The 60,948-nt window shown below is 46.0% G+C and overlaps 2 protein-coding genes across 2 annotated transcripts; one reads left to right on the top strand and one right to left on the bottom strand.

Moving 5' to 3' along the window:
• The first annotated feature begins 8,741 nt into the window (after positions 1-8,741).
• On the top strand, positions 8,742-48,859 carry leg1.1 (liver-enriched gene 1, tandem duplicate 1). The gene is made up of 6 exons (XM_070884209.1): positions 8,742-9,069; positions 19,202-19,288; positions 20,433-20,617; positions 40,113-40,249; positions 45,424-45,662; positions 48,687-48,859. The coding sequence occupies exons 1-6, from the start codon at positions 8,742-8,744 to the stop codon at positions 48,857-48,859; spliced, it is 1,149 nt and encodes a 382-aa protein (XP_070740310.1).
• On the bottom strand, positions 12,344-18,050 carry LOC139266979 (forkhead box protein F1-like). The gene is made up of 3 exons (XM_070884618.1): positions 17,997-18,050; positions 16,423-17,317; positions 12,344-12,774 (listed from the first exon to the last, which is right to left on the bottom strand). Exons 1-3 carry the CDS (start codon positions 18,048-18,050, stop codon positions 12,344-12,346), a joined length of 1,380 nt encoding a protein of 459 aa, XP_070740719.1.
• Positions 48,860-60,948: the final 12,089 nt, after the last annotated feature.

The raw sequence follows: 60,948 nt of genomic DNA, 5'->3' as shown, positions 1-60,948 counted from the left end.
TGTGAATCTTCTCTTCTTAGGCAGTCCCTCAGAGTCGAGGATGACTTGCTTCCACACTAATACGAGTTCTAAGGTGACTGATGAGACCAATGCGGGACCTACAGTCTCTGTCACAGGTGGGGCAGACGGTGGTTGAAGGGACGGGTGGGTGGGGTGCTTGAGTTGTTGTGCGCTCTTTCCACTGTTTGCGCTTGGCTTCCGCGTGCTCCCGGCGATGAGACTCGAGGTTTTCATCGCCGTCTTGGATGCTTCTCCTCCACTTTGAGCGGACTTGGGCCAGGGATTCCCAGGTGTCGGTGGGGATGTTGCACTTTTTGAAGGAGGCTTTGAGGGTGTCCTTGTAGCGCTTCCACCCGGGGTTCGCTTGCCATGTCAGAGCTCTGTGTAGAGCGCTTGTTTTGGGAGTCTAGTATCGGGAATGCGGACGATGTTGCTCGTCCATCAGAGCTGACCAAGCGTGGTCAATGCTTCGATGCTGTGGATGCTGGCCTGAGCGAGAACACTGACGTTGGTGTGCTTATCCTGCCAATGGATTTGCAGGATCTTGCGGAGGCAGCGTTGGTGGTTTGAGGTGCCTGCTGTACATAGTCCATGTCTCTGAAGCATATAAGCGGGTGGCTATCACTACTGCTTAGTAGACCATGAACTTGGTGCCAGATTTGAGATCGTAATCTTCAAATACTCTCTTCCTCAGGCTACCGAAGGCTACACTGGTGCACTGATGGTGGTGTTGGACTTCATCATCGACGCCTGACCTTGTTCCCAAGGTATAGAAAATGGTTCATGTTGTCCAAGGCCTCATCATGGATCTTGATAATCAGGAGGTAGTACTGTGCGGCGGGGTCAGGTAGGTAGAGGACCTTTGTCTTTTGGATGTTTAATGTCAGGCCCATACTCTCGGACGCTTTGGTGAAGGTGTTGACGATGGTTTGAAGTTCGACCTCCAAGTGTGTGCAAATGTAAGCGTCATCTGCATACTGTAATTCAGTAACAGAGGTTGGGACAACCTTGGATCTGGACTGGAGGTGACCAAGGTTGAACAGTTTCCCGTTTGTTCTGTAGATTAGCTCCACTCCAGTGGGGAGCTTATTGAGGGTGAGATGGAGCATTGCAGCAAATAAGATCGAGAAGAGTGTTGGTGCGATGACATAGCCTTGCTTGACCCCGGTCCGCACGTATATTGGTTCTGTGGTGGATCTGTTAGTCAGGATCACAGCTTGCATGTCATTGTGAAGCAGGCGGAGGATGGTGACAAACCTTTGAGAGCAACCGAATTTGAGGAGGACAATCCATAATCCCTCATGGTTGACAGTATCGATGGCGTTTGTCAGGTCAAAGAAGGCAATGAACAGACATCGGTGCTGCTCCCTGCATTTTTCTTGAAATTGACGCGCGATGAAGATCATATCCATTGTGCCCCTAAGTGGTCGGAATCCACATTGCGACTCTGGGAGGAGTTCTTCAGCCACTGAGAGAAGGCAATTGAGGAGGATTCTTGAGACGGCTTTCCCTGCGGCAGACAGCAGGGAAACTCCTATGTAATTACCGCAATCGGACTTGTCACCTTTCTTGAAGATGGTCACAATTACAACATTTCTGAGACCTCTTGGCATGCTCTCCTCCTTCCAAATAAGATAAATTAATTAATGGATTCGCATTAATAGTGCTTCTCCGCCATGCTTTACTACTTCGGCAGGGATTGTTGTTCTTCAGTTGTCAGTTGGCCTTTTCAACCTCGTGCTGGGTTGGGGTTGTGCTGAGATGGTGGCGGGTGGCATGCTGTGAGATGGAGTCGAGGACACTCACGTCGAAGACAGAGTCTCGGTTAAGGAGATCTTCGAAGTGCTCCTTCCAGCATTGACTGCCTCTTTGTCCATGATGAGCACCTCTCCATTCTAGACCCTCAGTGGGGAAGGACTTTGGGTGCTTGGGCCGTAGGTGGTCTTGATTGCGTTAAAGAATCTACGCATGTCGTGGTTGTCGGTTAGTTGCTGGACCTCCTGCGCTTTTTCCAACCACCACCTGTTCTTTAGGTCACGAGTTTTATGTTGGACCTCAGCCTTCAGACTGAGCTGCTTTCTTGCTCTCAAGTTGTGTTGCTGTTTCCAGTTCAAGAATGCCTTGCACTTGCGGCTTATCAGCTCCTGGATCTCCTGGTTGTTCCGGTCGAACCAGTCATGATATTTCCTGGTCGAGTGAGCAAGCGTCTCTTCACAGGTGTTAATTTTGGGGCCTTGAGGGTAGACCAGGCACTGTGAATACTCTGCATCTCCGGTTCACTGGAAGTCGTCAGGTTGGTTGAGAGGTGCTGGCTGAATAAGGCTTTCTTAGCAGGGTCTTTGAGTGCTCCAGCGTTGATTTTCCTGCGGCATCGTTTCTGGGGCTACATTGATGGAAATGACAGAGCGGATTAGGAGTTGGTCAGTCCAGCAGTCGTCAGCTCCTGTCATGACGCGGGTGATGTCAAAATCCTTGAAATCCCTCGCTTGGACGAAAACATAGTCGAGCAGATGCCAGTGCTTGGAGCCAAGTGTTGCCATGAGGTTTTGTACTTGTCTCTGATGAAACAAGGTGTTGGCTATGACAAGACTATATTCTAAGCATTTCATCAGGGGGGGTACCATTGGAGTTGGTTTTCCCGACCCCTTCTTTGTCGATCACAATGCTCCAGATGCCTGTGTCCTTTCCAACTCTGGCGTTGAAGTCGCTAAGGAGGATCAGCTTGTCGCCGGTTGGGACTCGGGACAAGGATTGTTCAAAGCTGGAGTAGTATTCCACTTTGGGCTTGTCTGTAGCTTCCAATGTTGGGGCGTATGCACTGATGAACGTAGCGCACTGGTTCCAGGCTAAGGTGAGCCGAAGGTTCATGAGGCGTTCGTTTATCCTGCAAGGGGAACCTCTGAGGCACCCAACTAGCTCATTTTTTATGGCGAAGTCTATCCCATGGAGGCGGTGTTCTTCTTCTGGTTTACCTTTCCAGAAGGTGTAACCACCACCTTGTTCCTTGAGCTGGCCTTCCCCTGCCCACCGAGTCTCTCTTAGGGCTGCGATATCTATGTAGAATCGTCTGAGTTCCCAGGCAACGCTAGCAGTATGGCGTTCCTGTCTGTCGCTGTTGTGGTTGTCCATGAGGATCCTGACATTCCAGGTCCCAAACTTAATTTTAAAGGGTGGAAGATGCCTGTGCGTGAATTCTTTTAATATGGGGTGGCCGTTGCACACCAGCTACCACACGGGCTTGACAGAGCAAGGTCTTGGTCCAATGGCAAGGGGATCCAAGATGATTGGAGACCAGGCTCTGCTGTATGGACCCAGTACATACACACACACACACACACACACATACACATATTCCTACTGTCCTCCTCCCTCCTTCCTATAGGTCCTCTCTCGCTGGGTTTCATAGAACGCAGTGTAGGCCTCCCGACCTCGCTGTTGACCCGTGCTGCACCTTCCCTGGGCCCCAACCCCGCTGCTGGTCCCCGCTGTGCTACTCCTCGGCCTCGACCTCAACCTCGCTGCAGGACTCGACATCGATCCTGGGCCCCAACATTGCTGTTGGGCTCGCCCTCACTGACTGGGGCCCGACCTTGCTGCACCTCTCCCGGGCCCCGCTCCTGGGTCCTGACCTCGCTGCTGCGCTCGACCTCACTGCTGGGGCCTGACCTTACTGCACCTCTCCCGGGCCCTGCTCCTGGGTCCTGACCTCACTGCTGGGGCCTGACCTTACTGCACCTCTCCCGGGCCCTGCTCCTGGGTCCTGACCTCACTGCTGGGGCCCGACCTTGCTGCACCTCTCCCGGGCCCCGCTCCTGGGTCCTGACCTCGCTGCTGCACTCGACCTCACTGCTGGGGCCTGACCTTGCTGCACCTCTCCCGGGCCCTGCTCCTGGGTCCTGACCTCGCTGCTGGGGCCTGACCTTGTTGCACCTCTCCCGGGCCCTGCTCCTGGGTCCTGACCTCGCTGCTGGGCTCGACCTCACTCCAAAATACGCAACCAATCAGCTACCTGGTTTCCGGTGATGTCACACTCCGATTTTATTTTTCTCCCCCCTGTTTGTGCTGCTTGAAGCCTAGCTCAATTTGTCGTCCCGGATTCTCCCGCTCCCGGCGCTGGTTGGCGCTCCTTTTAAATTCCCGGATTCTCTTGGAATTGTGAATACACCATTTAACAATGCATTACATCAGCACCTTATATATTACATACCCAAGAAATAAATCTGACACAAAACTGGGTTCCAATGTGTATTTTATAAGTGCATGTCCTTAAAAAACCTATTCCTTTAGTGCATTTCTGAATGAGACCTTGATGTCATTGAAAGTTATTTGGCTATGTCCTTGTAGAATATAATTCATTAAAAAATAAAGGAAGTTAAAGTTCTATTATACAGCTTTTTAGGCTCATCAAGGTGATAATATTAACACTGAGGAACAGAACACTTGTCCACTTTGAACATGCAGAGCCGATCTAACATGCTGTGTATACCTCCCTCTGCTTTGAGTCAATGGCAACCTTGGAAAATAACTGGACTCAGTGGCAGCACTCTTACTTTTGAGTCAGTTATAATGGCTTTGTAGGACAGAGTTGTGCAGAACACAGAGGGCAATACGAATATTGAAGATCTTGGCTGAACTGTACCATAATATACCCCTGATCTATCCAACTATAAGAATTGCTGTCTGAGGGTGTTAAAGACGTGTCCTATTATGACTGGTTGAAGGGTGTGGCACGTTATATCTCTCCTCAGAATTTGTCCCTGGCATGACATGGACATGTCATGAGCCATAATTCCGTATGGCATCCTTAGCGAATCACAGGCTTGCCAAGTCCAAGTTACCGAGAAGTACAACCAGTCATAGATTAGAAATACAGTACACCTTTAAAGAGCTGCCAGGAAGGCGCAGAGAAGTTCCCCTAACTTACTTTGTTCAACAAGACCAAAATATTTCATAAACTAGGGGTACATCGAGCACAGCAAAGTGCCTTTAACAATAACTATACAATCGAAGGGAACAAGTTTTGCGCACCAATTTTATACAGCCATTTAGCCTATCGCACGCTAATCAGGCCTTGGAATCGTATAATGGAGCCTTCCTCTCATTTATATTACATTTAGCTTTTTAATGAGTCTTTAAGAACAGATTCCCACCACAAACTCCATTCCCTAGTCACCAACGCCCTCCATCTCCCTGGTAATTGTCTAAGGTTGAACCAAGCCGTTCACAACCTTGGTGCTGTATTTGATCCTGAAATGAGCTTCCTACTACTACTACTAGTAGCTGAGATGTGACAAGAGATGAGTGGCGAGAGATGGTGGCGGAGGTGCGGCGAATGTTTGGTGCGGAGGTGTGGTGAGAGATCATGGCGGAAGTGCAGCAAATGCTTGTGGCAGAGGAGCGGCGAGAAATCGTGGCGGAGAAGTAGCGAGAGCTCGTGGCGGAGGTGCGGGGCCCAGAAGAGCCGAGGGCCCGGGGCAGCACAGGCCAGCCCACACTACTGTGTGTGCACTAGGTCCGTGCAACAGAGCAGGTCTCCAGTCGTCCTGGTTTACCCTTGCCACTGCATAAAGGCCTAGCTCTGTCAAACCCATGTGGTGGCTGATGTGCAACGGTCACCACACGTTAAAAAAATCCACTCACAGGCATCTTTCACCCCTGGAGTTCAGGACTGGAATATCGGGTCCGTCATTGAAACATCTGTGAACTCATCCCTTTTGGTGCAGAAGCAGGTCATCCTCGTTCGAGGGACTGCCTATGATGACTACTACTAGTCATCATGACGAGGATGACGCTTTTCACACCAAAAAAGATAGTCTCACAGGTGTTACAATGAATTACATCTGTGCGTGGATTTTTTTTAACGTGTGGTGACCATTGCACACCAGCCACCACACGGGCTTGACAGAGCTAGGCCTTGATCCAGTGGCAAGGATTGACCAAGACGACTGGAGACCAAGCACTGTTGTGCCTCCCCTGGGCCACGACTCCTCTGTTGTTATATGCTGCGCCGCTCCTGGGCCACGACCCCGCTGATATTAAATACTGTGCCACCCCTTGCTGGGCTTGACCTCCGCACATACTGGGTCAGGATCTCAGCCCCTATCTGTGCTCGACCGCCGTACCTGCTGTGCCCAGATCACAGTCCGCCGCTGGACCTGGATGCCGCTCCAATGATCCCGGATCTCAGCCCTCCCCACTGGGCTCGACCGCCGCTCCTGCTGGGCTTGGCTCTCAGCCCCCAGCTGGGCTAAACTCTCAGCCCCTGACTGGGCTCAACCTCCGCTCCTGTTGGGCCCAGCTCTCAGCCCCTGGCTGGGCTAGGACGCCACTCCAGTGGGCTGCCTGGACTCCAGTGCCGTCAATCCAGTCACCCTTGTAGAAGTGGTGGCACTCCTGGGTCAGCTCGCAGCACTCGCTGCAGTGACTAGCTCTCCTACTTATCCCCCGCCTGCTGCTGCTGGTGGTGTTCTCTCACAAGTCGGGGGGTGCCACACTGGGTCCTGGGGCAGCTTCCAACCACATATTCACTCCATGACCAAGACCAGCTACTTCCACCTCCGTAACATCAGCCATTGGTCTGCCCATTTTTGAGTGCATGGGTATGCAGTGTGTGAATGATGAGGCCCAAGGCGCGCCCAATATTACGCCTCAGGTCTCATTTCCATCGAGCTAGCTTAGTGTAAACAACTGTTAGAAATAACTTCTTTACAGCTATCTCTGGTCACTTTAAATAATCAGGTTTGAGTGCAAACCAATATGGTGGGTATATTGTGTTTAATCAGAGTTTAGGATGGAATATAATACATTAGTTATACAGCAAAAACATACGACCGCGACAAGTAGCTGATACCGATCCAGTTGGACAGATGGTTGGCACACGTTAGCAGTTCTCTGAGCAGTCTCTCTTCCTTTCATCTAGAGCCTCTTTCTCTCTCCTCCATTGTCTGTGAGGATAAGCTCTTCGGAGGTTACTTTTATTCTATTTTTAGGGGTGGGCCTGAAATGGGATATTGACATAACCATTTAGCTTACAGATTTTTCCCTTAAAACTCAATATTCAATGGGGCTTCGAGCTCTTTGTCTCAATTTTTGAAACAATCCCTTCCTAAATATCATGATCTTGTCCACATGTCTTTCCAGTTTATATTTTCTCAGGATTTTTTCATTAGAATTCGAGTTTTATCTCCCTGGTACCTATCCTCTTGGGTGCCATTAATACAAGGCCTAGCCCATACTCTTTCAACCATGAGGCCCAAACCAGGACTGTCATACTTCAATCGGTCATTATCTGTTTTATGATCGAAAAAATTGCTTTGTGTTTACATTAACTTCCCCAACTTCCTTTTATTCTAAGTCTTTCTACACTCATTAACTTTTACTTATCTTTGTAACCAGTTCTGTTAAGCTAACTTTAATCCCTACCTTAGCATTATACATAAAATACATAAACAGGGTTCAAGTCTTAACTTAAAAACAACAGATAATTGCTTAGCAACAAGGAGATTGTATATAGTACAGAATCTTATACCCTCCGCAGGAAACCAAAACATTAGCACTTCTAAGCATCTATCTAATCTGAGGAGATTCATTGTCTTCAGCTCTAACACAATCATAAACACAGCATTCTTCGCATCACAGCTTTATTCACATAACCATATGTATTTTTAGATATTTCTAGTTTCCAACACAATCGGTCGACAAAGAGTTGACAAAGATCGAGACATTGTTAGTGTTGCAGTGGCCCTCAGGTAAGTGAAAGCCATGGGGCAAACAGAAGTTGGGCAGGATCAGAAAACGGCCAGATCGGAGGCTGGGACGATCGGAGGCTGGGTGGACCGGAGGCTGGAGAAATCAGGGAGGATCGGGAAGTGGCGGCCAGCAGGGATGTAGTGGAATGGTAGCATCAAGTGTTTTTTAATTGTTTTCCTGAGTGCTTGTGCCGGCTGCCTCAGGGCAAACCAATCTTCCCTCAAACTGATGTTAGGCCCCTTTATTTGCATGTGCAAAGGGACTAAAACCTGTTTCAGGCATGGACATTCAAAATGATTTTTTTCCTTTCCCAATATGACGGGTGACACATTAATGGCCATAAAAGCGCAGCACTTCCTGCCCACCATACTGGGGGCTTTGAAGCCCAGTTAGCAGCCAAAAAACAGGTGCTGTGCGGCCAAATGTATAGGCTCTGTTTTCTTATTTTTAACAAGATAAGATCCCAGAAACTGACCATTGTCGCGGCAACATCACCATTACCTGCATTCCTTTTGTTGCTTAAAGTATAGAGAGAAAGATCTATAATTTTACCAATGAATTTCATATTGGAGGGAAGGTATTACTTGGCAAAGGCCTATATGTACATATATATATCAAGGTTCCTAACTCGCATCCATGCCAAACAACTACTTCTCAGAAACTGATGATTCTTGTAGTATGTTCTAATCTCTATTCGAATGTTATCTGATAATAATTCGCTCTTCCTTGTATTAGTAAAGCACATGGGTTTCTTAGTTTTCACTCAGCATGTAATGTCTCTTTAGGATGTCATAGCTCATATTACGTGCATTTTCCAATTGTATTGATTTGTTGTTAATTAAGCTGTCACATGAGTGAGGTTGAAACCTATTAACATGGGAAAAGAAACACTTGTGAAATTGTTTAATTGTCTGATAACTCATGTCCACGTATACAGAGGAGACCTCGGAGCCTATATAAAGAAAATTGAACATTTCTGAAAGTCATCCAAAATGGCTAAGCTTATTTTAATTTGCAAAGCATCTGCCGTTGTGCTTCTTACTTCATTGCTGTTAAATTCTTCTATTGCAAATGGACAGCAGACAGGGAGAGGAATTAATGATTACCCACAACTATGGGATAATGTTCCTGATTCATTGGACGGTTTTGTTACCATCCATAACAAAACTGTTATTAATCCATGGAATTATTTAGAACGAATGGGAATGTATAAAATACTACTGAGTGTCACAGCTAAGTACATGAATAATTTCGGACCCGGCAATACTGGAAATGTGTTGTGGGGTCTGCCTCTGCAACACGGCTGGCAATTTAAAACAGGTATGAGATTAACTAAAAGTGTTCATGATCTACCCTTGTGCAAACTCCATGTCATTTTGAGTAACTTTACTAGACTGTGCATTAATAAATGTTATTTAAAAAATAGAATTATATATAAAAATATAAAACCTGGATAAGATTCTGGGACTGGATTTTCAGGGCTTTTGAGATTTCGAGTACTGATACTGCCTGCAAAAAGTCTGAGCCCTCATCTGCAAAAAATGATCGGGGGCACAAAATCAGGCGTTACACAAGGAAATTTGTGTGTTCCAGCTGAAAATCGAGCGTTAAAAAAGTTTAGTTGATTTAGGAACTTCATTGCTGCTCAGTGCCCTGCAACATAACGTTGTATATTGTATGGTTTTATTTTAGTGGGGAGAGATATTGTTACTTTGTTGCAGTAAAATTTATGATTCATCCTTTGCCATTGGTGTCTTGTGCATCATTCCAACGTTCACCGGAGATGTGCCTTTATGGGGACATATAGCGTGTCCAGTGTTAGCTCCATCCCTCAGTTTCCTCCATTTAGGAGAACCGGTCCATTATGAGAAGGCGAAGTGCGATTCTTGGTCTGGCTGCATCTCCACACTGTCTCCCCCATGGATGATTTGGCTATCCAATGGGGGCCTTTCCAGGCTCCTCTTCATCGTCCTCCTACTCCTCCTGAGGTTGGCCTGCAATCTCCACTGGCAATGCCTGACCCCTCATGATGGCCAAGTTGTGCAACATGCTGCACGCCACAATTAATTCGGATACCTGTTGAGGGGAGTATTGAAGGCTGCCTCCAGCGCGGTCCAGGCATTGGTCTGCCTGTACGAGATGGCATATCTCTATCAGCACTTCCTTTCAGAAGGGCAGCTTTGTCACTCACTGCTCCTCAGAGAGCTGGAGATATGAGCGTTGATGCCTGTAAACTTGTGGGGGTACGCTCTCCTCCCCAGATGTCTTCTGCCTCTCCAGAGCCGTGGGCCAACATGGCCAAGAGCCCTTCTTCTAGCTTGACACCGCCTGGCAATAGCATGAAGCATGATACGCTGGCAAACTGGTAATGCCCGCATTAAATTCTCTCACTGAAGATGTAAGGGCACTTTAATGGCAGATAAAAGTGCCGGCCAGGCGGTAAAAGCTGGATGCCCGGCATTACGCCTAGAAACACCATTTATCACCCCTCCCGGTCACAAACTGAGGTGCAACTGAGCCAAAAATCCAGCCCTTAAAGTTTAATGATCACCTTATGCATAGCTTATATGGTGCCATGCATATAGTTTGGGGATATTGGAGGACTAATTATAGGGTGCCTGTAGGACTAATTTTACGGTTGGCCCTCCGCACTGGGAGCACCATACTGCAGAATTAATTCTATTTAAAGTTACATGTGTGCTGTTTTTAACCCTTTGCGACTTCAAAAAAAAAAATCATACCTTCTGATTATGCGCAAATTTTTTTTTTTGTTGCCATTTTTTTCTTCTTCCCCGCTTCTGGTCAGCTGCCAGTGACTGCCCACACATGCATAGTACACTCAGAGCTGAATCAACCATTTTTAGATTGCATTCACGATGGAAGGAGATGGGAGCAGGCAGCAAGCAAGATGGGCGGAATTAAACAGGAGGGGTGCAAGTAAATCCCTCCCAGCGTTTTTCATCGCATTTGGACCAGCATCACTGAGGAGGTATCTTATATCGACAAAATCCAAAGGACCCACACACAGTGATGCAAGTGGTTCAATGACCATTGCAGAGTCCTTAGAGTAAGTAATATTTTTATTGATGCATTCCTTTATTACTTAAATTATAAATCTGACACGTTGGTATAGGTAGGGTTAGTGTTGCACCTTATTTGCCATGAATGATCTTTACACATTATTAAGATGTCTTTCTGAGATCTTAAAAGATGTTTGTGCACTTCGATGTCTTCCTCATGAACCACGTGCAACTTCCAGGGACAATAAACAGAGGACTGCATTAAATGCACACAGTATGGTATAAGTGCTTTGATGGCTATCTGTGTGTGCCACAAGAATGGATGGGCCTTCTGGCAACCATTCCCATTGTCAACTTTGCAGGGAAAGATGTCCCACAACTGCCGGGAGCAGCGGTGGACAGGCGGTGGTCCACCCAGAACCATGTCTCGGACAGACCTCGAGGAATGAGTGACTGGTCTGATCGGTGCCTCAGGGGAGGCAACTGTCCGTGGGGGTGCTGAGCCCCCATTCGAAAGTGAGGACAAGTCCTGCAAAATCCCCGGGCTGGGTTGGGCAATGTGATGTAGTGTCTCTGGACTAGGGTTGGGGCAATGTGATGTATTGTCTGTGGAGCAGGATTGGGGCAATGTGATGTAGTGTCTCTGGGCTAAGGTTGGGGCAATGTGATGTAGTGTCTCTGGGCTGGGGTTGGGGCAATGTGATGTAGTATCTGTGGACTAGGGTTGGGGCAATGTGATGTAATGTCTCTGTACTACATATAATGGAGTAGCAGCGATCCTTCAAATGAGCCTGTGCTATGTGACCTTACTCATGTCACCCTGCCCCCTCCCCTGCTGCTAACCACTTGTCTGTTGTTTTCTATTTCCAGATGAGGAGTCGCATGCGCCACATCCTCCAATGGAAGCCTCCACCTCAGGCTGAGGAGGGGGGTGAGGGCAAGGGTGAGGATGAAGGCGAGGACCTTCAAGGAGAGGAGCAGACTAAGCAGCCTATTCCAGGAGGTGTGGGAGGGAAGGCCGATGCACTCAACACCTTTTTTACCTCCGGAGAGCATCTCGCCCAAGGAAGAAACATTCTCAGGCTTTGAGCCATCCGAGTACAAGTGGTGTGCAGCAACGCACTCCCGGGGTTGAAACTCGTATGCCATCTCTTCGGAGGGTGAGTCGGTAAAGCAAATCTGGTGACAGACAGGCAGTCGCATCTGGATATGGTAGGACAGTCCAGGGAGAGCATCCAGCTCCTAAAGGTATTGGGTAGGATTCCCGCAAGCATCGCGACACGGGGCACGGAGGAGCCGGAGGTAAAAGACGTTCGGTGCAGGTGTTGTTGTTTCGTTGTTGTTGCTATTTTATAAAAGTTTTTAAAGTTTCCCAATTCTGTTAAGTTATAAAAGTTCACAATAATGTTTAATAAATTTTAATCCAGTTTCTGAATTACATTTACAATGTTTAATAAATTATTTTGTTCACCTTAACCATTCCTATGTAATGTCTCATTTGCAGAATAAGAGGGGGAATAGTCAACATGGTGGGATAGAGTGATTAGGCAACGGTCAAACGTACCGTTCACTCTTCAAGCAAGCTGACTTAAGGCGTTTGCAGTGGCAAAAGCTCCACGAGGTCTCCCCTCTGATGGTGCGGGTGGTGGTGATGGTAGTGACATGGGTTCCTCGTCCTCATCTTCCTCCTCCCCTCTCTCCTCGGGTGGTTCTGCAACCCCTATTGGCAAATCCTGTTCCCTCATGATGGCTAACTTGGGTAACATGCAGCACACCACAATGAACTCAGAGACCTGCTGAGGGGAGTGGTCCAGGCATCGGAAGCGTTGCTTGAGCACTCCAATTGTTGTTTTGACGATGTTACGTATGGTTATATGGCTGTCATTATAGCAATGCTCAGCTTCTATCTGAGGGTTCCGGTGTGGAGTCATGAGCCGTAACCTTTGTCCCCCAGCATCCAGCTCTGGCCTTGCAGCTGAAGCTCGAACAGGCACGAGACACTGCTCTCACACAAGACGAAAGCATCATGAATGCTCCCTGGATATTGGGCATTTACTGCCATGATGCACTGAGTATAGTCGCAGACAATCTGTACGTTCATGGAGTGGAATCCCTTTCGATTTCGGTAAACCTCTGGATTGAGTAAAGGTGCTCGCAGGATGATGTGCATACAGTCAATATCGGCCTCCTCCTGAGGTCCCCATCATCACAGAAGCCAATCTTCAGCCAATTCGATTCACTGCATGTGATATCAAAAAACGGCTGAGTACATTCGATACAGCAAGGGTTATGGGCCCTGACAACATCCCGGGTGTCGTGCTGAAAACTTGTGCTCCGGAACTAGCTACGCCTCTAGCCTAGCTGTTCCAATACAGTTACAACACTAGCCTCTACCCAACAATGTGGAAAATGGCCCAGGTATGTCCTGTCCACAAAAAGCAAAACAAATCCAACTACTGCCCCTTCAATCTACTTTCAATCATCAGCAAAGTGATGGATGGTGTCGTCGAAAGTGCTATGAAGCAGCACTTACTCACTAATAATCTGCTCACTGAAGCTCAGTTTGGGTTCCGCCAGAACCACTCAGCTCCAGACCTCATTATAGCCTTGGTCCAAACAGTGACAAAAGAACTGAATTCCAGAGGTGAGGCAGGAGTGACTGCTCTTGACATCAAGGCAGTATTTGACCAAATGTGGCATCAAGGAGCCCTAGGAAAATTGAACTCAATTGGAACCAGGGTAAAATTTTCCAATGGCTAGGGTCATACCTAACACAAAGGAAGATGGTCGTAGTTGTTGGAGTTCAACCATTCAGCCCCAGGACATTGCTGCATGAGTTCCTCAGGGCAGTGTCGTAGGCCCAACCATCATCAGTTGCTTCATCAATGACCTTCCCTCCATCATAAGGTCAGAAGTGGGGATGTTTGCTGATGACTGCACAGTGTTCAGTTCCCTTCGCAACTCATCAGATAATGAAACAGTCCATGCCCGCAGGTAGCAAGACCTGGACAACATTTCGGCTTCAGCTGATAAGTGAAGAAGTAACATTCACACCACACATATGCCAGCCAATGATGATCTTGAACAAGCGAGAGTCTAACCACCGCCCCTTGACATTCAACAGCATTATCATCACCGAATCCACCACCATCAACATCCTGGGGGTCACCATTGACCAGAAACTTATGTGGACAAGCCACATAAATACTAAGGCTACAAGAGCAGGTCAGAGACTGAGTATTCTGCAATGAGTGTCTCATCTCCTAACTCCCCAAAACCTTCCCATCATCTACAATGCACAAGTCAGGAGTGTGATGGAATAATCTCCACTTGCCTGGATGAGTGCAGCTCCAACAACAATCAAGAAGCTCAACACGATCCAGGACATGGCAGTCCACTTGATCCAATCCACCACCTTAAACATTCAGTTCCTGCACTACTGTGGCTGCAGTATGTACCATCTACAAGATACACTGCAGAAACTCATCAAAGCTTCTTCGGCAGAACCTCCAAAACCCACGATCTCTTCCACCTCAAAGGACAAGGGTTGCAGGCACATGGCAGCACCATCATTTATAAGTTTGTTAGAAATAACCAGTTTACAGCTATCTCTGGTCACTTTTTTTAAAATCAGGTTTGAGTGGAAACCAATATGATGGGTATATTATGTTTAATCAGTGTTTAAGATGGAATATAACACATTAGTTATACAGCAGAAACTTACAACCGTGAGAAGTAGCTGATACCGATCCGATCGGACAGACGTGAGCAGTTCTCTGAGCGACCTTTTATTTAAAGCCTATAGCTCTCACCACCACCGTTTGTGAGGACAACCATTAGGTGGTTACTTTTATTCTCTTTTTATGGGTGGGCCTGAAATGGGATATTGACAAGATCTTTTGGCCTAAAAACTCAGTACCCTTTGGGGCTTCGAGTTCTTTGCCTCAAATTCTTGAATCAAAGCCCCCCCTAAAAATGTCTCATGATTTTATTCACGTCTTTCCTGTTTATATTTTCTCAGGGTTCTTCCATTGGAATTTGTGTCTTATCTCCCTGGTCCCTATCCTCTCGGGTACAATTATTACAAGGCCTGGCCCTGTACCTTCTCAATCATGAAGCCCAAAGCCAGAGCTATCTCACTTCAATTGGTCGTTACCTGCCTTTACGACCTAGCAAATGACTCCATTCTGAGATAACAACAGATAATCGCTTAGCAACAGGAAGATTATATATTGTACAGAATGCTATACCATCTGCAGGAAACCAAATCATTTGCACATTCCAAGCATCTATCTAGCCATCCTAGTACCAGCCTGAAGAGACCTTTTGCCTCCAGTTCCAACACAATCATATAAACACAGTATTATTTGCATCACAGTTTCATTCACATAACCATATGTTTTTAGGTAGCCCTAATTTCTGACAAGTTCCCCTCCAAGTTCCACACCATCCTGACTTGAAAATATATCGCCGTTCCTTCGTTGTCGCTGGGTAAAAATCCTGGAACTCCCTCCCTAAGAGCACGGTGGGAGTACCTTCACCACATGGACTGCAACGGTTCAATAAGGCAGCTCACCACCACCTTCTCAAGGGCAGTTAGGGATGGGCAATAAATGTTGGTCTTGCCAGCATCCCTGGAAAAACATTTTTAAAATATTAATGCCAATGCCAATAAAGCAGTCTTGGCGTTTTATTCAGAGTGCACTAGACTGGTTTGTGCTGGAAATCAAAAGCCATACCTGTATCTTGGACAGCAATCTTCTGAAGTTGAGGTTAAAGCATATTGTTTTTGCAGAGTAGGAAGAGCTTTACTCTGTGTGCTATACCTTACCTAGGATTGAGAGAGTGTAAAAATGAGGGCTGATTCTGATTCTGTCAAAATGGAGCAGGAATCACAACAATCTATCGCACAAGCGGAATGGACAGCAGACAATATCAGATTCAGTGAAGTCAGGTCATTAGAACAATTTGAACATGTTCCCTGTGCATTTTCCATATGTGCAGGGAGTGCAATGAATTATGGGAGTAGCAGGCCTTAATAGCTGCTGCTTCATTTTAACATAACTAGTTGCTTTGGTTGCATTAAAAAGCAGCTACACAAGTTCAACAAGAGCAGATTTCCCCTTTGATAATGATAGTTTGGATGAAAGGGTTCAACAGGGGAGGGTAACCATTTCTGGGCTTGGGGAACCTTCCTCTACACTTCATCATGCATCAAACACTGTTGATGGTGTCTGTTCCAGTGAATGCTGTCTCCCTGCACTCCTCCTCCTTAGCCTCCTTTTCTTTATAACACAGGTAAAGGGGGAAACACCATTGTCTCGTAATGAACACCTAAAGGTGCCAAAAAGGAAACCAGGCAGCTCGAGGAACAATGCTGCACTTTGTATCAAACTTCAGATGGAAAAAACATTTAAAAAATAATCCCAGTGCATATTCAGCAGCTAAGTACCAGCAAATAGAGGTTGAATCTCTCTAATCCGGCACCCTCGGAATCTGGCCCGTGTCGGACCAGAGAATTTGCCGGACCACTGGAGGTCAAGCCAATCCCAGACCCCAGACTTAAAATTCCCACTGTAGGCAAAGTTTTAGAATTGCTTCCTACAAAAGCTATTTTTGCTAATCTGAAACAGTAGTACCATGGGCTCCGTACCTTGTATATCAGCCGCATTGTGGGTATTTTGATGTAAATAGGACTGATCTAAGGAATGTGCTTGCAGGTTGGAAGTGAGATTCGCCAATGGGTTGCATGGCAAGAGGGGCTCCTGCTTGATGTAAGTAGCCCTGTTGTTCAGTGCATAGGCCGAAGGAGCCCATGTTGAAGCTGAGGTAGTATACATGGAGTGTGGCTCCATCACCTCACTGCCGATCAGCAAGGGAGATGTAGGCAGTGAGCTGTCGATGTGTTTGGGGTAGTCTCTGACTGAAGATCCTGTACAGCTTCCCATATAGTGACCATTGTTGGCTGAGAGGTGAGAGACAGAATGCCCCGGTAAACCCATCCCATCAACGTTGCTGGGCAAATATCCATTCATCATGCTGATGCTACTATCTATAGAAAGGCCGTTGGGGGTGCAGGAGATGGGTCCTCTTGACCCGTGGAAGTTATAGGTCTCTGGGATGTGGTTGAACCCCAATCCGTTCATCATGCTGTACATGGGCTTAAGGGCTTGGCATTTCCTGCAAAAGCCCCTCCGTCTGTGCCTGAAGGAGCCCTCCTCAAACATGAACTTACTGGCAGGGTCAATGGTACAGTAATGGCCTTTGTCAGGTCTGATTAGGCCCTTGGGCAGTTTGATGAAGCACTCGTTCAAGGAGAGGTTGTGATGCACAGAGTTCTTCCAGCCTTGGTAGGAGCCTCGGACAAAGGGGAAGCGGCGCTGGAGGAATTGGTAGATCTTGCTGAGAGCCAGCCACTTGGTGGGAGAGCTCTGGATAGCCATCACAATCAGGGCTATGTAGGAATACGGCGGCTTCTCCGGACGCCATATGCCAGCATTTGTTTTCTTAGTTTTGGTAGTGGAGGTGGCTGATTCCATCACAGAGGTCTGACAACCGGTCGGGTCATTGTCAGCAGTACCCGGTTTAAATAAACACTAAGATCCCCTCATCTGATACCTGGTCGAGCCCTCACCTCCTCTCTGACCTGGCAGTGCTCCCGCCCGCTCTATAGTGCCTCATTCCGTCCCTATGGGAACCCGCGGCTCCTCCGTGATCCCGACCCCATTTTCAGGCATGATGGCAGTGAAGCAGTTCTTGTGGACATGGGGAAATCCTTCGCCAATTTCATGTATAAAAAGGATTTTCATCTGGCCTCAATTCCAACATCAAAAAGGTGAGCAGCAGCTCGGGCGGGTGTTGTTGGGAGGGGGCAGCATCGATGTCACTGGGCCCGAGGGCTGCCCTCTCACCGGCGTTTGTGCCCAAGATCTGTGGCAGCTTTCAGCCTATTTTGCTTTGATTGATGTCTGCCCCGTTTGGAGGAATCGACTTTCATGGGCACCCAAGTGCTTTATCACGTATAGGGATCTGTGTAAATACAGCAATCGGCCTTTCCCTGTCGTCTTTCTTACTATCCATGCTCTTAAAAATTACTCAACTTCATAAACAAGACACAGCGCGGGTCACAACCCCTTGCTGGGAATGATGCCGGACCAGGGAGGTTTCTGGACTTGAGAGGTTCAACCTGTAGTAAATTCAAACAAGGTTAGCTTTAATTGTATTTACAGCTGAGTCCAGTCGCCTAGCAATGTTGAACTCATCTTTAGTACTGGCATTCATTTGGCTTATCAGACCAGAGGAGGCAGGGAAGAGAAATAGAACTTTAGTCATTGATTGAGCAGCTTAATAACATTTGCACACAATAGGCAGAATTTCAGCGGGTGATACCTGTCACCGCCATCAAGTCAGGAGGTAAATTTTAATAGGAGCTTTTAGAAACACGGATTTGATGCCACAACTCCCCATCCCATTTTCCCCTTCTGGTTACCCCTAAAATGGGTACAAACAAAGCAAGGAAAATCTTGGCCTGAGTGTCAGCATGAAATTCAACAAAAGGGGGCATCAGAGCTGAGCCCAATTTGATCTCATCCAATGATCACACAGGCGTCATGCACACCTACTTTGTCAGCAGGAATTAGTTGATAGTAATAATAAGTGACAATTCCAGTAGATATTTTTTCCCCTTTAGCCCAATTATAGCATCTTTTCTGTTGCCTCACCGGAGATCAACTTTTTAAAATTACACTACAGCATTCTGAATCATTTAGAACTCCTTTGCAATTTCTTTAATTACTTAGAACAATAAACCAATTTAACAAATATGTTTGGTCAGCTCCTTGAAAATGTGAAATCATTCACTGTAGCACACAGCAATTTTAGTAAACTAAGCTAGCTAACCTTAACCTTAACAAAGCTACAGGACCACTGCGACTGAATTACACTGCAGACAAAACATAGCATGGTGTTCTGAAGTGTCAACATATGGGCTGCTGGGGTGGGAGATTGTGCTCACAATTCTTCATGCAGTGAATTCCCAATGGGATCAAGGGTAGCAACAAAGTAGGACCAAAGGCTTATTCACAGGGAGAAGAGAAGGCAACCTGGAACAGTGATTAAACCTAGGGAGTTCTCACACACCTTGTAACAAATGGTTACAAAACAGGATTGACAGATTTGAGAGGAGTTCACATGGCCACCCGTTCAGCCCCAGTCTAATTTGTTGCATAGGGAATTTAAAAACAAAACTCACAATTTGTGAATATTTCCTTATTATTATCATTATCAATGAGTTAAAAAATAATCATTCACATGATTACTGAATTGTTTTAAATGTCATTTGGTTAGAATAACCTTAATATTATTAACCCTGAGATAGAATGGTACAGCAATAATATATTGGTGAACATGACCAATTTGTCTTGTTATACTAGGTAGATTAGCAGATCCATCCAATGTATCGTCCTGTGGCCATCAGACTGGTGACTCACTGTGCATCTCCACAAGAAGTTGGTGGTCTTGTAAGTAATAACACTTATTGACTGCTTTAGCAAATGTATATAAAATAATCATTTATTTCTCTGGTTACTTCTGTTATTTTCATATGCTTTGACTATTTCATATTAAACCTTTTGTGAAAATTAAATTAGAATTCTGAGCAACTGTATTGCAAAAATTAGTTAAGAACTAATCAGAGTTATTTTGTAAACTATTCATAGCAGTCATATCTGTACAGTCCCAATTGTCTAGTATACCTAATGTTCACAGTAACCAGATCAGCTCCCCAACCCTCTTGATTCAGAGTTAATCAGATTTTTCCTGCACTCAAATGTTCTGTTTCCCAACCCTTCTCTACATCCCGACCCACCCAATTTAGCATTAATTGTTTAACCCTGCAGAATGCCGGGTTAATTGGATGTTCGATTAACAATTGCGGATTGTTAGAGTTCATGGTGATGCAAAGGAAGAGCTACTTTAAAGTACAAGGGGGTTATTTTGGTCATAGGGTGAAAACAGGTGCTGAATGGGTGCTGAGCTAATAAGATTTGCGTGTTTGAAAGTCTGGATATAGCATGCAAGTCTGGTCCTAATTGCTGATTACTATAATTTAAACTTGCCTGGAAGTGCTAAACCAGATACCTACAGGTTTAGCACTCAAGTGCTGAATAGACTCAATTTTCATGGAGCAGTATATGTGGGCTCCTCGTACCCACTTCCACTGAAGGTGTGAAGTGCTCTGACTGGCACACAGCAGCACATTGCAGGATGGCGAAAAGACTAAGGGAGAGGGCGTACAGGTTTTCGGATGCGACACTGGAGGTCCTGGTGGAGGAGGTCCAGAGGAGAAGGGATGTCCTGTACCCACAGGGGTGAAGGAGTCCACCTCGCACTCCTCACCCTCCTGGAACTGAGAAGAAAGGGATTGTCCCTCGGTGAATGGGTGAAAGTGAGCATTCAAGTCGCTTTTGGGGACGAGACAATCTGATTGGTTTGAACTAGAATGCACCATTTTATTGTAAAAATTCAAAATTGGCCCCAGGACTCCAGTGGGCCCCAGGGGTCGAGAGTATTTGGATGCTGCCTATTGCCCTGAATACTCATCGAGCTCATTGCACCAAAATGATCTTATGGCCTTTATATATTTTGGTATCCTTTTTGTATTAGGTATGAATTACTATCTGGCTACAATACCATTTCTGGGAGCAGTGGAAGCAGGCTTCTTTGATGAATGGCCTTTTGAAGTAGAAATCTTACCTCCTGAAGAGCACATGGGTGATTTTTGTTACAACACAGCAGACTGTCATGCACTCATCCCTGATACGATGACGAAATGGACAACATTTTTTCAGGTGGATTGTTCAAGTTATTGTCATTTTACACATATTCAAATACTTATTGTGGTACCTACACAAAGACCAGGAACAGATGGTCATTTGTTCAGCATGGACACTGAGTGGAAAGATCATGGCCTACAAATTGGATCATATCATGTCCATCTTACAGGAGTATAATGGATGCCCAAGCGTCCAATAAAGCGGGAGGTGCATTCACGCCTGTCCCACACTAGAAGGCATGCCTCATCATATTAGATTGGGTGCCCATAGGTATCTAGTATGCATGCCAGAAGTATTAAAAGGCCTCATTATTATAAAATAATGGTCCTGTGCTGGTTTTAAGACCCTTTTGTGAAATTAGTCTGCTCCTGCACCTGACTAGGATGTGATAAACTCGCCCGGTCAATCATGGTGCTAACAGTCACCAAGGACCCAGCAGGAGTGCCTGTTAAAGGGCTTATCCTCTACAGGTTAGTTGCTGGTTTGTCCTGTTAGGCTGCTTGTCAACTTCTGAGTATTTTCTCTTGGCTCTTTTCTCCATTCCTCTACTGACTTTGAGTTCTGGACACAACTTTTTTTCTGGTGCTCGACTGTTTGTCTGATGTGCAACTATTTTATTTCAATCATGAGTAGTCTGTTAGGGTCTCCCTTTGAGGCTGGAGGGAGAGGTGGGGAGCAGTGAAGTAGAGAGCAGCGAGTAGGAGCAGCTGGGAGGAGGGGGAGGGCACTGCGCAGGGAGCCCTGCCCACGAGGTGGGTCTTCATACCTCAACCTGATTGAGGAAGGACGTATGAGGCACTTGTACTTCAACAACGAGGCAGTAATGGGGCTGTGTCACCTGCTCCTGCTACAGCTACAACTGGAGCCTCAAATCAAGGAGAGCACTGCTTGTGATTGCCAACGTCACTATAGCCCTTAACATTTACACCACAGGGTCATTCCAGGCTGCAGCAGATGACAGTGATGTCTTGAAGTTCACTGTTCACTGCTACATTTAGGGAGGAAACCGAGGCTTTCTACTTCAAGAGGAAAATCTACATCAGCTTCTCCATAGACCAAGTTAAATAAGATGAGAAAGCACTTGACTTTGTATGCGTTGTAGGCTTCCCAAGGTCCAAGGGATCACAGCCTGTACTCACGTTGTGCTGCACGCTCCACATTACAAGCTTGGCATCTTTCTCAGGAGAAAGAGAAACCACTCCCTCAACGTTCGGCTTGTTTACGAGCACAAGAGTGGGTAGTGGGGGAGCAGGCATGCTGTCCTCCTGAGCAAGTACACAGGTTCCTCTCCCATGGAGCCAATGGCACTCTGCTGGGACTGTGCCATAGCACTTGCAGCGCTCTGCACAAGAACAAAGTGATGTGACACTCTTGGAACTCCTGTTAGCGCTGGGCCGCAGAACCAAGATGGCAGCAGTCTGAACTCCTAGGAAAGCAGTGTGAGCTCCATGGAAGCTGCCACCAGAGGCTCCATCATAATGGGTCCTGCTGACCCTCGACCGCATTGACTCCTTGCTCTCTGCGAAGCCTGACCTAAGTTGGAGTTGGACTCCTTCATGCTCACAGCCATTGTGTGTAAGTTTGCCCAGCGCACTTAGCATTTCCTGGTCTATGCCCATCAGCCTGCTACAGTTGTCTGGGTACTCAAAGTCAACATCTAAGTCCTCTACAACAGGACTAGGATGCGATGTAATGAAATTATTTTTGTTAAGCAAGGGTATTAAGGGTTATGAAACCAAGGTGGGTAAATGGAGCAAAGAGACAGATCAGCCATGATCTAATGGAATGGCAGAAGAGGCTCAAGGGGCTGAATGGCCTACTCCTGTTCCTCTGTTTCTATGATCTCACCCTCAGGCAAGATGGCTCCTGTGCCTTCCTATCCCCCTGTCCTAGCTCCTACACACTTATGCGCAGTGATTCAGCATGTGAAGACCACTTCTCCAGCCTGCCGACTAAAGTATGCTTGGTGCTGACCTTTGAGCTGCTGCATGCTAGGGTCAGATTGAGTGACTGTGTGTCTTCTGGAAGGCTGTCCTCCTCTTCCTCAGGTATCACAGGGATCTCAACATTTTCTGTATCTGAAATGAAAGAGGGGGACAAGGGTTAGATTTTTATGTCTAGGGAGAGAGATGAAAGACTGCTGAAAGCAGCTGTAGTTTGTCATGCATAATGTGCAGAGGGAGATAGAAATGAGAAGGTGAAAGAGGGTACGGTGTAAAGGAATCCCGTGGGATGTCTCCTCCAGCATTGCCATTCGCTATGGCAATGACTCGACCCTGCTCATGATATCAAGGTTGTTGTTCTTGAAAAGGATGTATCATGTATGTAAGTTTGGTATCACTAGCCACTAGATGGCGTCACTGTTGGAGGCCATTGGGCTGCATGCACGTGTGTGCAGTCCAAGTATAAAAGGCCAACCATTTTGTATATTAGTCACTTTGGGCCTGAATAAAGCAGAGCCAAGGACATACCTCCTTGGAGTTAAACAGTACTCAGTCTAACAGTTATTACATACGCAACATTTGGCGATGAGGCAACAAACGAACCTATGCATGCAAAAATGAGCACAATTGGATTGTTGGAGTGATTTGTGGGAGAAGATTGGGAAGATTTGTGAGCTGTTTGAGCCAATTCCTCGTGGCCAACAAAATGGAGGAGGTCGGCGACGCAGATCGGCGCTGGGCGGTGTTCCTCACGGTTTGCGGTCCAAAAATTATGGTCTGATAAAGAATCTACTCCTGCCTGTGAGTCCAATAGAGAAGACGTATGAAGAATTGTGTACACTGGTACAGGACCAACTTAAGCCAGATGAAGGCATCATCATCTTTTACACGCACGTTCGCTCAGAGGGCCAGAATGCGGCGGAATTCGTTGCCGACCTGAGGCGTCTAGCAGGACAGTGTAAGTTCGGGGCTGTGTTGGCAGACATGCTGCAGGACTTCTTTGTAATTGGCATCAACTACAAGGTGATCCTGCGTAAACTACTGGCGGTGGAGACATTGGACTTGAACAGGGCCATCACAATTGCTCAGTCACGCATGACGACAGATAGAAGTCTAAAGCAGATATCAGTGAAAAATCAAAACTCGGGAAGTATTGTAAATATGATTGATTCAGCGTTCAGCAGAGTGGCACTTGGCAGGGCCTACCCAACTGCATACGCGAAACCTGTGGCTGCCCAAAGTCCATCAGCAGGAATGCATCCGATTTCTCCGTGTTGGCATTGTAGGAGAAATCACTGGCACCAGCAGTGCCGATTTAAGCAATATAGTTGCAAAGGCTGTCTGAGAGTGGGGCATCTCCAGCGCAAGTGTCCGCAGATGAGCAAGCGTGCTGCGACACACCACATGAAGGATGATGGTCAGACTAGCGCTGATCCGGATATGCAATCTGAGATACCAGAGGAGGAAGTGTATGGACTGTATTTGATTCTAACTAAGAGCAAGCCGATAATGATCAACGTGAAATTAAATGGGATGTCAGTATCGATGGAACTGGACACGGGGGTGAGTCAATCGATAATGAGCCAGATGGAATTCGACAAGCTGTGGGATACTAAGGCTGTGAGGCCCAGGCTGTGTCCAGTCAATGCCAAGTTGTGCACAGACACCAAAGAACTCATAACGGTGATTAACAGTGCAACAATTAAAGTGTCGTATGATGGTGCGGTTCACGAGTTACCGCTATGGATTGTCCCAGGCAATGCACCAGCGCTGTTCATAAAAACATAGAAACATAGAAAATAGGTGCAGGAGTAGGCCATTCAGCCCTTCTAGCCTGCACCGCCATTCAATGAGTTCATGGCTGAACATGCAACTTCAGTACCCCATTGCTGCTTTCTCGCCATACCCCTTGATCCCCCTAGTAGTAAGGACTTCATCTAACTCCTTTTTGAATATATTTAGTGAATTGGCCTCAACAACTTCCTGTGGTAGAGAATTCCACAGGTTCACCACTCTCTGGGTGAAGAAGTTTCTCCTCATCTCGGTCCTAAATGGCTTACCCCTTATCCTTAGACTGTGTCCCCTGGTTCTGGACTTCCCCAACATTGGGAACATTCTTCCTGCATCTAACCTGTCTAACCCCGTCAGAATTTTAAACGTTTCTATGAGGTCCCCTCTCATTCTTCTGAACTCCAGTGAATACAAACCCAGTTGATCCAGTCTTTCTTGATAGGTCAGTCCCGCCATCCCAGGAATCAGTCTGGTGAACCTTCGCTGCACTCCCTCAATAGCAAGAATGTCCTTCCTTAGGTTAGGAGACCAAAACTATACACAATACTCCAGGTGTGGCCTCACCAATGCCCTGTACAACTGTAGCAACACCTCCCTGCCCCTGTATTCAAATCCCCTCGCTATGAAGGCCAACATGCCATTTGCTTTCTTAACCGCCTGCTGTACCTGCATGCCAACCTTCAATGACTGATGTACCATGACACCCAGATCTCGTTGCACCTCCCCTTTTCCTAATCTGTCACCATTCAGATAATAGTCTGCCTCTCTGTTTTTATCACCAAAGTGGATAACCTCACATTTATCCACATTATACTTCATCTGCCATGCATTTGCCCACTCACCTAACCTATCCAAGTCGCTCTGCAGCCTCATAGCATCCTCCTCGCAGCTCACACTGCCGCCCAACTTAGTGTCATCCGCAAATTTGGAGATACTACATTTAATCCCCTCGTCTAAATCATTAATGTACAGTGTAAACAGCTGGGGCCCCAGCAAAGATCCTTGCGGTACCCCACTAGTCACTGCCTGCCATTCTGAAAAGTCCACATTTACTCCTACTCTTTGCTTCCTGTCTGACAACCAGTTCTCAATCCATGTCAGCACACTACCCCCAATCCCATGTGCTTTAACTTTTCACATTATCTCTTGTGTGGGACCTTGTCAAAAGCCTTCTGAAAGTCCAAATATACCACATCAACTGGTTCTCCCTTGTCCACTCTACTGGAAACAGCCTCAAAATATTCCAGAAGATTTGTCAAGCATGATTTCCCTTTCACAAATCCATGCTGACTTGGACCTATCATGTCACCTCTTTCCAAATGCACTGCTATGACATCCTTAATAATTGATTCCATCATTTTACCCACTACCGATGTCAGGCTGACCGGTCTATAATTCCCTGTTTTCTCTCTCCCTCCTTTTTTAAAAAGTGGGGTTACATTGGCTACCCTCCACTCCATAGGAACTGATCCAGAGTCAATGGAATGTTGGAAAATGACTGTCAATGCATCCACTATTTCCAAGGCCACCTCCTTAAGTACTCTGGGATGCAGTCCATCAGGCCCTGGGGATTTATCGGCCTTCAATCCCATCAATTTCCCCAACACAATTTCCCGACTAATAAGGATTTCCCTCAGTTCCTCCTCCTTACTCGACCCTCTGACCCCTTTTATATCCGGAAGGTTGTTTGTGTCCTCCTTAGTGAATACCGAACCAAAGTACTTGTTCAATTGGTCCGCCATTTCTTTGTTCCCCGTTATGACTTCCCCTGATTCTGACTGCAGGGGACCTACGTTTGTCTTTACTAACCTTTTTCTCTTTACATATCTATAGAAAATTTTGCAATCCGTCTTAATGTTCCCTGCAAGCTTCTTCTCGCACTCCATTTTCCCTGCCCTAATCAAACCCTTTGTCCTCCTCTGCTGAGTTCTAAATTTCTCCCAGTCCCCAGGTTCGCTGCTATTTCTGGCCAATTTGTATGCCACTTCCTTGGCTTTAATACTATCCCTGATTTCCCTTGATAGCCACGGTTGAGCCACCTTCCCTTTTTTATTTTTACGCCAGACAGGAATATACAATTGTTGTAGTTCATCCATGCGGTCTCTAAATGTCTGCCATTGCCCATCCACAGTCAACCCCTTAAGTATCATTCGCCAATTTATCCTAGCCAATTCACGCCTCATACCTTCAAAGTTAGCCTTCTTTAAGTTCTGGACCATGGTCTCTGAATTAATTGTTTCATTCTCCATCCTAATGCAGAATTTCACCATATTATGGTCACTCTTCCCCAAGGGGCCTCACACAACGAGATTGCTAATTAATCCTTTCTCATTACACAATACCCAGTCTAAGATGGCCTCCCCCCTAGTTGGTTCCTCGACATATTGGTCTAGAAAACCATCCCTTATGCACTCCAGGAAATCCTCCTCCACCGTATTGCTTCCAGTTTGGTTAGCCCAATCTATGTGCATATTAAAGTCACCCATTATAACTGCTGCACCTTTATTGCATGCACCTCTAATTTCCTGTTTGATGCCCTCCCCAACATCACCACTACTGTTTGGAGGTCTGTACACAACTCCCACTAACGCTTTTTGCCCTTTGGTGTTCTGCAGCTCTACCCATATAGATTCCACATCATCCAAGCTAATGTCCTTCCTAACTATTGCATTAATCTCCTCCTTAACTAGCAATGCTACCCCACCTCCTCTTCCTTTTATTCTATCCTTCCTGAATGTTGAATACCCCTGGATGTTGAGTTCCCAGCACTGATCATCCTGGAGCCACGTCTCTGTAATCCCAATCACATCATATTTGTTAACATCTATTTGCACAGTTAATTCATCCACCTTATTACAGATACTCCTTGCATTAAGACACGAAGCCTTCAGGCTTGTTTTTTTAACATCCTTTGTCCTTTTAGAATTTTGCTGTACAGTGGCCCTTTTTGTTCTTTGCCTTGGGTTTCTCTGCCCTTCACTTTTCCTCATCTCCTTTCTGTCTTTTGCTTTTGTCTCCTTTTTGTTTCCCTCTGTCTCCCTGCATTGGTTCCCATCCCCCTGCCATATTAGTTTAACTCCTCCCCAACAGCACTAGCAAACACTTCCCCTGGGACATTGGTTCCAGTCCTGCCCAGGTGCAGACCATCCGGTTTGTACTGGCCCCACCTCCCCCAGAACCGGTTCCAATGCTCCAGGAATTTGAATCCATCCCTGCTGCACCACTGCTCAAGCCACGTATTCATCTGCGCTATCCTGCGATTCCTACTCTGACTAGCACGTGGCACTGGTAGCAATCCCGAGATTACTACTTTTGAGGTCCTACTTTTTAATTTAGCTCCTAGCTCCTTAAATTCGTTTCGTAGGACCTCATCCCTTTTTTTACCTATGTTGTTGGTACCTATGTGCACCACAACAACTGGCTGTTCTCCCTCCCTTTTCAGAATGTCCTGCACTCGCTCGGAGACATCCTTGACCCTTGCACCAGGGAGGCAACATACCATCCTGGAGTCTCGGTTGCGGCCGCAGAAACGCCTATCTATTCCCCTTACAATTGAATCCCCTATCACTATCGCTGTCCCACTCTTTTTCCTGCCCTCCTGTGCAACAGAGCCAGCCACGGTGCCATGAACTTGGCTGCTGCTGCCCTCCTCTGACGAGTCACCCCCCCCAACAGTACCCAAAGCAGTGTATCTATTTTGCAGGGGACCCCTGCACTACCTTCCTTGCACTGCTCTTCCTGCTGGTCTTCCATTCCCTATCTGGCTGTGGACCCTTTCCCTGCGGTACGGCCAACTCGCTACACGTGCTACTCACGTCATTCTCAGCATCGTGAATGCTCCAGAGTGAATCCACCCTCAGCTCCAACTCCGCAACACGGTCCGTCAGGAACTGGAGGTGGATACACTTCCCGCACACGTAGCCGTCAGGAACACTGGTGTCGTCCCTGAGTTCCCACATGGTACAGGAGGAGCATAACACGTGACCGAGCTGTCCTGCCATGACTTAACCCTTAGATAAGCAACAACAATGCTAAAGTTTACTCACTGTTATAGAAAAGAAAAAAGAAAAACTACTTACCAATCACCAGCCAATCACTTACCCCCTTGGCTGTGATGTCACCTTTCTGTTTCTTTCTACTTCTTTTTTACCTTCTCCCTGTAGCTGCACTGGCTCGCCTTTTATCGGCCTCACCAACGGACCTCCTCGACGCTGCTCCTGACTGCCACCGACGGTGGGCCCCAGACTCCCTGCTGTGCCTTTTATAGGCCTCACCAACGGACCTCCTCGACGCTGCTCCCGACTGCCACCGATGCTGGGCCCCAGACTCCCTGCTGTGCCTTTTATAGGCCTCACCAACGGACCTCCTCGACGCTGCTCCCGACTACTGCCGACGCTGGGCCCCGGACTCCCTGCTGTGCCTTTTATAGGCCTCACCAACGGATCTCCTCGACGCTGCTCCCGACTGCCTGTTCGGCAGGAACTGTCTTGAAAAAATCAGATGTGCCTGGAATGACATCAAGGCATTGTTGTTGGAGGAAGATACATGTGCCCAAGTACTGAGCAAGTTCCTCTCGCTGTTCGAACCAGGCATTGGCAACTTCATGGGAGCCAGGGTGCAGATCCACGTGGACTCGGATGCAGGACCCGTCCATCATAAAGCTCAGGCAGTGCCGTACATGATGAGGGAGAAGGTCGAAATCGAACTGGATAGACTCCAGTGTGAAGGGCTCATATCACCGGTTGAATTTAATGAATGGGCCAACCCCATTATATCTGTGCTGAAAAGTGATGGCACAGTCAGAATTTGTGGAGACTACAAGGCTATGATCAATAGGGTTTCAAAACAGGATCAGTACCTGTTACCGAAGGCTGATGACTTGTTTGCAATGCTAGCCGGGGAGACTTGACATCGGCCTATATGACACAGGAACTGGTCGAGACATCAAAGAGACTTGCATGCATTAACACGCATAAAGGACTATTTATTTATCACAGGTGCCCTTTTGGAATTCGCTCGGCTGCAGCAATATTTCAGAGGAACACGGAGAGTCTACTGAAGTCCATTCCTAGAACCATCGTGTTACAAGATGATATCCTGACTACAGGTTGTGACTTCAAGGAACATCTGAACAACCTGGGAGAGGTTCTACATCGGCTGGACAAAGTGGGACTCAGACTGAAATGCTCGAAGTGCGTCTTCATGACACCAGAGGTTGAATTCCTGGGGAGGAAAATTGCTGCTGATGGCATCAGGCCCATGGACATGAAAACCAAGGCCATCAAGAACCCAAGCCGTAGAATGTGACGGAGCTGCGTTCGTTCCTGGGTCTACTCAACTACTACGGTAACTTCCTACCTAAATTGAGCACCTTATTGGAACCACTACACACGCTGCTAAGAAAAGGCGACAACTGGGTGTGGGGTGCGTCTCAAGACAGAGCTTTAGAGAAAGCCATTAATCTGCTTTGCTCTAACAAGCTGCTGGTACATTATGACCCATGTAAACGTTTACTATTGGCCTGTGATGCTTCGTCATATGGAATTGGTTTCGTACTCCAACAAGCTAATGAGTCGGGTAAACTTCAACCAGTCGCGTATGCTTCAAAAAGTTTGTTTAAAGCGGAAAGAACCTACAGCATGGTAGAGAAAGAAGCACTAGCCTGTGTGTATGGGGTTAAAAAGATGCATCAGAACCTGTTTGGTCTTCGGTTTGAACTGGAGACAGATCACAAGCCGTTCATTTCACTGTTCTCTGAAAACAAAGGTATCAATACCAATACTTCATCCCGCATCCAGAGGTGGGCACTTATATTAACCGCTTATGATTTATGTCGTTCACCATAGACCTGGCACTGAGAATTGTGCTGATGCTTTGAGCCGTCTGCCGTTGCCCACACCGGAGGTGGAAATGCCATAACCGGCAGACCTATTGTTAGTTATGGATGCTTTTGAGAGTGAAGGAACCCCTGTCACGGCTCAACAAGTTAAGACTTGGATCAGCCACGACCCGATTTTATCGGTGGTGAAGAGTTGCCTCCTTAAAGGTGATTGGTCTGCCATACCCAAGCAAATGTGCGAAGAAACCAAACCTTACATTTGTCGAAAAGACAAACTGTCTATTCAGTCAGATTGTATACTGTGGGGCAATCGTGTTGTTATGCCCAAGAAAGGGAGAGAAATTTGTACATGAGCTACATAGCACATATCCCGGCATCGTAATGATGAAAATCATCGCCAGGTCTCATGTATGGCGGCCAGGAATTGACTCTGAGTTGGAATCATGTGTGCATCAGTGCAACACTTGCATGCAGTTCAGCAAAGCACCAGCGAAATCACCGCTGAGTCTGGAGTCGTGGCCGTCCAAACCATGGTCCAGCATCCACATAGACTTTGCAGGTCCCTTCCTGGGGAAGATGTTTTTAGTTGTGGTGGATGCATATTCGACGTGGATAGAGTGTATAATCATGTCATCCAGCACATCCACAGCTACCATTGAGAGTCTCAGTGTCATGTTCGCGACGTATGGTCTGCCTGATATCATTGTTAGCGACAATGGATCGTGTTTCACCAGTCAGGAGTTAAGAGTTCATGAAACTCAATGGTATCAAACATTCAAACCATTCAAACCTGCATTCAATGGGTAAGCAGAACGCGCTGTCCAAATCAAAAAGCAGAGTATGAAGCGAGTAACCCAAGGGTCACTGCAGCCCCGCCTGTCATGCATACTGCTGAGTTACAGGACAAGACCATACACGCTTACCGGGCGGGGTCTCACCTGCTGAACTAATGGTGAAGAGAGGTCTTAAGACCAAGCTATCTCTTGTACACCCTGACTTGAATAATCATGTTGAATAGAGAAGACAAAGTCAGCAAGGGTACCACGGTTGCGCAGCTGTGTCACGCGATATTTCTGTAAATGATCCTGTATATGTTCTGAATTATGGTCAGGATCAATGGTACTGTCATGGCCAAGGAGGGCAACAGAGTATTGTCAAGCTCAAAAATGGGCAAACATGCAGGAAACATATGGATCAGACAAAGCTGCGGCACACAGATGAACCGGAACAATCGGCGGAAGAGATAATTCCCGACCAACCAACCTACCCCCAGTCATCAGAGGACTCAGTGGTCATCAGTGAATCGCGACTTTCAATCACTGTCATGTTCAATGAAAATGGAATTTCAATCCCTGACTTGGCCACTGTCACTCCCACCAGGTCAGCCACCCAGCCACCAGTCACAACAAACTCTGAACACTCACCCAAGGCTGGAGTTGAACTGAGACGGTCAACCCGGGAGCGTAAAACACCGGAACATCTCAATTTGTAAACGACTGTGTTAATATCTCAGAGGGGGGTATTGTCATGTATGTAATTTTGGGATCACTATCCACTAGATGGCGTCACTTTTGGAGGCCATTGGGCTGCACGCACGTGTGTGCAGCCCAAATATAAAAGGCCAGCCATTTTGTATATTAGTCACTTTGGGCCTTAATAAAGCAGAGCCAGGGGCAAAGTGTGTTTAAAAAGACAAGCCTGAAGGCTCTGTGCCTCATTGCGAGGAGTATTCGTAATAAGGTGAACGAATTAACTAAACAGGCAGCAATTAATGAATATGATATAATTGGCATCACGAAGACATGGCTGCAGGGTGACCAAGGCTGGGAACTCAACATTCAGGAAGGATAGACAGAAAGGAAAAGAAGGTGGGGTAGCATTGCTGGTTAAAGAGGAAATTAACGGAATAGTAAGGAAGGACATTAGCTTTGATGATGTGGAATCTGTATAGGTGGAGCTGCGGAATACCAAAGGGCAGAAAATGCTAGTGGGAGTTGTGTACAGACCACCAAACAGTAGTAGTGAGGTTGGGGACAGCATCAAACAATAAATTAGGGATGCGTGCAATAAATTTACAGCAGTTATCATGTGCGACTTTAATCTACATATAGATTGGGCAAACCAAACTAGTAGCAATACGGTGGAGGAGGATTTCCTGGAGTGTATTAGGGATGGTTTTCCAGACCAATATGTTGAGAAACCAACTAGAGGGCAGGCCATCCTAGACTGGGTGTTGTGTAATGAGAAAGGACTAATTAGCAATCTTGTTGTGCGAGACCCCTTGGAGAAGAGTGACCATAATATGGTAAAATTCTTTATTAAGATGGAGAGTGACACAGTTAATTCAGAGACTAGGGTCCTGAACTTAAGGAATGGTATGAGACGTGAATTGGCTAGAATAGACTGGCGAGTGATACTTAAAGGGTTGACGGTGGATAGGCAATGGCAAACATTTAAAGATCACATGGATGAACTTCAACAATTGTACATCCCTGTCTGGAGTAAAAATAAAACGGGGAAGGTGGCTCAACAGTCGCTAACAAGGGAAATTAGGGATAGTGTTAAATCCAAGGAAGAGGCATATAAATTGGTCAGAAAAAGCAGCAAACCTGAGGACTGGGAGAAATTTAGAATTCAGCAGAGGAGGACAAAGGGTCTAATTAGGAGGGGGAAAATAGAGTATGAGAGGAAGCTTGCTGGGAACATAAAAAATGACTGCAAAAGCTTCTATAGATATGTGAAGAGGAAAAGATTAGTGAAGACAGATTCAGGTGAATTTATAATGGGGAACAAAGAAATGGCAGACCAGTTGAACAAATACTTTGGTTCTATCTTCACGAAGGAAGATACAAATAATCACCTGGAAATACTAGGGGACCAAAGGTCTAGTGAGAAGGAGGAACTGAAGGAAATCCTTATTAGGCATGAAATTGTGTTAGGGAAATTGATGGGATTGAAGGCCGATAAATCCCCAGGGCCTGATGGTCTGCATCCCAGAGTACTTAAGGAAGTGGCCCTAGAAATAGTGGATGCATTGGTGATAATTTTCGAACAGTCTATCGACTCTGGATCAGTTCCGATGGACTGAAGGGTAGCTAATGTAACACCACTGTTTAAAAAAGGAGGGAGAAAGAAAACGGGTAATTATAGACCGGTTAGCCTGACATCAGTAGTGGGGAAAATGTTGGAATCAATTATTAAAGATGAAATAGCAGCGCATTTGGAAAGCAGTGACAGGATCGGTCCAAGTCAGCATGGATTTATAAAAGGGAAACCATGCTTGACAAATCTTCTAGAATTTTTTGAGGATGTAACTAGTAGAGTGGACAAGGGAGAACCAGTGGATGTGGTGTAGTTGGACTTTCAAAAGGCTTTTGACAAGGTCCCACACAAGAGATTGGTGTGCAAAATTAAAGCACATGGTATTGGGGGTAATGTACTGACCTGGATAGAGAACTGGTTGGTAGAGAGGAAGCAGAGAGTCGGGATAAACGGGTCCTTTTCAGAATGGCGGGCAATGACTAGTGGGGTGCCGCAGGGCTCAGTGCTGGGACCCCAGCTATTTACAATATACATTAACGATTTAGATGAAGGAATTGAGCGTAATATTTCCAAGTTTGCAGATGACACTAAGCTGGGTGGCGGTGTGAGCTGTGAGGAGGACGCTAAGAGGCTGCAGAGTGACTTGGATAGGTTAGGTGAATGGGCAAATGCATGGCAGATGCAGTATAATGTGGATAAGTGTGAGGTTATCCACTTTGGTGGCAAAAACAGGAAGGCAGAATATTATCTGAATGGCAGCAGATTTGGAAAAGGGGAGGTGCAACGAAACCTGGGTGTCATGGTACATCAGTCATTGAAAGTTGGCATGCAGGAACAGCAGGCAGTGAAGAAGGCAAATTGTATGTTGGCCTTCATAGCTAGGGGATTTGAGTATAGGAGCAGGGCGGTCTTGTACAGAGCCTTGGTGAGGCCTCACCTGGAATATTGTGTTCAGTTTTGGTCTCCTAATCTGAGGAAGGACATTCTTGCTATTGAGGGAGTGCAGCGAAGGTTCACCAGACTGATTCCCGGAATGGCAGGACTGACCTATGAGGAGAGACTTGATCGACTGGGTCTGTATTCACTGGAGTTTAGAAGGATGAGAGGGGATCTCATAGAAACGTATAAGATTCTGACGGGACTGGACAGGTTAGATGCGGGAAGAATGTTCCCGATATTGGGGAAGTCCAGAACCAGGGGACACAGTGTAAGGATAAGAGGTAAGCCATTTAGGACTGAGATGAGGAGAAACTTCTTCACTCAGAGAGTTATTAATCTGTGGAATTCCCGACCGCAGAGAGTTGTTGATGCCAGTTCATTGGATATATTCAAGAGGGAGTTAAATATGGCCCTTACGGCTAAAGGGATCAAGGGATATGGAGAGAAAGCAGGAAAGGGGTACTGAGGTGAATGATCAGCCATGATCTTATTGAATAGTGTTGCAGGCTCGAAGGGCCAAATGGCCTACTCCTGCACTTATTTTCTATGTTTTTATGTCATACCTCTTGGAGTTAAACAGTACTCAGTCTAACAGTTATTGCATACACAACAGGATCTGTTGGTGGACTTGGCCTCTTGTAACTGTCACCTCCTCCCTTATCTTGTGTGCAACCTTGTCCTGCAAGAAAGAAGGGCATGTGTTCGTCTGTACCTGTCATGGTAGAATAGTTCATATGTTGTGTGGAAGATGTGAGGTATGGAGAAGTGAGGATTCCAATAGGACACATTCATTTGCAACATCTAAAGTTCTGATTGGGCCCCCTTGATGACAAGTCCTGATTGCTGATTGGTCCCCTTTTCTTCGCAAAGTGTCATTCGAGCCATTCTGACTGCCGAGTCCTGACCGAACAGAGCTCATTTGGAACAGGTGGGGTTCACTCTCATGGGTTAAGACCTTCACCCACCCCCCCCCCCAAAGAAGTTCCTGCCACCACTCCTTACTGCTCAAGTTCCTGACCTCCTCCCCCTCATCCCAGGTTTCTGACATGCTCCCCTTGCCCAAGTTTCTGACCACCTCCCTCCCTGCCCATCCCAAGTTCATGACCTCCTCCCAACATCCCAATTTCCTGACCTCCTTCCCCAATCCCAAATTCTTGACCTCCTCCCCCGATCCAAGTTCCTGACCCTTCTCTTCCCCCCCCTCCCATCCCAAGTTCCTGGCCCCCACCCCCCAAGTTCCTGACCTTCTCCCCTCCTCCATCCCAAGTTCCTGACCTCCTCCTCCACCCAAATACCTGATCTCCTCCTTCCTCCCATCATAAATTCTTGACCTCCATCCCCCCATCCCAAGTTCCTGACCTCCTCCCCAGACCTAAGTTCCTCTCCTTCTCCCCATGCCTGAGTTTCTGACATTCTACCTCCCTATCCGGCTTCATGACATTCTCCCCATGCCTAAGTTCCAGATCTTCTCCCTCCCTATCCGGCTTCCTGACCTTCTCCCCCAGCCCTAGTTCCTCCCCCCACAGATTCATGACCTTCTCCCCCCAACAAGTTCCTGACCTTCCACCCCCTACCCCACCATAGATGGGGCATTGTGTGTGGGTCACGGATTGTTAACAGGTTTATTGGGTATGAAGTGAATAGTAACAGTGTCGTGACTTCCAGATTTCATCCAGTCCAATGATGTCACTTGCCACACACGCACTGAGCTTTCTGAGAAATCAACCAGATGTAGGACAGGAGATGTAGAACGTGGTGCGGGTGTAAAGGGGTTGGGGTTGGAAGAACGTGATCCGCTGTGCTCTCTGTACTCTTTACCGCACCCTCCCCCCCCCCCCCTCCGAGTTCCTGAACTCCTTTCCCCTCTCTCTCTCTCTCTCTCTCTCTCTCTGTCCCATTCTCTCTCTCTCTCTCTCTCTCTCTGCCCAAGTCTCTCTCTCTCTCTCTCTGCCCCAGTCTCTCTCTCTCTCTCTCTCTCTCTCTCTCTGCCCCGGTTGCTTGTTCTCTCTCATTCTGCCCCGGTTGCTCGCTCTCTCTCTTTGCTCCAGTCTCTCTCTCTCACTCTCTCTTCCCCACTCTCTCTCTCTCTGCCCCATTCTCTCTCTCTCTCTCTCTCTCTGCTCCAATCTCTCTCTCTCTCTCTCTCTCTCTCTCTCTCTCTCTCTCTCTCTCTCTCTCTTCCCCCCATCTCTTTCTCTCTCTTCCCCCACCCCATCTCTTTCTCTCTCTTCCCCCACCCCATCTCTTCCCCTCCCCCTCTCTTTCTCTCTCTTCCCCCCCCCCTCCCTTGTAAAGTCCTGTCCCCTCAGCCCCTCAGTACAGATTCACACGAGGCATGTAGTGAAGTCAAGGTCACTCTGGACCTACACCTTTATTTCACAGCTCTGGAATGCTGCACTTGCCTGAGACCTGTCCTTATATACCTGTCTCTTGCAAGTGCACCCCTGGTGGTAAGATATGCTGGTGGTTACAGGTCATATTTTATTACAGTCATGTATAGCATGTTAGGATACAGTTATATATAATAATGTAAGATACATGACATCACCCTCCCCCAAGGTCTTATTGTCTTTATAGGTTCAGTCTCTCAGGTGGTCTACGCTCTCGCGTGGAGCGTCTGAGTTGTGGTTCAGTTGTTTGCCTTGGTGTCTGTTTTTCTTTGGGTGTGGTTGCTGGTATCTCGCCTGGAATGTCTGTTTTGATTGGTGTGATTGTTGTTGACTCGCCTGGGCTGTCTGTTGGGATTGCCCTTTCCTCAGGTTGTTCCCTTTGTCTGTCCACCAGGTGTGGTGCGAGTTCCACATTGTAGTCTGCCTCTGGTTCCACAGTGTTGTTGGTAAATCTGCTTTTTACTTGGTCTATGCCTGCGGCAGGTTTGGCCATTGTCCATTTGTACTAACAGTAGCCTGTTTCCTTCCTTGCCCGTTACTGTCCCTGCAAGCCATTTGGGACCCCTGCCATAGTTTAGTACAAACACTTTGTCCCCTATCTCATTCCATCTCCCCCTCGAATTTCTGTCATGGTACTCAATCAGCTTACGGCGCTTTGCCTCAACAATTTCATGCATGTCTGGGAGGATTAATGAGAGCCTTGTTTTTAAAGTCCTTTTCATCAACAGTTGCCCGGGAGGGGTTCCCAGTCAATGAGTGCGGACGAGACCTGTATGCCAGCAGCAGTCGCGACAGGCGACCCTGCAGCGTGGGACCTTCGATTTTAAGCATGCCTTGTTTAATGATTTGCACTGTTCTCTCTGCCTGGCCGTTGGAGGCCGGCTTGAACGGTGCCAGCTTGACGTGATTTATGCCGTGGTCAATTATAAAGTCTTGGAATTCTGTGCTGGTGAAGCACGGACCATTGTCACTGACCAATATGTCAGGGATTCCGTGCATTGCAAACATGGTTGCGAGGCTCTCCACAGTGGTGGAGGTTGTGCTCGAGTTTAAAATGGTGCATTCAATCCACTTTGAAAATGCATCTACAACTATGAGAAACCTTTTGCCCATGAATGGGCCCGCATAGTCTACGTGCACCCGTGACCACGATTTGGTAGGCCAGGGGCTCAGTGGAGCCTCCCTGGGGGCATTGCTGAGTTGGGCACAAATGGTGCACCTTCGGACGCAGAGCTCCAAGTCCGCGTCAATACCAGGCCACCAGACGTGGGATCTGGCTATGGCCTTCATGAGAACGATCCCCGGGTGCTCGCGGTGGAGCTCCCGGACAAATAACTCTCTGCCTCACAGAGGCATGACTACTCGGCTGCCCCACATTAGGCAGTCTGCTTGTAGTGATAGCTCATGCATGCGCCTGTGAAAGGGTTTTAATTCCTTGGGGCAGGCATCGCGAGCCTCTTCCCAGTCACCGGTTAGGACACATCTTTTTACTCAGGATAACGTGGGGTCGCTGGCCGTCCAGGCTCTGATTTGGCGAGCCGTCATGGGCGAACCTGTGGACTCAAAGGCATTCATTGCCATGACTATCTCACAGTCCTTTTCGTCAGACCCTTCCGTGGTCGCCAGGGGTAGCCTGCTGAGCGCGTCGGCACAGTTGTCTGTGCCTGGTCTGTGCCTTATGGTATAGTCGTAGGACACCAGCATGAGTACCCACCATTGAATTCGCGCCGAGGCGTTGTCGTTTATTGCCTTGCTCTCGGATAGGAGGGACGTGAGGGGCTTGTGGTCCGTTTCTAATGCGAACTTGGCCCCGAAAAGGTATTGGTGCATCTTTTTGACACCGTACACGCACGCGAGCGCCTCCTTCTCTACCTTTCCGTACCCGCGCTCCGCCCGCGAAAGTGACCTGGAGGCATAAGCTATGGGTTGTAATTTACCCGCAGTATTGACATGTTGTAAAATGCACTCGACCCCATACGCTGACGAATCGCATGTGAGAACTAGCTTTTTACCTGGATCAAAGAAAGTCAAAACACTGTTGGAACACAGAAGGTTGCATGCCTTATTGAAGGCGCGTTCCTGGGCGTCCCCCCAAAACCAATCGCACCCCTTCCTGAGTAGCACGTGGAGAGGCTCCAGCAGCGTGATTAAGCTCTGCATAAAGTTCCCAAAGTAATTGAGTAGCCCGAGAAAGGCGTGCAGTTCTGAGACATTCCGGGGCCTGGGTGCCAGGCGAATTGCTTCTGTTTTGGACTCTGTTGGGCGAATTCCATCAGCGGCAATCCTTCTGCCCAAAAATTCAACCTCGGGTGCGAGAAACAGGCACTTGGATTTCTTGACTCGTAGGCCTACCTGATCGAACCGCTTTAGTACTTCCTCAAAATTACGGAGATGGGAGTTGGTGTCCCTGCCCGTGATAAGTATGTCATCTTGAAATACAACCGTCCCCGGGATGGACTTGAGCAGACTCTCCATGTTGCGCTGGAATATGGCAGCTGCCGACCTGATGCCGAATGGGCATCGATTGTACATGAAAAGGCCTCGATGTGTGTTGATGGTGGTGAGTAGCTTGGATTCCTCGGTCAATTTTTGCGTCATATACGCAGATGTGAGGTCTAGTTTTGAGAAATGTTTACCTCCAGCCAATGTGGCAAATAAGTCCTCCGCTCTGGGCAGCGGGTATTGGTCCTGTAGGGAGACTCTGTTTATGGTAGATTTGTAGTCCCCACAGATTCGTACAGATCCATCAGGCTTCATGATTGGGACGATGGGACTTGCCCAGTCGCTAAATTCCACAGGTGATATAATGCCTTCCCGCATTGTACTTTTCATCTGATCCGTTGTTCGCCATTCTGTGGATTTTTACCTTAACAATCCTGGCGAAGACATTGATCTTTTTTTGTCTTTGCAGCCATGCCCTGGGAACTAAGCCCCTCCCACACACTTCTTCAGCCAATTCTTCTCTCTATCTTCGGAGGTGTTGTCTGGAAGGCTATTGGCCCCCAGTGGGAACAGCACCACCCTCCTTCTGTGATTTCCTGAACCAGTGTCTCCAAAGCTACGTCGGAGAACTTGAATGCCCTATCTGCTGCTCTTGAAACCATGTCTGCCAGTTTAAAGCCTTTCCTGGTGCCTGCAGCCACTTGTTAAGAGGTTCAGGCTGCCTTTAATTGATGTCAGTGGGACACAATTTACAGCCCCCTCAAACAGGCTGGCTGCACACCTGCCTCATTACAATGTCTCATCACCAATTTTCTGTGACCACATGAGATGCAAGCAACGCTCTTCCGCCCCCTCACCCCACCCCATGTATCGTGTCACAAAGCCCAATTTTCTTGCCTTTGAGACAAGCAGCAAGGCAAGATCTTTCTTATCATTGCCCATGCTGAACTGAGGATGTTGCACAATATTTGAGGTAGAGTTGACTATATTATTGCTTTGACAAGCACTCTCTATCAGCTTTGTGTAGTTCTCACATTCATCATAACTTATGATAAGCAAGATTGAACTGCTTAAATTGATGGCCCTTGGCATTTATTTACAAAGTGATTTTTTTTATTTAACAGTTGCTGAAAAATACAAAGGATATTTCCCAAAACACGCTGTCACCCAACATCTCACCAGAAGAGGATAATATTTGGCATCATATGTGGATAGCACATGTAGCATCAATCGAAGCTGCACTTACAAAATTTTCTGAGAGGTTTTTTTGTTTATCTTTAATTATTTCTCCCAATTTGTCTTCCTGATTCTACTTCCTTCATCCTATAAACGGAGTGGCTTTCCATCAGCTCCAAGTAAATTGTCTTATCTCCTACCAGTGCTATACCAGTACATTACTGTATCCTAACTCGCACAAAGTCTTGTTTACCATCACCCCTGTGCTCGCTGTCCGACATTGGCTCCCTGTTAAGCAACTCCTCAATTCTTAAGTCCTCATTCTTGTTTTCAAATCCCCCATGGCCTCACCACTTCCTCCAGCCCTACAACCATCTGAGATCTCTGCACTCCTCCAATTCTGCCCTCTTGAGCATCCCCGATTTTAATCGCTCCAGCATTGCCAGCTGTGTCTTCAGTGCCTAGGCCCTAATCTCTGGAATTTCCTCCCTAAACCTTGCCACCTCACTATCTCTCTCTCTCCTCCTTTAAGATGCTCCTTAAAATTTACATGTTTGATCAAGCTTATGATCATCTGTCCTAATGTCTCCTTATGTGGCTCGGTGTCAAATTTTGTTTGACAACGATCCTGCGAAGCCTTGGAACGTTTTACTACATTAAAGGCGGTATATAAATACAAGTTATTGTTGTGGTGAGTGTTGTGCTTCACTGCAGCAGATGAATGCACTGTACCGGCCTGTGTGCAACAAGAGACTCTTGTGCATGGTGTGGCATCAGAAGCAATTGTGGGTGCCTGTTTGAGGAGGCCGTGAATTGTGTGTTCCCACTCACTGTTCAGGAGCAGAATGTGGAGCCTGACCAGAATATGTTCAGATTTGTTCCCTTCTGGCTGTAACCATCCAGCATTTATCTGTCAGCTGCACAGCAGAATTTGTGTGGGATGCAGTACATTTGATACACAATTTTGAGTTGGCCTTATTCTATAATGTCACATGCTGGGATTGTAAGGATCTGCCTTCATACTGCTTCCTTCTACTACTTCTAGGAAAAGATCCGCTCGGAATGAGTGATCACAGTATAGTTGAATTTGTAATACAGATTGAGGGTGAGGAAGTAGTGTCTCAAACGAGCGTACTATGCTTAAATAAAAGGAACTACAGTGGGATGAGGGCAGAGTTGACTAACGTAGACTGGAAACATAGACTAAACGGTGGCACAATTGAGGAACAGTGGAGGACTTTTAAGGAGCTCTTTCATAGTGCTCAACAAAAATATATTCCAGTGAAAAAGAAGGGCGGTAAGAGAAGGGATAACCAGCCGTGGATAACCAAGGAAATAAAGGAGAGTATCAAATTAAAAACCAATGCGTATAAGGTGGCCAAGGTTAGTGGGAAACTAGCAGATTGGGAAAATTTTAAACGACAGCAAAGAATGACTAAGAAAGCAATAAAGAAAGGAAAGATAGATTACAACAGTAAACTTACGCAAAACATAAAAACAGATAATAAAAGCTTTTACCGATATATAAAACGGAAAAGAGTGACTAAAATAAATGTTGGTCCCTTAGAAGATGAGAAGGGGGATTTAATAATGGGAAATGTGGAAATGGCTGAGACCTTAAACAATTATTTTGCTTCGGTCTTCACAGTGGAAGACACAAAAACCATGCCAAAAATTGCTGGTCACAGGAATGTGGGAAGGGAGGACCTTGAGATAATCATTATCACTAGTGGGGTAGTGCTGGACAGGCTAATGGGACTCCAGGTAGACAAGTCCCCTGGTCCTGATGATATGCATCCCAGGGTATTAAAAGAGATGGTGGAAGTTATAGCAGATGCATTCGTTATAATCTACCAAAATTCTCTGGACTCTGGGGAGGTACCAGCGGATTGGAAAGCAGCTAATGTAACGCCTCTGTTTAAAAAAGGAGGCAGACAAAAGGCAGGTAACTATAGGCCGGTTAGTTTAACATCTGTAGTGGGGAAAATGCTTGAAGCTATCATTAAGGAAGAAATAGCGGGACATCTAGATAGGAATAGTGCACATGGGATTGGGGGTAGTGTACTGACATGGATTGAGAACTGGTTGTCAGACAGGAAGCAAAGAGTAGGAGTAAATGGGTACTTTTCAGAATGGCAGGCAGTGACTAGTGGGGTACCGCAAGGTTCTGTGCTGGGGCCCCAGCTGTTTACACTGTACATTAATGATTTAGATGAGGGGATTAAATGTAGTATCTCCAAATTTGCGGATGACACTAAGTTGGGTGGCAGTGTGAGCTGCGAGGAGGATGCTGTGAGGCTGCAGAGCGACTTGGATAGGTTAGGTGAGTGGGCAAATGCATGGCAGATGAAGTATAATGTGGATAAATGTGAGGTTATCCACTTTGGTGGTAAAAACAGAGAGACAGACTATTATCTGAATGGTGACAGATTAGGAAAAGGGGAGGTGCAAAGAGACCTGGGTGTCATGGTACATCAGTCATTGAAGGTTGGCATGCAGGTGCAGCAGGCGGTTAAGAAAGCAAATGGCATGTTGGCCTTCATAGCAAGGGGATTTGAGTACAGGGGCAGGGAGGTGTTGCTACAGTTGTACAGGGCATTGGTGAGGCCACACCTGGAGTATTGTGTACAGTTTTGGTCTCCTAACCTGAGGAAGGACATTCTTGCTATTGAGGGAGTGCAGCGAAGGTTCACCAGACTGATTCCCGGGATGGCAGGACTGACCTATCAAGAAAGACTGGATCAACTGGGCTTGTATTCACTGGAGTTCAGAAGAATGAGAGGGGACCTCATAGAAACATATAAAATTCTGACGGGGTTAGACAGGTTAGATGCAGGAAGAATGTTCCCAATGTTGGGGAAGTCCAGAACCAGAGGTCACAGTCTAAGGATAAGGGGTAAGCCATTTAGGACCGAGATGCGGAGGAACTTCTTCACCCAGAGAGTGGTGAACCTGTGGAATTCTCTACCACAGAAAGTTGTTGAGGCCAATTCACTAAATATATTCAAAAAGGAGTTAGATGAGGTCCTTACTGCTAGGGGGATCAAGGGGTATGGCGAGAAAGCAGGAATGGGGTACTGAAGTTGAATGTTCAGCCATGAACTCATTGAATGGCGGTGCAGGCTAGAAGGGCCGAATGGCCTACTCCTGCACCTATTTTCTATGTTTCTATGTTTCTATGTAATCAAGCAGACGCAACATGGATTCATGAAGGGGAAATCATGTTTAACTAATTTAATGGAATTCTTTGAGGATATAACGAGCATGGTGGATAGAGATGTACCGATGGATGTGGTGTATTTAGATTTCCAAAAGGCATTCGATAAGGTGCCACACAAAAGGTTACTGTAGAAGATAAAGGTACGCGGAGTCAGAGGAAATGTATTAGCATGGATAGAGAATTGGCTGGCTAACAGAAAGCAGAGAGTCGTGATAAATGGGTCCTTTTCGAGTTGGAAATCGGTGGTTAGTGGTGTGACACAGGGATCGGTGCTGGGACCACAACTGTTTACTATATACATAGATGATCTGGAAGAGGGGACAGAGTGTAGTGTAACAAAATTTGCAGATGACACAAAGATTAGTGGGAAAGCGGGTTGTGTAGAGGACAGAGAGAGGCTACAAAGAGATTTAGATAGGCTAAGGTTTGGCAGATGGAATACAATGTCGGAAAATGTGAAGTCATCCACCTTGGAAAAAAAAACAGTAAAAGGGAATATTATTTGAATGGGGAGAAATTACAACATGCTGCGGTGCAGAGGGACCTGGGGGTCCTTGTGCATGAATCCCAAAAAGTTAGTTTGCAGGTGCAGCAGGTAATCAGGAAGGCGAATGGAATGTTGGCCTTCATTGCGAGAGGGATGGAGTACAAAAGCAGGGAGGTCCTGCTGCAACTTTATAGGGTATTGGTGAGGCCGCACCTGGAGTACTGCGAGCAGTTTTGGTCACCTTTCTTAAGGAAGGATATACTAGCTTTGGAGGGCGTACAGAGATGATTCACTAGGCTGATTCCGGAGATGAGGGGGTTACCTTATGATGATAGATTGAGTAGACTGGGTCTTTACTCGTTGGAGTTCAGAAGGATGAGGGGTGATCTTATAGAAACATTTAAAATAATGAAGGGGATAGACAGGATAGAGGCAGAGAGGTTGTTTCCACTGGTCGGAGATACTAGAACTAGGGAGCACAGCCTCAAAATACGGGGGAGCACATTTAAAACCGAGTTGAGAAGGAATTTCTTCTCCCAGAGGGTTGTGAATCTGTGGAATTCTCTGCCCAAGGAAGCAGTTGAGGCTAGCTCATTGAATGTATTCAAGTCACAGATAGATAGATTTTTAACCAAGAAGGGAATTAAGGGTTATGGGGAGCGGGCAGGTAAGTGGAGCTGAGTCCACGGCCAGATCAGCCATGATCTTGTTGAATGGCGGAGCAGGCTCGAGGGGCTAGATGGCCTACTCCTGTTCCTAATTCTTATGTTCTTATGTTCTGTCGTCGACATTATAAGACTTCATTCCCAGGACCCATTTGGACTTTCTGCCGTCTGCACTCATGGAGGCCCGTATGTTATATAGGATAGAGACAACAATAATTTGTATTTACATAGCGCCTTTAACGTAGTGAAACATCCCAAAGCACTAAAAATTTGACACCGAGCCACATAAGTAGAAATTAGCGCAAGTGACCAAAAGCTTGGTCATAGAGGTAGGATTTATACGCTTCATAGAAGTATCTAAGGACCATTTCCAACCATATAAAGGAGTAGGATTCCTATGTGTGCATGGGATTGTTCCACATTAGCAACATGCCGTAAGCTTGTACCCTGGGAACCAGCCAAAATTCTCGATGTTTTAGATGTTTTCGATAGTGAGACAGTGGAATTTGCTACATAAGGTATTGTTTGGTTGATCCTGCAATCCCTACAGGCAGTCATTCTCACAAGGACTGCAGGTCAGAGCATCAGGACTACAAGTTGTAGTCCTCTCTAACTATCTCCCTGTGAACGTAACTCCCTGCTCGAAGCAGGAGTTTGTGAAACCACCCCTGTATAGCAGTCCTCGGCATTTAATGATATTTTGTGCTCTCCTCCTCCACTTGTAGACCTTAATCATTCCTAAAGTTTTTCTGAAGTTCAATATTTCTAACCTACTGTTCCACCTAGCCCTTACCTTTTCTAAAAAGTACTCGATCGCATGAAACCGAGAGCAATTGCAGTTTAAATTTGATGTTGTATGTTTACTGAGTTTTTTTTTTCTTTGATAGATTACGTTACATTTCAGCTCCTGAAGCACAGTTTGGTGTCAGCTGGGGCAGTGCAGTGGAGTTTATTGCTGCCACTCATTTTCACACAAACTTTAATCAAACCAATATCTTCCAAGCATATCTTCCTCAGCGAATGCTATTAGCCAATGATAAGGCACCATCTATTCCTGACCTGAGTAAAGAGGAGAATTGGACCCTGCTTGCGCTTGATATTTTATACAAAGGAAACAAGATGACAGGTGGGCAGCTATACACCTTTTTACTGTGCTCAAAGCAAGATTGATTGTGTTAACCTTTACTAAACTTTTTGTGAATACATTTTGCACAAACACAAGTAATATAAATTAGCATATATTGCAACAAATTATGTGTTAAAACACATTTGCCATTACATTTCAGAAAAATATTAATAGATGATCTGATTAAAACTGATCAGTTATTTTCTTTAGTTAATTGGCTTTGGCTAAATATAGCTACAAGATCTAACATCCCAAATATACTACCAATAATTGCTTAAAACACCAGCCCTAATCTTTGCATATGTGACTAAATGCCAGTAAATCTCTGCTGCAGACTGTAAAACACACTGTAATTCATCCAATTCATCAGAATAGATTCATAAAATTAAAAGTTGTTGGGAGTCTTGAGAAATTGCTGAAATCTGACTGAGCAGTTACACAATAATCTTGCTTTGTTTTCTGAAGGCCTGCAATGTAGACTTGGTTCTTCCTTTGTGCACTTCTAAAATGGAACATCATTGTTATCTTTTAATTTGTTGTTGAATTTGTAATTACTATTTGTAATTCTTTTTGTTACTTATTTTGATCTGATATAACACATTCTATGCTTGGATGGTCCAAGTTATTCAACATTCTATTGTTGTGTTTAAAAATTGTATATTATAAATTGTTGGCTCGAAAATAATAGTTTTAAGAAAAGTCAGAAGAACTGACACCTCAAAAGCATTAGCAAAGAGTATTAACCAGTTTGTTCCTATTTGTGTTGAGGTACCTGATGGATTTATGAAGTATTAACTCCCCTTTACACGGTGCAATCACTGTGAAGCAATGATTTAAGTTGAAAATTTGATAATATTTCAGTGAAGAATTTTTATTCGAGAAACTCTTTTTATATGAACAATTTAACATGAACATCTCAGTTGCAGCGTTGTCCTGGTCAGAGAGGTAAACTTTGCGCCGGCAAATGATTTGCGACTGCCGCCACAAAATTCATCAGCTGAGCCCGGAGTTTAGAGCGGGACGCTAAGGGAGACGTTGCATACCTCTTTTGGGGAGCTAGGCCGGCTCAGCAAGGGAAAATCATGAACTAAACAGCCAGCCTCGGAGTGCCATAACAGAGGCCCAGGGGTAAAATAAACCTTAAAAGAACCCCAAAACATTCCCATTATATAGCTCACCACCACCACAACATAAATCTCAAAAAAAAACAAAAACGAAATCACACTTATCTCAGGTTGACATTACTTACCTTACTACGGCCGCTACAACTTGGAGCACCTGCTTTCACAGGCATTCACACCAGGGCGCGCTACGGAGCGCTAAGGGTTGGGCGGCAACCAAAAATCGAGCCATGTCACAAGCAGGGGCGTTGCACACCGGCTCGCCACTTCCGGGCGGTAATGCTCCCCATCGATACCGGCACCAAATGTCCCGGTGGGGCGCTGGAAGCTGTGCTTTCTGCCGATATTGCCGTCCCTCTAGGACGCTAAGAAGGGCAGCAGAAGACTTAATTTCCATCCTTTTGTCTTTTATTTTGTAAGTTGCTAGTTACAAATTACAGTAACATTTTCCCTCAAAGTAAATCAATAACAAATAGGAGGATAATGTGAATAAAAATATTTTTTCTTCGAGATTTTGAATAGCAATTTAGATTCTCTAAGTTGGTGTAGAATTTATGTAGCTGAAATATTAAATAGCAAAGGATTAATAGTAACCTTAAACTGCTTCCAGTGTTGCAGTGCCCCTCAGTGGTCATTTGAATAGGAGCAAAGAAAGGAAACAGACACTAAATAACTTGCTGCTGTCAGTACTCAATCATTGCCTTTCTTCTTGTATAAACTCATGACATCCGAAAAACTATCAAAAACCAAAGCTGAACAGCTAAGTTTTGAAATGGATTCATTCTTATAGATGATGCACATCAACGAATGTTTTAAAATCACTGGAAGTACATTGAGTACTGTGTTTTATTCCCAATACAGTTCTCTCTATATCTTTTGAACACATTCAGGATATCTGTCAACAAAGAATTCAAAACACCTTTTAATTCATGTTACTACTTAATAGTATTTACTGAAGGGGTACAGTCAATGCTTTCAATTAATCCTTAGGAGGTATTTATGTGTGTGTGTGTGTGTGTGTGTGTGTTCAATAAATTGAGGTATTGTCAGTGCTGAGAATGGATCACTTTTGTGCTTTGAGTAATTGGGGTAAATTTTCACCTTGAGCTGTCCTGGAACAAAACTTTGCATTCCTCAAGTTCATATTGGAAATTCAGATATGTGCCAGCACTAATTTTCATCTATTACATTTCTATCTTCAGCAAGAACTCCAAAGATGAAAATGTATCCCCTCCTTGAGTATCATCTACAAATGCACCCACATTAATACAGCATAACAGGATGTAGTGTAAAACATTTCTCTATTGGGTTGAAATCGCACTACATTAGCAACATTCATACTTAGCTCATATGAAATTCTTCTGTCCGCTTTATTTGCAGAGACATTAACCATTTCCCCTTTATAAAACAGTTGACTGCATTCAGCATTTGTTACAAATATTTTCAACCCTGCTGTACCTTAATCCCAATTTCAGAAGAACACCAACTACTGCAGCAGTATGATTTTTCACAATTCCCTCACCAGCCATCATTGCAGCCTCTCTGTTATTGCCAGATTAGCTTAAATTGTGAAGATGTTTTCCATTATGGGCTCACTACGCTAGGAGTGGAGGTGAAACTTAACTTGCAGAGAATGCATACAATTAGCAGAGAGGAAAGAGTTGATGAAGTCCCAGAAATGAAAGAGCAGTGTGCTGATATTTTGGAACACAAGGCATTATAAAATATAGTTTTCTTTCTCGCTGGTTGAAATTAATTGATATCTTAAGATGACATTGTACTAGAGTATATACATTTTTCATTTATGATAAAATAAAATTTTCATCTTGTATTTAAGGTTGCATTTCATTGCTTCATTTATATAAACCATGTTTAGTACTTTAACACATTCTCTTTTATTCAGATGGCTGGTTACTGAAGGTCTGGAGGAGGTCCATGTGCTCAGAAAGGGGGAGAGCGGAAGGTCGATATCTGTTGGAAAATATTGCTGCAAATCCTGACCTCATTTCATCTGGGATACGTAAACTTCTTCTGGAATACATTAAGAATCATAATTGTGCTATAACTGATGCTTAATGTTGCCCAGTTCTTTCTAGAGCTGCAGCTTGCAATAAAGAATAAACATGTTCTAACAAAAGATTTTCAAACAGCATTTCAGAATATTCTTCTGTGAAGTTAAAAATTTAACAGACAAGTAAACTTTACAATTTTTATTCTAATATATAAAACTGTTTATGTTAATCCGCTATCATGAGAAACCTGTTGGGGCTGATTTGTGCCCTAATTCCGCCAGAGCTCAGTGCCTGAACTTGATCTCAGGCTTAATTAAAATAAAGGGGGTGCCATGTGGAATGCTTGGGGGCACAGTATTAGCTACAACCATGAAGAATGGAGGAAGTCTGGACAATTCTGTGCTTTAAAGGCATCGGCATTATTGAAGGGGCAGGCACAGTTAAAGCCCTGTGAATGAACCAGAAATATTTTATTTGGAGAAAATAGGGTAGGATTTTTATCTGGACCTTCTGATGAAGAATGGTAAGTTTTTAAATTAATGTATGTGTGAAAAACTATGAATTTGCATAGTTGGTGGTCTTCACATTTATTTAAAGCCAGTGATCCCTGTAAATTAATTTGTGCTGATGAATCATGACTGGTAAGGCAGCAAGACCTCAAGCTGCAGTCCAGGTGCTCCTGCAATTTGCCTTGAAGGGAGCTAGTACGAGGGTGGCACTGTGGTACTAAGAAGTAGGTGGAGGAACAGGGAAAAAGTGTGGGTATGATACACAGATGCTTGCCTTATTCACACAGGTCCCAGATCCTCTGTAGAGGGCGCTGTTGCCAAAGTGGCTTTTGAATCATAGTAAGTTTCAAAATCCCATAGAAAATCTGCGAGCAAGTGCAAGTGTAATTACATAGATACATACAGCACAGAAACAGGCCATTCGGCCCAACCAATGCATGCCGGCGCTTATGCACCACTCAACCTCCTCCAGTCCTTTCTCATTTAACTCCATCAGCATAACTCTATATTCCCTGCTCCCTCATATACTTATCTAGCTTCCCCTTAAATGCATCTATTCTATTCACCTCAACTATTCCCTCTGGTAGTGAGTTCCACATTCGCATCACTCTCTGGGTAAATAAGTTTCTTCTCAATTCCCTATTTGATTTTTTTGTGATTATCTTATATTGATGGCCTCTAGTTTTACTCTTTCCCACAAGTGGAAACACTCTCTTTGTGTCTACTCTATCAAAACCTTTCATAATTTTACAGACCTCTATTAGGTCACCACTCAGTCTTCTCATTTCAAGTTTATCTTTTCCTGATGGGTATAACTTCACAGTTATGGTATCATCCTTGTAAATCTTTTTTACTCTCTCTCCAGTGACTGTGTATCCTTTTTATAACATGGCGACCAGAATTGCACACAGTACTCCAAGTGTGGTCTAACCAAGGTTCGATACAAGTTTAGTATAACTTCTCTAGTTGTCAATTTTATTGCTCTAGAGATAAACCCTAATGCTTGGTTTGCTGTTTTTAACCTGCGTCTCTACTTTCAGTGATTTGTTTATTTGTGCTCCCAGATCCCTTTGCTCCTCTACCCCATTTAGATTCTTATTTTCCAAGTAATATCTGACCTCCTTATTTTTCTTAACAAAATTGAATACCTCACACTTATCTATGTTAACATTCATTTGCTAATTATATGCCTAATCTACAAGTATTTTAATGTCTTCTTGTATGTTGTTGCAGTCCTCCTCGGTGTTGATTATCCCCCCATCTCCTCCAACTTTGATGTCATCCACAAATTTAGAAACTGTGTTCACAGGAATCAAGCGAACAAAGCTGCTTGTATTTGCTCGCCACTGAGAGCAAAATCCAGTCCACTGTGTAATCAGATAAAACAAATTTAATTGTAATCTAATAAAAAATGTTTAATTGCAACTTTTGAAACTATAGCTAAAAAAATACAGCTTTAAAACTGCATTGCAGCATGTGAAACTATACGTCCCTAGGCATTGTTTTCAAAATGCCCAATAATTACTATTAAATGATGTATAATTAGTCAGTAATGAGGCAATTAATCATTTTTTAAACAAATTTCTGATTTATTTTTCACCCTCCTAGAGGTGTGCATTTGATGAGATAGTCTCTCTATTCTGCAGAGGTGCTGTTCTGGGGTAAAATTAGATTAAATCTGAAAACGGGCACAGGGATCGCGATGCACGATCTGCTCATGTCTGTTGAAAATGGTGCAGTCAGCATGCAAAATTATAATGATTGAAGCACTGAGCTCAATGCTATACAGGCGGCTGGTTGTCTCAGCGCTCAATAAGGGGCCCAATATCTGGTGCAATCTGCTGGCCAATAACATTTTGCCTAGGCTCTCTACACTTCTGGCAGAAGCACCTTATTGTCACTATGGATGCAGCAATGTTGCAACAGGGAAGAAAGGGCACCTTGCTTTTCAGATGCAGCACTAGAGACCAACCTTGGTCCATGGGGTATACAGAAGAAGACAGTGGCAGGAGGTAGCCCAAGCCATCAGTGCCACTAGCTTTGCCCCATAACCTGGATCCAGTGCCACAAGTAGTTTAATGATCTCATATGAGTGGTCAAGATGAGTGTATGCATCTTCAAATGCCATATCCCACCAACTGTACCAATAGCCTCACACACTGCTCAATGCACAACACCCCCATCTTAACTACCAACAATCTCTAGCAATCACCACTCATATTTCACAATCATAGTTTCACCTCAGCCTCATACACTTACCACTGTTGCAATCCTCACACCCGTATCTCACACCTTGCACATATCAGCTATTCAATCATGACAGGCACATCACCCAAACACATTGCACACACTTCCATTTCTCTTGCAGGCCAAGGCAGCTCAGCTGTGCATTATTTGGAGAGGTTGTGCAGTCAAGCGAAGATATCCAAGATAGCAGGTTGTGCGTCAAATCAGCGGTGCACACTCGTTGATGTCACAACCTGTCTCATTTGCATTCTTTTGTCGAACACATACACAGAAGCGCGCTACCAACCTGCCCTAAATGCTGACCACGTGGCCCTCACTAGGGGCTCAAATTTGGCCACTAGAGATTTCTGGCGTACTTACCAGAGGTGCGCCAGTTTTCCACGTGTGGAAGTGCGGCAAAAATCTTCGGGCCGATTTTGGCCATTGTGCCGGGTCTTCTAGCTGCTGGCTTAGCGTGGTGACTGGGTCTGTGGGCGGAGTCAGCGTCATATGCTAGAAACAATGCCGGAACACTGGACATGCGCAGTAGGATCGGGATTGACGTGATCGCGTATGCGCAGTAGAATCGGGTCAGTCTCCCGATACATTGCTGCGTTTCTGCCCAGCCCAGCCCAGCCCAGCCCCTCCCTCCACTCCCCACCCTTCTCTTCAGCCTCCTGATACTTTGCCGCATTTCTGCCCAGCCCAGCCTCTCTCCCACATCCCCCCCCCGCCCCCGTCCCATTCCCTTCAGCCTCCTGATGCGTCTTTGCCGGCTGCCCCTTTCCCAGGCTGAATGGCCTCCCGTACAGGCCGGGCCGCTGCCTTCCCCGGCCAAGTTCAATTCAAGGTAGGATTTACTACAATTATTTATTTATTATTCAATTGTTTACCTGAGTTCTTTAATTTTATTGAGTTATTTCAACTTTTATTTGCAATGTTTGGTGCTTGGTGCTTAGATGCAGGTCCTTACTTACTTACCTGCGCCGATTTCTTAACTGCCCGCAAGGTTTTTCAGAGCTGGACACATACACTGACCTAAGTGGATTTGGAGTAACTTTTAGCTGGCCAGAATTGCCTAAATGGCCAAAACTGGTGTAAGTGGCTGGGAACGCCCCCTTTTGGAAAAAAAAACCTGAACTAAATAAATCGTACCTAACTGAGTTACTCTGGAGCAAGTTGATTGGGGAAAATGGCGCTTTTTAACTGGCTCCAGAAAAACCAACTTACTCCAAAAAAAATTGGAGCAAGTCATGGTCAAAATTGGGCCCTAGAAATGGCCGGAAGCGAGGTGGCTGCCATTTTTCTACCGAAATTGGCCTTAAATGTCAACGCTAAGAGGGGAAATTTCGCGACCATAGTGTCTCATTAAAATGACTTCTGGAATACCAGCTAGTGAGTGTTATTTCACTCATGTGAATTGTAACTGTGTGAACCCTTGTTGGCACTGAAATTAAACAATAATTACCTTGCTTTATTAGGACAGGTAGCAAACCTCAACTAATACAGCCGGTCAGGGCTTTCGTAAGCGTGCCTGTCTTCAGTCCCCCAGTACAATATAGATACATTTATTGATACTCAATCATACCTTTGTATATTTTAGACAATTTTTCTCTACCGTTAGGATTTTATACTCAGATACCATCTGCTTTTGTGTGTGCAGAGAGCCAAATTTTGGTGTCATGGTTTCTATGCTTTTGCACAGGATTTCAAGATTGGGTATGGAATAATTGTCATGAATTATAATCCCACAAATATAGTAACTAAAATTATTCTGAAAAAATGGTGGATCCCAAGATATTTCACTCAGTAAGTTGGGTGATATGCTCTTTTATAAGGAAGGGAGTGTTGTATCATGTATTGCATAATGTCTTATACTGTTGCTAAGGCAGAGCTGTCTTCATTTTAAGGCTATAATAACGGCTAAGTAATCATGGGCTGAGGTGAATTAAAGTAGAATGGGAGTTTTGAAGGTGCAGGTTAATTTCAAGTACCAATGACTAATTTTCATCCATTTTAAGGACATAGGAAAGCCCTTTATAAATATGGACATAGGAATTTGTAATGTGAAAAAGTTGTCACAAAAAGTGGGACAAAAATATGTCAACAGGAAGTCAAGACATCCATTTTCCTGTTTGACCTTTTCTAAAGACCAGGAGTGGACACACAAAATGGTAGACATAGGCCCAGAAATTGTGGTCTGACCGCAATAATTTCCACAAAAGTACCTGGTGGTCCTGGAGGTTCGGAGACTTGCGGTCCTGGGGCTCTACGCGAAGGCCAGCGTAGGAGCCCATGTATCCCAGGGACTTGAGCAGTTCGTATGGTTCTCTGGGATCACGTGGATCGGCTCAACCTATCAGAGATGGGGAATCCCCATTCATACTTAGAACAGCTCCGTAAATATGGAACTTATAAGTATGAATGGGAATACCAACAAAAACACACAAACACTGAAAATAAATTTTAAAAACATTATATATTTAAAATTAATTAAAATGCAATTTTATACAAAAAATAATTATTTTGAAATATGTTCTAACAGGGTTAAAAATAAACTTACCTTAATTGACAGGGCTTTTAATATATAAATGAGCGATAACATTTTATTTTTAAAACTCTTAAGCTGGTAAAAGCAGCTGTGGCTCAGTGGGTAGCACTCTTGCCTCGGAGTCAGAAGGTTGTGGGATCACGTCTCACTCCAGGGACTTGAGCCCACAAAAAAACATTTAGGCTGACACTCCAGTACAGGGCTGTTGGAGGTGTCATCTTTCAGATGAGACGTTAAACCGAGGCCCTGTCTGCTCTCTCAAGTGGATGTAAAAGATCCCACGGCGCTATTTCGAAGAAGAGCAGGGGAGTTATCCCCAGTGTCCTGACCAATATTTATCCCTCAATCAACATAACAAAAAAACAGATTATCTGGTCATTATCACATTGCTGTTTGTGGGAGCTTGTTTGTGCGCAAAACGGCTGCTGCATTTTCTACATTTCAACAGTGACTACACTCCAAAAGTATTTACATAAGAACATAAGAAATAGGAACAGGAGTAGGCCATACGGCCCCTCAAGCCTGCTCCACCATTTAATAAGATCATGGCTGATCTGATCATGGACTCAGCTCCACTTCCCTGTCCGCTCCCCATAACCCCTTATCCCCTTATCGTTTAAGAAACTGTCTATTTCTGTCTTAAATTTATTCAATGTCCCAGCTTCCACAGCTCCCTGAGGCAGCGAATCCACAGATTTACAACCCTCTGAGAGAAAAAAATTCTCCTCATCTCTGTTTTAAATAGGCGGCCCCTTATTCTAAGATCATGCCCTCTAGTTTTAGTCTCCCCCATCACTGGAAACATCCTCTCTGCATCCACCTTGTCAAGCCCCCTCATAATCTTATATGTTTCGATAAGATCACCTCTCATTCTTCTGAATTCCAATGAGTAGAGGCCCAACCTACTCAACCTTTCCTCATAAGTCAACCCTCTCATCCCTGGAATCAACCTAGTGAACCTTCTCTGAACTGCCTCCAAAGCAAGTATATCCTTTCGTAAATATGGAAACCAAAACTGCACGCAGTATTCCAGGTGTGGCCTCACCAATACCTTATATAGTTGTAGTAAGACTTCCCTGCTTTTATACACCATCCCCTTTGCAATAAAGGCCAAGATATCATTGGCCTTCCTGATCACTTGCTGTACCTGCATACTATCCTTTTGTGTTTATTATCCATTGGCTATAAAGCGCTTTGGGACGTCCGGTGGTAGTGAAAGTCGCTATATAAATCCAAGTCTTTCTTTCTTTACACCTGCTGCTACCAGCGTCAAAATTTGAAGGACATTCGCTGGGCAACTCTTCCCCCGACAGAGACCCTTTTCTTTTACATGCGTGCAATTTGTCAAGAGATTTTTTGACAGGCCATTAGTGCCGGGTTTAGGCACAAGCAATTCGCATACCTAAACCTGGAACGTGCAGGGATCCCTACGGGCGCGGGTGCACTTCATACGCGCCCATGGGAAATGCAATTTCTGGCCCAATATATACTAGGATGGACATCAGTTCCTGGCATTTATGAGTACTGCTGAATCCTAGGACTCCCCACATACATATGTTCAAATCTTGCAGCTCACCTAATTCTGTTGAATCAAAGTACCTCATGACTCAACTGAATCTAGAGCAGAGGTCACCAATGTCCACACTGCCACATTTATGCCGGCGAACATTTTTGTCTGTCTTTCTGTCCCAGAGGACCCCAATTGCACAACTTGTGTAGGGCCTCCATATCATGTATTAATGCAGTGAATGGGTCTGTAACATGTAGGTGTCATCAACTGGTTTTGAGATTGCTGTATTCACCTTATTGCATGTGATCAAATTCCAAATTATATCCTTGAAAGAGTGTTAAATAGTTGTTGAAAGAGCAAACCTGTTGCCCTGAAATTGGGAGGTGTAACGCCAGCCGTTAAGTCCCATTTTGGTGACAAAATGGTGTCCACCTTGCTTCCAGAACAGAACACGGCGGCCACCATTTTGGGCAGGTTAGCAGCACTGCCATTGCCTGTGCTCGACGCCCACATTTAAATGATACAGATCGTGACGTCAATTGGCATGCAATGGCTTAGTTGACGCATGATCTGTGATTTTGGACATCGTGCTTTTCATGCCACCCACATGAAACCACGCATGGAAGAACATATGTGCACCAGTACATGCTGCTTGTTATATATGCAGACTATAGATATATTCTCTGTATAGTCACTGTATAGTTGCATAAGATGGACTATCAATAAGATTTACATTGTGTATGTACTATGCTGGCACAACTACAGGGTGCAACTGGTGGAGACCGGGGTTTCCTGCCCCCGTGGCAGAGGCACAAGAGGGCACTGTGGTGGGAGACCTGAGGGCCACCTGCATAGGTGTGCAGGGCCCAGTATAAAAGGCTGCCCACCATGCTTGTGCCTCACTCTGGAGTTACGAATAAAGGACCAAAGTCACTACAGTTTGAGTGTAACACATTGCCTCGTGGAGTCATTCATAAGTGCATTACAGACATAACAACTGGCGACGAGAATACGGACTTTCACGCGATTATGGCTACCTTTGGCACACTAAAAGACTCGCAGAGGATTATGATTGGGATGCCTTCACGGAAAGGCTCGAGCAATATTTTGTGGCAAACGACCTGGCAGGGGAGACGGACACGTTGGCGGAGAAGCACAAGGCTATACTGCTGACCAGTTGTGGGCCCAAGGTCTACCGCCTTGTCAGAGACGTGCTGGCACCCACGAAGGCTAAGGATAAGACTTATGATGAGCTGACTGAACTAATTCGCAACCAACTAAAACCAAAACAGCATCCTCACAGCCAGGCACAGATTCTACACTCACATCAGACCTGAGGGTCAGGAGATTGCAAAATATGCTGCCGACCTCAGAAGTCTTGCGGCACCGTGTAATTTCGGTACGCACCTCAACGAAGCATTGCGAGACATCTTTGTTATGGGAATTGGCCACGAGGGCCTCCTTCACAAGCCAACACCACAGTCAACCTGCAGAAGGCCATCAGCATCAGTCAGGCGTTCATGACCTCGACCTGCAGCACCAAGTAAATTAGTCATCCTGTGGACTCAAACCCGGCAAGTACTATACACAGAATGGTGATTTTCACAGGCAAGACTGTAGAACGTGGCTCTGTCCAGAGCAGAGACCACAAGCCTCAGGGTTCCAGAACAGAGTCCGCCAAGGAGTGCTAATCGTGTAGCACCATTCTGGCTTTGCGGAGGAAACCATAGGGCTCACCAGTGTCGGTTTGCTGAGTACATATGCAAAGCCTATAACATGAAGGGCCACCTCCAGTGTATGTGTAAAAGAAATACAACTCACCGTCTAGCAGAGGAGTCGGTGGATGACTTTGAATCCAGCGGGGAGTATGATGATTTGGCCAGAGAGGCAACTCAGCCCCAAGAAGAAGTCTATGGAGTGTATACCTGCACCACCGATTGTCCTCCAATGAAGATGGAAGTTGAGAAAAACGGTGTTCCAGACTTCATGGAAGTGGACACGGGAGCGAGCCAGTCAGTGATGAGCCAGGATGCCTTTGAGAAGCTATGGAACGAAAAACGATGCAAGCTGGTTCCAGTACAGGAAAAGCTGCACACCTACACCAAGGAGCTGATCCCAGTCCTTGGTAGTGCAGATGTAAGTATAATCCATAATGGCGTGGTGCACAAGTTACCTTTGTGGATTGTTGCTACTCGGAAGAAAGTGGATGGGGAAGATCCAGTGGAAATGGGAAGACCTTTTCACTCCAGCAATCGATGCCCCCCGTGCTCAGAGGCAGAGCAAAACCTCACCTTCGCTTGGGCCTGGCACCAGAGAACAGACCAGTGCAGCACCTGAGGCATAGACCGGCCATCATGACTGCATGGCAATGATCCGACCGGAACGACCTAAATGTACCTTCTCGGCTCCAGTGGCAGCACTCCTGGGGAGGAAGGTCGAATTCACAGGCACTCTTCCAGCTTTTGTGGCAGAATCGCGGGAGAGAAGGATCAAGGCAGTCGACCTCGAGGACAGAGGCAAGATGGCATCCCTGCTGCAGCGAGGTGAAGCGTGGTTGGAAAAAAAAGATGGCCGTGACCTTATCACGAGGTGCAATGCTGAGTGACCAACACGTGGTGTCTAACAAAGGATTTGATTGGGGTAAAGCCAGCAGGGTTCTCTTAAAGAAGACCTGCAACCAACTGAACTTAAAGAGACATTGCATGCATGGCAATTAATGTAACGAACCGATTAAGATTGTGAATAAAATGTTGTTGCGAGATGTCAGTACCAGTCCTAATGTAAAGAACAAAATGTTGTTGCGAGATGTCGAGAATAGAGTGTCCCCAAAAGTAGCAAGCGAGCGAATTCGGGAGGGTAAAGGCCCTGATCCTGATGCCCTGCCCCAGGTGTCCCCACAAGTTATAGGCCAGCAACCTCAGGAGGGTGAAGGCACTGATCCTGATACCCTGCCCCAGGTCTAACCCACGTTGCAGGCATCCAATGGCACTATTCGCCATGGACCTGTAAACGAAACAGCGCCAATACGTGCAGCCGTTGCATACCACTCGGGTGAAGACGGCACAGCCCCCAGACCCAGTCCCTACTTCGATCATGTCCGGGAGCAAAAGGTCAGAATCAACGAGTTCCCCAAACGGGACCTGGAACAGCCAGGTTCCCAACACCGGTAGAGAGCAGGCAGAAGCCTCTGCAGCCCTCAAAGGAGGACAGGAAGGCCACACACATCTGTGGCTCTGCCTACCAATCGACAAAGGCAAAGGCCCTGAGTCCTGGCTAGGTGAGCGAATCAAGCCCACCCTGCTAGCAGGGGATGCAGCACCGCTATCAGATGACTAGGACTCTGTCCAGTTGCTCTGGAACCTGCGTCCTCGCATACCTGCACTGCTACCTCTGTACTTACCATGACTGAAACATTAATACAATCTACCCAATCCTGGCACACGACCGCAAAATGTAACGAATGTAAGTCACTGAACCAAGGTGTCACGATACAAACTGTAACTTCCTTTCTTTGTACTTGCACTGTGTCTGATCCTGTATGTTAATGTAACGGGCTTGCTGCACGATCTCTCTGTGGGGGAGGGGAGGGGAAATGGATGTATGTAGCCATGGACACACACATGGATCACACCCAGAACCCACTGGAACCTCCACTGCATCATCGAACCATCCAAACTGGTAACCACTACCCAACGTTGTGGCAAAAGGACTTGGGGGTTAACAGGGAGAGAGCCAAGCCAAAGCACAGCCAAGGTGCAAGGGCTATTGGCACTTAAGTCTGGAGAGAGCTAAGCCAGGGCACATAGTGCAAAGGTAATTGGCACAAAGGACTTGGGGGAGAATGATGTTATATATGCAGACTATAGATATACTCTCTGTGTAGTCACTGTATAGTTGCATAAAATGGAGACTTGTTTACCTGATGTACTATCAATAAGGTTTACACTGTGTATATACTATGCTGACACCACTAGAGGGTGCAACTGGTGGAGACCGAGGTTTCCTGCCCCTGTGGCAGAGGCTGTCCACTAGAGGGAACTGCAGTGTGAGACCTGAGGGTCACCTGCATAGGTGTGCAGGGCCCAGTATAAAAGGCTGCCCATCATGCTTGTGCCTCACTCTGGAGTTACAAATAAAGGACCAAGGTCACTACAGTTTGTGTACAACACATTGCCTCGTGGAGTCATTCATAAGTGCATTACAGACATAACTGCCATTTTATTGGAGTAGTGGCTTAGTGCAATGCATATAAAAAGTTGTTAATGTGTGCAGGGGCAGGGAACGCTGCTGGATGGTTGTAAGGCTTTGGCTGTTCAAGGATAGCCTCTTGCTCCCAGTCCTGGAGGCTCTAGTTGCAGTCCCTCTTGGGCTGTAAAATCACATAGAGAAAGAGCAAAGGCAGCAAAGGGGACAAGCTGATCGCATAGGGAGGAAGAAGCAGAAGCGTAAGAGGCAGAATCGGAGGAAGATGCAGCAGACGAAGGCGCAGAAGAGGAGGAAGCGGAAGGAAGGAGGCAACACAGTCAGCCCCGTTCTAGCTGGGATTGAATCATCCGCGTGTGGTACCAGTGAACAAAACCCCAATTCCCCTTTCAACATTTGTCCCACATCTTACCTTCGCTCTGTTACTGACTATTACATCATGAGAGAAGAAGGATGACCTATGATGATACCAGCATCTTGTATTCTTTCAGCCCCACCACTGGCCAAGGGCTCAGCCAAGCCCCTGCCAAGAATGGCCAGCACCATCTCCTCCAAGGGAGTGAGGTAAAGCTAGGAATGTGAGGTGTGCCTCGTGTTTGGTAGAGATTGTTGGCAGATGAGTGATGGGAGGGTGGGCTGTGCATTGAGCAGTGTCTGAGACAAAGGGTGTAGTAGGTACTCTGTGAAACACTTGGAACTTTTTATTTTGTTAAAGAGACCAAAGAGCCGAAATTGCCGCCTCCACACGCCCGCACCCCCCGCCTCCTACTAAAAGGTTGGGCACTTGCCATTTTTTTCTCTCTGCCCCAATTCATGTGGTGGAGATTCGAGCGATATTCAGCTTTTTAACTTTTTTGGGGTGTCAGGCGGTCATCCGGTCAGCTGCAGGCAAAAGTGCCCTTGAATCGGGTCGGCTGTCGCTCCGAGTCATCAGCGCCATGCTGATGGATCACAACGTCCCTCCCCTTCAGTTAAAGGGGAGGGCCGCTGCAAACTCTGCAGCAATGTTAGTGGCACTCACTGGCCACCAGAGAGGGTTTCGGCTAGGCCAACGGCCGAACCCGTGGTCACCATTCTCGGGCCGACCTCTGAGTCAGCTGACAAGTAAAGTAAAATGCCGTCCGTGGCAGTGTGCCCTCCCCTTTAAGGGCGGA

This window comes from Pristiophorus japonicus, chromosome 7 (genome assembly GCF_044704955.1).
Source record: "Pristiophorus japonicus isolate sPriJap1 chromosome 7, sPriJap1.hap1, whole genome shotgun sequence".
Lineage (NCBI taxonomy): Eukaryota > Metazoa > Chordata > Chondrichthyes > Pristiophoridae > Pristiophorus > Pristiophorus japonicus.
Note: the sequence above shows the minus strand (reverse complement) of the source record. Positions and strands in the feature narration are given on the sequence as shown.

What these genes read in the sequence shown, in the direction of transcription:
- LOC139266979 (XM_070884618.1), bottom strand. Translation starts at nt 18,050, where the DNA reads ATGAATGCCAGTACTAAAGATGAGTTCAACATTGCTAGGCGACTGGAC. An exon ending in CTAGGCGACTGGACTCAGCT is followed by an intron (nt 17,318 to 17,996) that starts GTAAATACAATT and finishes ACCGGTTGTCAG; the next exon opens with ACCTCTGTGATGGAATCAGC. An exon ending in CAATGCGGCTGATATACAAG is followed by an intron (nt 12,775 to 16,422) that starts GTACGGAGCCCA and finishes GTCTTGTGTGAG; the next exon opens with AGCAGTGTCTCGTGCCTGTT.
- leg1.1 (XM_070884209.1), top strand. Translation starts at nt 8,742, where the DNA reads ATGGCTAAGCTTATTTTAATTTGCAAAGCATCTGCCGTTGTGCTTCTT. An exon ending in CGGCTGGCAATTTAAAACAG is followed by an intron (nt 9,070 to 19,201) that starts GTATGAGATTAA and finishes TTGTTATACTAG; the next exon opens with GTAGATTAGCAGATCCATCC. An exon ending in CTTACAAAATTTTCTGAGAG is followed by an intron (nt 40,250 to 45,423) that starts GTTTTTTTGTTT and finishes TTTCTTTGATAG; the next exon opens with ATTACGTTACATTTCAGCTC.